Source organism: Salvelinus fontinalis, chromosome 8 (genome assembly GCF_029448725.1).
Source record: "Salvelinus fontinalis isolate EN_2023a chromosome 8, ASM2944872v1, whole genome shotgun sequence".
NCBI classification, from domain to species: domain Eukaryota; kingdom Metazoa; phylum Chordata; class Actinopteri; order Salmoniformes; family Salmonidae; genus Salvelinus; species Salvelinus fontinalis.
This window is the reverse complement of record NC_074672.1, coordinates 45,443,181-45,507,842: the sequence shown is the minus strand read 5'-3', so window position 1 is coordinate 45,507,842 and position 64,662 is coordinate 45,443,181. Positions and strand designations below refer to the sequence as shown.

General features: G+C 44.9%; 5 protein-coding genes across 13 annotated transcripts; 2 read left to right on the top strand and 3 right to left on the bottom strand.

Moving 5' to 3' along the window:
- Positions 1–4,585: 4,585 nt before the first annotated feature.
- On the bottom strand, positions 4,586–10,711 carry LOC129861334 (serine-rich 25 kDa antigen protein-like). Of its 5 annotated transcripts, XM_055932671.1 has the most exons (10): positions 10,481–10,711; positions 9,850–9,954; positions 9,473–9,507; positions 9,071–9,153; positions 8,899–8,946; positions 8,721–8,774; positions 8,585–8,632; positions 8,397–8,450; positions 8,233–8,289; positions 4,586–6,200 (listed from the first exon to the last, which is right to left on the bottom strand). In XM_055932671.1, exons 1-10 carry the CDS (start codon positions 10,560–10,562, stop codon positions 5,978–5,980), a joined length of 789 nt encoding a protein of 262 aa, XP_055788646.1. In that variant the 5' UTR covers positions 10,563–10,711; the 3' UTR covers positions 4,586–5,977. The 5 variants fall into 5 exon arrangements, with proteins under 5 accessions (XP_055788646.1, XP_055788647.1, XP_055788648.1 ...); XM_055932672.1 differs by lacking the exon at positions 8,585–8,632; XM_055932673.1 differs by lacking the exon at positions 8,899–8,946.
- Positions 10,712–10,865: 154 nt separating this feature from the next.
- LOC129861331 (midasin-like) lies at positions 10,866–15,336 on the bottom strand. 4 transcript variants are annotated; one of them, XM_055932665.1, is made up of 5 exons: positions 14,081–15,335; positions 11,955–13,935; positions 11,723–11,792; positions 11,271–11,381; positions 10,866–11,187 (listed from the first exon to the last, which is right to left on the bottom strand). In XM_055932665.1, the coding sequence occupies exons 2-5, from the start codon at positions 13,859–13,861 to the stop codon at positions 11,086–11,088; spliced, it is 2,190 nt and encodes a 729-aa protein (XP_055788640.1). In that variant the 5' UTR covers positions 13,862–13,935; positions 14,081–15,335; the 3' UTR covers positions 10,866–11,085. The 4 variants fall into 4 exon arrangements, with proteins under 4 accessions (XP_055788640.1, XP_055788638.1, XP_055788639.1 ...); XM_055932663.1 differs by having other exon boundaries at positions 11,723–11,795; positions 14,081–15,334; XM_055932664.1 differs by having other exon boundaries at positions 11,723–11,795; positions 14,532–15,334.
- A 12,013-nt stretch (positions 15,337–27,349) lies between these two features.
- Positions 27,350–31,964, top strand: LOC129861506 (uncharacterized). Its single transcript, XM_055932884.1, has 2 exons — positions 27,350–27,360; positions 29,336–31,964. The coding sequence occupies exons 1-2, from the start codon at positions 27,350–27,352 to the stop codon at positions 31,962–31,964; spliced, it is 2,640 nt and encodes an 879-aa protein (XP_055788859.1).
- A 343-nt stretch (positions 31,965–32,307) lies between these two features.
- On the bottom strand, positions 32,308–50,831 carry LOC129861330 (uncharacterized). Of its 2 annotated transcripts, none has more exons than XM_055932661.1 (15): positions 50,654–50,831; positions 49,849–49,931; positions 49,206–49,688; positions 45,609–46,521; positions 45,463–45,520; positions 45,257–45,320; positions 43,268–43,297; positions 43,043–43,138; positions 41,522–41,593; positions 36,323–36,490; positions 35,176–35,313; positions 34,736–34,871; positions 34,150–34,583; positions 33,501–33,617; positions 32,308–33,398 (listed from the first exon to the last, which is right to left on the bottom strand). In XM_055932661.1, exons 2-15 carry the CDS (start codon positions 49,885–49,887, stop codon positions 33,198–33,200), a joined length of 2,949 nt encoding a protein of 982 aa, XP_055788636.1. In that variant the 5' UTR covers positions 49,888–49,931; positions 50,654–50,831; the 3' UTR covers positions 32,308–33,197. The 2 variants fall into 2 exon arrangements, with proteins under 2 accessions (XP_055788636.1, XP_055788637.1); XM_055932662.1 differs by having other exon boundaries at positions 36,350–36,490.
- A 560-nt stretch (positions 50,832–51,391) lies between these two features.
- On the top strand, positions 51,392–61,466 carry LOC129861329 (ATP synthase F(0) complex subunit B1, mitochondrial-like). Its single transcript, XM_055932659.1, has 7 exons — positions 51,392–51,518; positions 52,383–52,419; positions 53,738–53,880; positions 55,923–56,086; positions 57,585–57,710; positions 58,098–58,277; positions 61,222–61,466. Exons 1-7 carry the CDS (start codon positions 51,491–51,493, stop codon positions 61,297–61,299), a joined length of 756 nt encoding a protein of 251 aa, XP_055788634.1. The 5' UTR covers positions 51,392–51,490; the 3' UTR covers positions 61,300–61,466.
- Positions 61,467–64,662: the final 3,196 nt, after the last annotated feature.

Genomic DNA, 64,662 nt, shown 5'->3' with positions numbered 1-64,662 from the left:
TGTCTCTCACCATCTACTAGTAGTACCTGTCTCTCACCATCTACTAGTAGTACCTGTCTCTCACCATCTACTAGTAGTACCTGTCTCTCACCATCTACTAGTAGTACCTGTCTCTCACCATCTACTAGTAGTACCTGTCTCTCACCATCTACTAGTAGTACCTGTCTCTCACCATCTACTAGTAGTACCTGTCTCTCACCATCTACTAGTAGTACCTGTCTCTCACCATCTACTAGTACCTGTCTCTCACCATCTACTAGTAGTACCTGTCTCTCAGCATCTACTAGTAGTACCAGTCTCTCACCATCTACTAGTAGTACCAGTCTCTCACCATCTACTAGTAGTACCTGTCTCTCACCATCTACTAGTAGTGCCTGTCTCTCACCATCTACTAGTAGTGCCTGTCTCTCACCATCTACTAGTAGTGCCTGTCTCTCACCATCTACTAGTAGTACCAGTCTCTCACCATCTACTAGTAGTACCTGTCTCTCACCATCTACTAGTAGTACCAGTCTCTCACCATCTACTAGTAGTACCAGTCTCTCACCATCTACTAGTAGTACCAGTCTCTCACCATCTACTAGTAGTACCTGTCCCTCACCATCTACTAGTAGTACCTGTCCCTCACCCTCTACTAGTAGTACCTGTCCCTCACCCTCTACTAGTAGTACCTGTCTCTCACCATCTACTAGTAGTACCTGTCTCTCACCATCTACTAGTAGTACCTGTCTCTCACCATCTACTAGTAGTACCTGTCTCTCACCATCTACTAGTAGTACCTGTCTCTCACCATCTACTAGTAGTACCTGTCTCTCACCATCTACTAGTAGTACCTGTCTCTCACCATCTACTAGTAGTACCTGTCTCTCACCATCTACTAGTAGTACCTGTCTCTCACCATCTACTAGTAGTACCTGTCTCTCACCATCTACTAGTAGTACCTGTCTCTCACCATCTACTAGTAGTGCCTGTCTCTCACCATCTACTAGTAGTGCCTGTCTCTCACCATCTACTAGTAGTGCCTGTCTCTCACCATCTACTAGTAGTGCCTGTCTCTCACCATCTACTAGTAGTGCCTGTCTCTCACCATCTACTAGTAGTACCTGTCTCTCACCATCTACTAGTAGTGCCTGTCTCTCACCATCTACTAGTAGTACCTGTCTCTCACCATCTACTAGTAGTACCTGTCTCTCACCATCTACTAGTAGTGCCTGTCTCTCACCATCTACTAGTAGTGCCTGTCTCTCACCATCTACTAGTAGTACCTGTCTCTCACCATCTACTAGTAGTACCTGTCTCTCACCATCTACTAGTAGTACCTGTCTCTCACCATCTACTAGTAGTACCTGTCCCTCACCATCTACTAGTAGTACCTGTCTCTCACCATCTACTAGTAGTACCTGTCTCTCACCATCTACTAGTAGTGCCTGTGTCTCACCATCTACTAGTAGTGCCTGTCTCTCACCATCTACTAGTAGTGCCTGTCTCTCACCATCTACTAGTAGTACCTGTCTCTCACCATCTACTAGTAGTACCTGTCTCTCACCATCTACTAGTAGTACCTGTCTCTCACCATCTACTAGTAGTACCTGTCTCTCACCATCTACTAGTAGTACCTGTCTCTCACCATCTACTAGTAGTACCTGTCCCTCACCATCTACTAGTAGTACCTGTCTCTCACCATCTACTAGTAGTACCTGTCTCTCACCATCTACTAGTAGTACCTGTCTCTCACCATCTACTAGTAGTACCTGTCTCTCACCATCTACTAGTAGTACCTGTCTCTCACCATCTACTAGTAGTACCTGTCTCTCACCATCTACTAGTAGTACCTGTCTCTCACCATCTACTAGTAGTACCTGTCTCTCACCATCTACTAGTAGTACCTGTCTCTCACCATCTACTAGTAGTACCAGTCTCTCACCATCTACTAGTAGTACCTGTCTCTCACCATCTACTAGTAGTACCTGTCTCTCACCATCTACTAGTACCTGTCTCTCACCATCTACTAGTAGTACCTGTCTCTCACCATCTACTAGTAGTGCCTGTCTCTCACCATCTACTAGTAGTACCTGTCTCTCACCATCTACTAGTAGTACCTGTCTCTCACCATCTACTAGTAGTACCTGTCTCTCACCATCTACTAGTAGTGCCTGTCTCTCACCATCTACTAGTAGTGCCTGTCTCTCACCATCTACTAGTAGTGCCTGTCTCTCACCATCTACTAGTAGTACCTGTCTCTCACCATCTACTAGTAGTACCTGTCTCTCACCATCTACTAGTAGTACCTGTCTCTCACCATCTACTAGTAGTACCTGTCTCTCACCATCTACTAGTAGTACCTGTCTCTCACCATCTACTAGTAGTACCTGTCTCTCACCATCTACTAGTAGTACCTGTCTCTCACCATCTACTAGTAGTACCTGTCTCTCACCATCTACTAGTAGTACCTGTCTCTCACCATCTACTAGTAGTACCTGTCTCTCACCATCTACTAGTAGTACCTGTCTCTCACCATCTACTAGTAGTACCTGTCTCTCACCATCTACTAGTAGTGCCTGTCTCTCACCATCTACTAGTAGTACCTGTCTCTCACCATCTACTAGTAGTACCTGGTAGAATCCTACATTAGAACATGACAGCAGCACTTGTAGGTAGAATAATTGTTAGGTCATCATCTATATACACTGTAATAAACACTACAATCAACAATGGAAAAGGGCAATGACTATAATGACCCTTTCTGGACACATTGGCCTTTCGGGAGCAGTTGTCATGCCAGCTACAACTGATAATTATGGACGTGAAATGGAGTACTGTGTTCCAATGATTTAAAATATCCAATGTAACTGTGTCTCTCGATATCAAATCGTTTCTGGGTAACAATTAAGTACTTTACTGTGATTTTTTTCTCTCAATTAAAACGATCAAAAATAAACATATCTTCTTTTGCTAAGAATTTCTCAAGCAATCATTTTTCTAGGACCTGTCTGGGAGTGGTCTGAGTGCAGAAAACTGACTAATAACTAGTTCAGTTAACTAATATACTGCCTAGTGATGTCACCAGGCAGGTCAAATCTCCAACCCACCTGCCTAGTGAGGTCACCAGGCAGGTCAAATCTCCATCCCACCTGCCTAGTGAGGTCACCAGGCAGGTCAAATCTCCATCCCACCTGCCTAGTGAGGTCACCAGGCAGGTCAAATCTGCATCCCACCTGCCTAGTGATGTCACCAGGCAGGTCAAATCTCCATCCTGCCTAGTGAGGTCACCAGGCAGGTCAAATCTCCATCCTACCTGCCTAGTGATGTCACCAGGCAGGTCAAATCTCCATCCCACCAAAACCAAGTTGAAATCTCAGGTGTTCTTTTCAAACAGCTCTTACACTAAAAGGGCATTATCATAGTATTATTCCAGCATCAATGTGGAAATATATATAAAACACAGGAAAATCACATTTTAAATGATGGTCAACAAGAGAACAGTGGAAACTTGTTGGGCTGAAGAAAGATTCACTTAAGTTTGTCAGCTCCGCTCCTGAATGGAGTAGCTTGATAGCCTGGTCTCAGATCTGTTTGTGCTGACATGCCTCTGTTGGTGAGACAATAACAGAAGTGGGTAAGATGGCACAAACAGATCTGGGACCAGGCTAGAAGTTTGATATTGGTACTAAGACTGAAAGTTTGACTGTGAAACATCAATTATGTTGTTTACACTATTATTCTAATTCATTTTATTTTATTAAAAGACAGCACAGTACATTAAACAGGGGGCAACATCAAGGATAATGAATTCTTGCTTTTACAGATAGCGATCCAAAGGTTAAGAGAAATGTCTAACGTTGCAGCTATAGGAGTTGGGAAGGTAGCGCTAACAGATCTGGGACCATCTTACTGAAAGTTGTGACGTTGCCTCGAATGCCCAGGCTTCGCTCCATTTGGAAAGATGGCTTTCGGGACGTCCATCTCCGAGAGAGACACGTCCATCTCCGAGAGAGACCCGTCGGGACGTCCATCTCCGAGAGAGACCCGTCGGGACGCCCATCTCCGAGAGAGACCCGTCGGGACGCCCATCTCCGAGAGAGACCCGTCGGGACGCCCATCTCCGAGAGAGACCCGTCGGGACGCCCATCTCCGAGAGAGACCCGTCGGGACGTCCATCTCCGAGAGAGACCCGTCGGGACGTCCATCTCCGAGAGAGACCCGTCGGGACGTCCATCTCCGAGAGAGACCCGTCGGGACGTCCATCTCCGAGAGAGACCCGTCGGGACGCCCATCTCCGAGAGAGACCCGTCGGGACGTCCATCTCCGAGAGAGACCCGTCGGGACGTCCATCTCCGAGAGAGACCCGTCGGGACGTCCATCTCCGAGAGAGACTAGTATGCCCTCTGTAGTATCTACAATCTATGGGGTTTTATATATCACTCGTTATGAATTACCACATTCACCGGTAACACTAAGTTCTATTCACTGTGGAGCTGGGAACAAATTACAAAGAAAAAATGATTTCTTACATTCTGTTATCACAGGTTGTATCTTCTACTAGTTAATACTACTAAGCTCTAATTCAAATGAAATAGCAGACAAATTGATATAAAAACATTTATTTTAAAGTTGGAGAATCCTATGAATGACTCAATGGCTGGATACAAAATATATCTGAACAGTCAGAAAAATCTATGTTAACAGTTACTGTCCTGCTGAAAGTATTTTCATTTGTAAACTGAGTCTGTCCTAAAATGGCATCCTATTGCCAATATAGGACACAGCCTGTGCTTACATTCTTGTGTGACCAAAGTGATCTCCTCTGATAAAACAGACCAAGTGTCTGAAAACTTTAAAAAGTTACTATTACAAATGATACTGCAGGTGTAGAAAAATAAAAAGCTGTGGCATGTCATGTGGTGACGCCAGGCGTTAACACGAGTACATCTAACAAAACCACAACTCACATTACAAATGACGATACACCGACCACAGCAATTACATTTCTATATATGTATGGATAGAAATCATTAACAGTTCAAAATGCTACGGCGCTTCATTTAGAACTGTATTGTCCCCCACAATTAAATCGGGGGGAGGGGCTATGGAATTTTGCAAAGTCATTTAGAATTTTTAAACGTCATTTAGAACTTTAAAACGGTATTTAGAATTTTGTGACGTCATTTAGAATTGTAATGTCCTTTAGAACTTTAATGCCAGGTGGGGTTCTCCTGAGGGGTATACTACAATGCAGGATCCATGAGTTAGCCAGCTAACTTCCAGAAATAACTAGACATTTTCCAGTTAAAACTTAGATGTGTTTTTGGTTGTTGAGTCAATTAGACTCCCCATGCCCATTTCAAGCTACAGTACTGCTTTGTATTACTGTATACCCCCAAGAATGCAGAGAGAATATGAGGATACTGCATCTGGCTGACTAAACAAGACTATACAACTAGATGGCTCATTGTGTCAGGACCTTTCCACAAATAGCCATTACCAAATAAACCGTATCATATACATTTACTGTGGGCCGTGGGCTCTCTACATTTGTGAAGATGAAGATAGTACTGTGAGTAAAAGTGGCTTCACTATTACCCACAGTAGAAGCACCCTAAGATAGTTCTATGATAAACAGAACACTATATACACACATCACCATCTAGTAACTACAATAGGAGTTGGGACAGGAGGAAATGTTACTGCTTTCCTTTCACCAATAGTAAAGTTCCCAGAACCCAATGTCAGTGACTGACTTATATAAAGAACACGCAAAAAGAGTTAAAAACAGGCATGGGAAATGCCATAATATATTTGTAAAATATGAAAACTGGGTCGTATTCATTAGGACACACGTTAATCGAACATTTTAAAAACATTGTTCAACAGAAAAACAAGCGATTCTTATAGCGCAAGTTCAAATAGTACTTCCCCATTTTGGACCGTTTCTTGCCTAATGAACACATCCCAGATTGACATGTATTTGTAAATTTGATCATTGGATTTTGTTAAAGGGGCTACTCTCTGCAGACTCCATGTTAGTGAATATGAAGTAGAGGAACCCGGCTACGATCAGGAAGAGCAGGAACTGGATCCAGAGAGGGATCAGTCTCCCAGAGCTCGTCGTGTTTTCCTTCTTCACGACACCTCCAGACTTCACCACGGGCGTTGGTTTGGAGTAGGATGATGAAGACGACGGTGTGTTGTAGACATGGGGCCTGAAAACAGTCTCAGACATGACTACATTCAGCTATGTGATCAGATTAGTATTCTGTACATGTTCCCCTAATTTTCACTCTGTCATTTAGGTTAGATGCCCTTCTTTACGAGGCACTGGAAAACCTCCCTGGTCTTTGTGGTTGAATCTGTGTTTGAAATGTACTACTCGATTGAGAGGCCTTACAGATAATTGTATGTGTGAGGTACAGAGATGAGGTAGTCATTCAAAAACAGAATGTTGAACACTATTATTGCCCACAGAGTCCATGCAACGCATGTGACTTGTTAAGCACCATTATCATTCCTGAACGCATTTAGGCGTTGCCATAACAACAGGGTTGAATACTTATTGACTCAAAACATTTCAGCTTTATTTTGTATTAATTTGAAAAACATTTCTACAAACATAATTCCACTTTTACATTATGGAGTATTGTGTGTAGGCCAGAGACAACATCTCCATTCAATCTATTTTAAAATGAAGGCTGTAAAAAGTCACGGGGTGGGAATAATTCCTGAAGACACTCGGAAAGTATTCAGACCCCTTTAGTTTCCCCACATTTTGTTAAGTTACAGCCTTGTTCTAAAATGTATGAAATTGTTTTCCCCCTCATCAATCTACACACAATACTCCATAATGACAAAGCAAAAACAGGTTTAGAAATGTTTGCAAATATATTTTTTTTTAAAAACGGAAATATCACATTTACATAAGTATTCAGACCCTTTCCTCAGTACTTTGTTGAAGCACCTTTGGCAGCGATTACAGCTACAAGCTTGGCACACCTGTATTTTGGGAGTTTCTCACATTCCTCTCTGCAGATCCTTTCAAGCTCTGTCAGGTTGGATAGGGAGCGTCACTGCACAGCTATTTTCAGGTCTCCAGAGGTTTTGGCTCTGGCTAGCCACTCATTTTCAGGTTTCCTCCAGACGTGACGCTTGGCATTCAGGCCAAAGAGTTCAATCTTGGGTTCATCAGACCAGAGAATCTTGTTTCTCAAGGTCAGAGTCCTTTAGGTGCCTTTTGGCAAACTCCAAGCGGGCTGTCATGTCTTTTACTGAGGAGTGGCTTCCGTCTGGCCACTCTACCATAAAGGCCTGATTGGTGAGTACTGCAGAGATGGTTGTCCTATCAAGGTGACCAACAGGTTTTTGGTCACCTCCCTGACCAAGGCCCTTCTCCCCCGATTGCTCAGTTTGGCCGGGCGGCCAGCTATAGGAAGAGTCTTGGTGGTTTCAAACTTCCATTTAAGAATGATGGAGGCCACTGTGTTCTTGGGGACGTTCAATGCTGCAGAAATGTTTTGGTACCCTTCCCCAGATCTGTGCCTCGACACAATCCTGTCTCTGAGCTCTACAGACAATTCCTTCAACCTCATGGCTTGGTTTTTGCTCTGACATGAACTGTCAACTGTGGGACCTTTTCTATAGACATGTGTGTGCCTTTCCATATCATGTCCAATCAATTTAATTTAAAACAGGTTGACTCCAATCAAGTTGTAGAAACATTTAAAGGATGATCAATGGAAACAGGATGCACCTGAGCTCAATTTCCAGTCATATAGCACAGGGTCTGAATACTTATGTAAATAAGGTATTTTTTTATTTTTTATTAATTTGCAAAAGATTCTAAAAACCTGTTTACTTTGTCATTATGGGTTATTGTGTGTAGATGTGAGGAACATTGTTTATTTAATCCATTTTAGAATAAGGTTGTAACTTAATAAAAATGTGGGGAAAGTAAAAGGGGTCTGAATACTTTGAATGCCCTGTACTATAGGTCCATTCCAATGGAACAGTGGACTACCTAGTGTATATGAAGGAAGGATACATGTCAGAGAAGCAGAAATCACATCTCTGAACAATTAGTCTGGTTTCAGATTGGTTTATGCTGTATTGCCAGCTCGTATTGGTTGTTTTCGGGAACAATAATGACCATAGGACTTGGCAAGACCGCAACAGATCTGGGACCAGGCTATGAAAACATATGTTATACATAAACAATGTGAAATATGTTTAAACAAGACTTACTCATCAATGTACTGTCTTCCGCTGCTGTACTCTGGTCTTGATCTCGAATAGAGTTTACTGCAAAGGAGAGAGAAAAGCTTTGATCAGTTGATTTAATCAACTGATCACAAAAACACTGAATAACATCACAGTATTTACTAATGCAAAGCTATCTGTAAACATACTCCTCCACCCGGTCCCTCTCTCTGTACTCTGGTTTTGATCTTGAATAGGGTTTACTGCAAAGGAGAGAGAGAGAGAGAGAGAGAGAAAAGCTTTGATTAGTTGTATTGGTCCACTTTAAATCAACTGACCACAAAAACACTGAATAACATCACAACATTTACTAATGCAAAGCTATTTGTAAACATACTCATCCACCCGGTTCCTCTCACTGTACTCTGGTCTTGAATAGGGTTTACTGCAAAGGAAAGAGAGAGAGAAAAGCTTTGATTAGTTGTATTGGTCCACTTTAAATCAACTGACCACAAAGTTATCTGTAAACATACTCATCCACCCGGTCCCTCTCGCTGTACTCTGGTTTTGATCTTGAATAGGGTTTGCTGCAAAGGAGAGAGAGAGAGAAAAGCTTTGATTAGTTGTATTGGTCCACTTTAAATCAACTGACCACAAAAACACTGAATAACCTCACAACATTTACTAATGCAAAGCTATTTGTAAACATACTCATCCACCCGGTTCCTCTCACTGTACTCTGGTCTTGAATAGGGTTTACTGCAAAGGAAAGAGAGAGAGAAAAGCTTTGATTAGTTGTATTGGTCCACTTTAAATCAACGGACCACAAAAACACTGAATAACATCACAACATTTACTAATGCAAAGCTATCTGTAAACATACGCATCCACCCGGTCCCTCTCGCTGTACTCTGGTCTTGACCTCATGTAGGGTTTCCCATCTCCAGAAGGCCCCTCATTTCTAACCTGCAAATATGAGAAACAGAAGAAACAGAAGAATATATTATAAACTGGGTGGTTCAAGCCCTGAATGCTGATTGCCTGAAAAATCATTTATTTTAATTATTATGTTGTTAACCAGCTTATAATAGCAGTAAGGCAATCCAGAGGTTTGTGGTATTAGGTCAATATACCACGGCTAAGGGTTGTATCCTAAGAACATCCCTTATCCGTGGTATATAGGCCATATACCACACCCCCCTCGTGCCTTATTGCATAATAAGACATTCTGTCTACAAAAAGACATGTTGTAGAAATAAATGCAAATAAAATAATCATTACTTACTGGTGTCTGACAGGTAACGTAGGTGACTTCTTCCTCTGAAAGTAAGAAAAAAAGTAAACCAACATTCCTGAGTTCCACTTTCTTATTAAAATTTTTATTAAACTTTTATTTAACTAGGCAAGTCAGTTAGGAACAAATTCTTATTTACAATGGCGGCCTAAAACCGGGCAAACCCTATCCAGGGTGACGCTGGGCCAATTGTGCGCGGCCTTATGGGACTCGCGATCACGGCCGGTTGTGATACAGCCCGGGATCGAACCAGGGTCTGTAGTGACACCACCTGCCTTAGACCGCTGCGCCACTAGGGAGCTTAGTTCAGTCTAATGGTAGATGTATGGCCTAAAGTAGCCTTGTGTTATTATGCATGTCTAACTTACGGTCTTCTCTGTAGAAGGTTCTGTCTGGGGATGGTTTTGTCACAGTGACCTTGGCTTTGGCCATGGCTTCTTTCAGCTTCTTCTCATACAGTGGTCTTGTAGTGTCTTCAATGCAGAAATGTTAGATGTGGCTCAGTAATGCAATTAAACCATAGTTACATGATTATTAGAATATCATCAGTACATTTGAGGCTGTCTGGTCATAGACATGTAAGTTAGTCTATTAGGCAAGCCTACTCAGACTAGGAATTTGTAGCTAAAGTAACTAGCTAACGTTAACTAAACTAAGCATACCCAGCCCATGTATTGTAACTTTAAAACATAGGCTGGCCTAGCCAACTACACTTCATGATTAACGATGGCTTTCGCGGCAATATTTTTATTTTTATTTTTTAACTAGTGTGGGAGGACTGGAGCTCTGATGTCACATAAAATTACGCGTTTATTTAAAAAAACGACCGATTTCAACTGTGTAAATGCGTGTTATTCTTTCATTTCCTGTGTAGTCGGAGCTGCAGTCCGCCCACACTAGTCAACTCCATAGTAAATCGTTGAGTGCAGTCGGCTAGGGCTGGGTAACTTTAGCTTAGCTTAACGTGAGATAACTCAAACTAATCAAAGCTTGACTTACCAACGACAGGCCCATGCTTAATTCCATACTCATCCAGCAGGTCCTTGATTTCTTGGTCAGATTTATTGCTCAGTGCGGCCATACTGTCGGCGATATATTCGTTATATCAGCTACTCTGATTGAAACAGACAATTACTCGTGTTGACTAACAGTTACAGTTTCATTTACCAAAAAAGCAACCTTCTGTCCCCACCCACTTCCACACAACATTCCTGTGTTATTTCCGGGTCCTCTTTGAACATTCTATTGAAACTGTGACAGCGCCCTCCTCTGAATTTCTTGCGCGTTGGCAACAGTCACGTAGTAACGTTACCAGAGAATTTATAAAATAAGATGTACATTTGTGTGCAACAACAAAAACAGCAAAAATGACTGACGCTTAAAGTTTAATGGAATTAGAAATATACCCTTTTATTATCCACAAAACAGATAAAGACATGATGTAGATGATGCCATGATGAAAATAAGTGACAGAATATAAGGAGATAGCATTTGCCTTACAATTAAGCATTTTTTTAACTTAACTACTGCTACTTTACGTTCTAATTATATTCAGACACATTGACAATACAGTACAGTTGTTAGGCAAGACAAGTTTAGCCACATCACCAGTCCAAGTCCAGTTGGTATCTTGTCCACCAAAATGTCAGAAGTCCAATCACTGTCAACAGGGTTATCTTCACCAGTAACTTTAGCACCTTCAGACACTACAGAAACACAAGTGTGTCAGAGGAATCAATCAATGAATGATGCCATTTTTTTTATAGCAAGTTGTGGGTTAAAGACTTACTCGGTCTCTCTTGGTGTGAGTCGGAGGCATTTTGCTGAGATCTTGTAGTTCTCCTTGTGGCTCCGGAGTCTCGGGTAAAGTCATTGTCTGTCTCTCAGGCTCACTCTGCTCCTGAAATAGCAACATCGTCATGTGCTGGTGGCTGAAGGAAAGAGACAAAGAGAGAGAGAGAGACAAAGAGAGAGAGAGAGACAAAGAAAGAGAGAGAGAGAGAGAGAGAGAGAGAGAGAGAGAGAGACAGAGAGAGAGAGAGAGAGAGAGAAAGAGAGAGAGAGAGACAAAGAGAGAGAGAGAGAGAGACAAAGAGAGAGAGAGAGATAGAGACAAAGAGAGAGAGAGAGACAAAGAGAGAGAGAGCGAGAGAGAGAGACAAAGAGAGAGAGAGAGAGACAAAGAGAGACAAAGAGAGAGAGAGAGTGTGTGTGTTTGGGCTTGTGTGTGTGTGCACGCACTTCAAGCCTTTCTGTAGAATCCAGGTCCTCGTCTCCATCAGATAAGTTGTCGACCAAATCTACATCACTGCTGCTAAGAACATAGTAGACAGGCAGTGACATAGTAAATCATTTCACTCATCTATACCACAGTGACAGTGACAGTACATATGACATGTCTTGTTTAAGTAGAAATAGGCATTTTATGGTTGGCGGTTGTCGTAAGTATTTTTATGGTTGTTATTTCACTTACCTGTCTGTGTATTCAATAACTTGAGGCAGGGGATCCATGCAGAACTGAACTCTCGGCTTCCTCACTGAAAAATCACATTCTGTTCCCTTGGCATTCTCCCCCTCTTCTTCATCATCATTATAAAACTTGTAGAATGCCTTGATTCTCTCTTTCTCTTGTTCCCAACTCCTATCATCCTCTTCATCGTCCTCTTCATCTGCAAGTTCTCCACTCTCTGTGATCCCAGACGCGTCATATTGGTAATCTTGAATTAAACCACCACGTTCCACATTATTTTCCCCTGTGTCCCAGCTTATATCAGTGTGAATGTGGCTCTTCAATCTTCCTGCTAGTTCCAGTTGAACTTTGCAAAGACGTTCCTCTTCTAAAGCGCCTGGCCCAGCCTCACCCCAAAGCCAAGTCTCCCGTTTATCCTCTCTTTGTTCAGCCTCCGATGTCCACAACGCTCCGGGGAAACTTTCCTCAGAATCAGATGATGACATGTTGCCGGTACCTCTGGAGATAGTTATAGCTGCTCTACAGCGTCTGGCCTCACTGTGAAAGGTAAAAGTGGGAACATCAGAGATGGTTTCTGAAAGATGCAGGTCGGCAGCAACACTCTGCTTGGAGCTGTCCTCCTCTCCACCTCCCCACTGAACTTGAAGAGGAGGATCCTCAGATCCCCGGTCTCTCCGAGGAAGACCCTGGTATCTTGGCTGCGCCGGGTGTTCTTCATTATACTTCTGTTGTTCCTCCTCATCCTCACTAGAACTGCCACTGGAACCATTGCTGTCACTCTGAGGTTCAAGATGGTATCCAATACTCTTCCTCGTGCTCGTGTCAATATTGGTATTGAACATCGCACAATCTTGCTCACCTTCTTCGCGTGGAGAGATAGCGGCTGTTACCTCTTCCGTGACGTCTACGTTCTCCTCTGTATTCCAGATTCCCTCCAAGGGACTAGACAGTTTCCCCCCATCCTTTTTGTATTTACATGGAGAGCAGACAGAGGGGTAATCTGCAAATCTTTCATCCGCCTCTTGGTGGTCGTCCCATTGGAACTCCTTCATTTTCTTCTGAAGCGGGTGTTCCACGAAGGTGTTGATCATAAGAGCGTGCACATTCTGCGTTGCTGCAGGATCTGGACAATCATAAACAACCTCTGGAGCTCCATCTTCATCTTGCTCTTCTTCCTCTTCATTCTCCTGAGGAACCGTCTGCTGGGAGAGTAAGTTCGCTACTTTATTTCCCTCTTTTCTCTGTTTTTTGGTGATAGAGCTAGTCAGGACCTCCGGGTCTGAATCAGATGATTCCTCTTGGTTTTCTTCAGCCGTCTGTCTTTCCTCTTCTTCACAATTACCTGCTGTGATCTCCATGGTGACATCTTCAGTGACACCCACAAAACACCTCGCACCACTGTTCTCGTAAGCACCTTGCTCTGCGTTTCTGACTTCACGCTTTTCACTCTCTTGTTCGGCAAAAGGTTGTCCTGTGGTTACAATCTTCTCTGTGTCCTGTAGAGCACCATCCCAGCTTTCTTCATCGTAGTGAACAACCACAGACCAACCCCCTGGCGAGCCAAGGTTCTTTGTTCCTGTGTCCTCTTCTTCTCCTGAGTCCATCATCTCTGCCTCTTCCTCATCAATAGGTTGAGTATCCTCTTCTCCTGAACCCATCTCTTCTTCATCAATATGCTGTGTATCCTCATGTCCTGAACCTATCTCTTCCTCATCAGTATGTTGAGTCTCCTCTTCTCCCGAATCCATCTTTTCTTCATCAATATGTTGAGTCTCCTCTTCGTCGTCATATATCTCCACTGAGATATGGTCAGATACAGTTTCATTTTCTCCACCAGGCTCTCCCTCTACCTCTTCCTGTCCTACATCTTCCTCTTCCTCTCTCAGCACCGGTAACGTTCCAGGAGACATGTCTGGCCTGGCTTCGTCAAAATGCACAGACTCAAAGTCTAACTCTCCTTCAAGGAAAGATGGGAGGGATGTGTCTGCAACGACAACATCACAGACAGAAAAATATCATATGAGATGGAAAATAATAACCAAGACAGAAAAACAAAAACTTTCAGGAAGTAATTGCAGTAAATGTCAGTGAAGGTGCAGTGCTCTAACTACCAGCTGCATAACACTTACCTGAAAATGCATCCGTTAACAAATGAGCAAAGTTCTGTTCCGTCTTCTAGGTAGAACAGGAGATCGGTAAATTCAAACTATATATGTCGTTGCATTTTTGTGCATTTAGTTTTTCAGTTTACCAAGAGACAAACAGGCAAGAGACATGTTATGATTTAACGTTTGACAGCATTTCATTTCCTGTTAAGTTTTTCTGATTTCTGACAGGAAGAGAGTGAGTTTAGTGTTACATCTGTTATTGCGTCAGGTAGCTTCCTGTCAAAATGGGGATACAGAAATAGAACAAAACACATTGACAAGTAGTGACAGACAGACAGTACATAAAGAGAACTACAAAATAGTTTAAACTAATATGTTAATTAAAATGGCAGAAAATCACAGTCTGTTATAAGCATTTGCTTTGTCGTAAATAAAGTCACACATGAGAAGATGTTTATGTGGATGTACTCACCGTAGATTCAACATGTCAGCCGTGCTGTGGTTTTTTACTTTCAGATGTAGAACACAAGCCCAGCCCTACCTCCATCCTTCAGAGACGTAGGCTACCACTTCCACCCTGTCTCTGTCTGTCTCTGGCAAATTAAGGTGCATCAACTGTCTAGGTCCTATACCATATACTAGGTCTAGGTCCTATACCATATACTAGGTCTAGGTCATATACCAAATACTAGGTCTAGGTCATATACCATATACCATATACTAGGTCTAGGTTAAATACCATATACCATATACTAGGTCTAGGTCATATACCATATACTAGGTCCTATACCATATACCATATATTAGGTCTAGGTCATATACCATATACCATATACTAGGTCTAGGTCATATACCATATACCATATACTAGGTCTAGGTCATATACCATATACCATATACTAGGTCTAGGCCATATACCATATACTAGGTCTAGGTCCTATACCATATACCATATACTAGGTCTAGGTCCTATACCATATACTAGGTCTAGGTAATATACCATATACTAGGTCTAGGTAATATACCATATACCATATACAAGGTCTAGGTCATATACCATATACTAGGTCTAGGTCATATACCATATACCATATACTAGGTCTAGGCAATATACCATATACTAGGTCTAGGTCATATACCATATACCATATACTAGGTCTAGGTAATATACCATATACCATATACTAGGTCTAGGCCATATACCATATACTAGGTCTAGGTCATATACCATATACCATATACTAGGTCTAGGTCATATACCATATACCATATACTAGGTCTAGGTCATATACCATATACTAGGTCTAGGTAATATACCATATACCATATACTAGGTCTAGGTCCTATACCATATACCATATACTAGGTCTAGGTCCTATACCATATACCATATACTAGGTCTAGGTAATATACCATATACTAGGTCTAGGTCCTATACCATATACTAGGTCTAGGTCCTATACCATATACCATATACTAGGTCTAGGTCCTATACCATATACTAGGTCTAGGTAATATACCATATACTAGGTCTAGGTCCTATACCATATACTAGGTCTAGGTCCTATACCATATACTAGGTCTAGGTAATATACCATATACTAGGTCTAGGTCCTATACCATATACTAGGTCTAGGTCCTATACCATATACTAGGTCTAGGTCATATACCATATACTAGGTCTAGGTCATATACCATATACTAGGTCTAGGTCATATACCATATACCATATACTAGGTCTAGGTCATATACCATATACTAGGTCTAGGTCCTATACCATATACTAGGTCTAGGTCCTATACCATATACTAGGTCTAGGTCCTATACCATATACTAGGTCTAGGTCCTATACCATATACTAGGTCTAGGTCATATACCATATACTAGGTCATATACCATATACTAGGTCTAGGTCATATACCATATACTAGGTCTAGGTCCTATACCATATACCATATACTAGGTCTAGGTCATATACCATATACTACGTCTAGGTCATATACCATATACCATATACTAGGTCTAGGTCCTATACCATATACTAGGTCTAGGTCCTATACCATATACTAGGTCTAGGTCATATACCATATACCATATACTAGGTCTAGGTCCTATACCATATACTAGGGATAGGTCCTATACCATATACTAGGTCTAGGTCCTATACCATATACCATATACTAGGTCTAGGTCCTATACCATATACTAGGTCTAGGTCCTATACCATATACCATATACTAGGTCTAGGTCCTATACCATATACTAGGTCTAGGTCCTATACCATATACCATAAACTAGGTCTAGGTCATATACCATATACCATATACTAGGTCTAGGTCATATACCATATACCATATACTAGGTCTAGGTCATATACCATATACCATATACTAGGTCTAGGTCATATACCATATACTAGGTCTAGGTCCTATACCATATACTAGGTCTAGGTCATATACCATATACTAGGTCTAGGTCATATACCATATACTAGGTCTAGGTCATATACCATATACCATATACTAGGTCTAGGTCATATACCATATACTAGGTCTAGGTCATATACCCTAAACTAGGTCTAGGTCATATACCATATACTAGGTCTAGGTCATATACCATATACTAAGTCTAGGTCATATACCATATACTAGGTCTAGGTCACATACCATAAACTAGGTCTAGGTCATATACCATATACCATATACTAGGTCTAGGTCATATACCATATACTAGGTCTAGGTTCTATACCATATACCATATACTAGGTCTAGGTCATATACCATATACTAGGTCTAGGTCATATACCATATACCATATACTAGGTCTAGGTCATATACCATATACTAAGTCTAAGTCATATACCATATACTAGGTCTAGGTCATATACCATAAACTAGGTCTAGGTCATATACCATATACCATATACTAGGTCAAGGTCATATACCATATACTAGGTCTAGGTCATATACCATATACTAGGTCTAGGTCATATACCATATACTAGGTCTAGGTCATATACCATATACTAGGTCTAGGTCCTATACCATATACCATATACTAGGTCTAGGTCATATACCATATACCATATACTAGGTCTAGGTCATATACCATATACCATATACTAGGTCTAGGTCCTATACCATATACTAGGTCTAGGTCCTATACCATATACCATATACTAGGTCTAGGTCATATACCATATACCATATACTAGGTCTAGGTCATATACCATATACCATATACCATATACTAGGTCTAGGTAATATACCATATACTAGGTCTAGGTCATATGCCGTATACCATATACTAGGTCTAGGTCCTATACCATATACTAGGTCTAGGTCCTATACCATATACCATATACTAGGTCTAGGTCATATACCATATACCATTTACTAGGTCTAGGTCATATACCATATACTAGGTCTAGGTCATATACCATATACTAGGTCTAGGTCAAATACCATATACTAGGTCTAGGTCATATACCATATACTAGGTCTAGGTCATATACCATATACCATATACTAGGTCTAGGTCATATACCATATACTAGGTCTAGGTCATATACCATATACTAGGTCTAGGTCATGTACCATATACCATATACTAGGTCTAGGTCATATACCATATACTAGGTCTAGGTCATATACCATATACTAGGTCTAGGTCATATACCATATACCATATACTAGGTCTAGGCCATATACCATATACTAGGTCTAGGTCATATACCATATACCATATACTAGGTCTAGGCCATATACCATATACTAGGTCTAGGTCCTATACCATATACCATATACTAGGTCTAGGTCCTATACCATATACTAGGTCTAGGTAATATACCATATACTAGGTCTAGGTAATATACCATATAACATATACATGGTCTAGGTCATATACCATATACTAGGTCTAGGTCATATACCATATACCATATACTAGGTCTAGGCAATATACCATATACTAGGTCTAGGTTATATACCATATACCATATACTAGGTCTAGGTAATATACCATATACCATATACTAGGTCTAGGCCATATACCATATACTAGGTCTAGGTCATATACCATATACCATATACTAGGTCTAGGTCATATACCATATACCATATACTAGGTCTAGGTCATATACCATATACTAGGTCTAGGTAATATACCATATACCATATACTAGGTCTAGGTCCTATACCATATACCATATACTAGGTCTAGGTAATATACCATATACTAGGTCTAGGTCCTATACCATATACTAGGTCTAGGTCCTATACCATATACCATATACTAGGTCTAGGTCCTATACCATATACTAGGTCTAGGTAATATACCATATACTAGGTCTAGGTCCTATACCATATACTAGGTCTAGGTCCTATACCATATACTAGGTCTAGGTAATATACCATATACTAGGTCTAGGTCCTATACCATATACTAGGTCTAGGTCCTATACCATATACTAGGTCTAGGTCATATACCATATACTTGGTCTAGGTCATATACCATATACTAGGTCTAGGTCATATACCATATACCATATACTAGGTCTAGGTCATATACCATATACTAGGTCTAGGTCCTATACCATATACTAGGTCTAGGTCCTATACCATATACTAGGTCTAGGTCCTATACCATATACTAGGTCTAGGTCCTATACCATATACTAGGTCTAGGTCATATACCATATACTAGGTCTAGGTCATATACCATATACTATGTCTAGGTCATATACCATATACTAGGTCTAGGTCCTATACCATATACCATATACTAGGTCTAGGTCATATACCATATACTACGTCTAGGTCATATACCATATACCATATACTAGGTCTAGGTCCTATACCATATACTAGGTCTAGGTCCTATACCATATACCATATACTAGGTCTAGGTCATATACCATATACCATATACTAGGTCTAGGTCATATACCATATACTAGGTCTAGGTCCTATACCATATCCCATATACTAGGTCTAGGTCCTATACCATATACAATCTACTAGGTCTAGGTCATATACCATATACCATATACTAGGTCTAGGTCATATACCATCTACCATATACTAGGTCTAGGTCCTATACCATATACCATATACTAGGTCTAGGTCATATACCATATACCATATACTAGGTCTAGGTCCTATACCATATACCATATACTAGGTCTAGGTCATATACCATATACCATAAACTAGGTCTAGGTCATATACCATATACCATATACTAGGTCTAGGTCATATACCATATACCATATACTAGGTCTAGGTCCTATACCATATACTAGGTCTAGGTCCTATACCATATACCATATACTAGGTCTAGGTCATATACCATATACCATATACTAGGTCTAGGTCATATACCATATACCATATACCATATACTAGGTCTAGGTAATATACCATATACTAGGTCTAGGTCATATACCGTATACCATATACTAGGTCTAGGTCCTATACCATATACCATATACTAGGTCTAGGTCCTATACCATATACTAGGTCTAGGTCCTATACCATATACCATATACTAGGTCTAGGTCATATACCATATACCATATACTAGGTCTAGGTCATATACCATATACCATATACCATATACTAGGTCTAGGTCATATACCATATACTAGGTCTAGGTCATATACCATATACTAGGTCTAGGTCATATACCATATACCATATACTAGGTCTAGGTAATATACCATATAACATATACATGGTCTAGGTCATATACCATATACTAGGTCTAGGTCATATACCATATACCATATACTAGGTCTAGGTAATATACCATATACTAGGTCTAGGTCATATACCGTATACCATATACTAGGTCTAGGTCCTATACCATATACCATATACTAGGTCTAGGTCCTATACCATATACTAGGTCTAGGTCCTATACCATATACCATATACTAGGTCTAGGTCATATACCATATACCATATACTAGGTCTAGGTCATATACCATATACTAGGTCTAGGTAATATACCATATACCATATACTAGGTCTAGGTCCTATACCATATACCATATACTAGGTCTAGGTAATATACCATATACTAGGTCTAGGTCCTATACCATATACTAGGTCTAGGTCCTATACCATATACCATATACTAGGTCTAGGTCCTATACCATATACTAGGTCTAGGTAATATACCATATACTAGGTCTAGGTCCTATACCATATACTAGGTCTAGGTCCTATACCATATACTAGGTCTAGGTAATATACCATATACTAGGTCTAGGTCCTATACCATATACTAGGTCTAGGTCCTATACCATATACTAGGTCTAGGTCATATACCATATACTAGGTCTAGGTCATATACCATATACTAGGTCTAGGTCATATACCATATACCATATACTAGGTCTAGGTCATATACCATATACTAGGTCTAGGTCCTATACCATATACTAGGTCTAGGTCCTATACCATATACTAGGTCTAGGTCCTATACCATATACTAGGTCTAGGTCCTATACCATATACTAGGTCTAGGTCATATACCATATACTAGGTCTAGGTCATATACCATATACTATGTCTAGGTCATATACCATATACTAGGTCTAGGTCCTATACCATATACCATATACTAGGTCTAGGTCATATACCATATACTACGTCTAGGTCATATACCATATACCATATACTAGGTCTAGGTCCTATACCATATACTAGGTCTAGGTCCTATACCATATACCATATACTAGGTCTAGGTCATATACCATATACCATATACTAGGTCTAGGTCATATACCATATACTAGGTCTAGGTCCTATACCATATCCCATATACTAGGTCTAGGTCCTATACCATATACAATCTACTAGGTCTAGGTCATATACCATATACCATATACTAGGTCTAGGTCATATACCATCTACCATATACTAGGTCTAGGTCCTATACCATATACCATATACTAGGTCTAGGTCATATACCATATACCATATACTAGGTCTAGGTCCTATACCATATACCATATACTAGGTCTAGGTCATATACCATATACCATAAACTAGGTCTAGGTCATATACCATATACCATATACTAGGTCTAGGTCATATACCATATACCATATACTAGGTCTAGGTCCTATACCATATACTAGGTCTAGGTCCTATACCATATACCATATACTAGGTCTAGGTCATATACCATATACCATATACTAGGTCTAGGTCATATACCATATACCATATACCATATACTAGGTCTAGGTAATATACCATATACTAGGTCTAGGTCATATACCGTATACCATATACTAGGTCTAGGTCCTATACCATATACCATATACTAGGTCTAGGTCCTATACCATATACTAGGTCTAGGTCCTATACCATATACCATATACTAGGTCTAGGTCATATACCATATACCATATACTAGGTCTAGGTCATATACCATATACCATATACCATATACTAGGTCTAGGTCATATACCATATACTAGGTCTAGGTCATATACCATATACTAGGTCTAGGTCATATACCATATACCATATACTAGGTCTAGGTCATATACCATATACTAGGTCTAGGTCCTATACCATATACTAGGTCTAGGTCCTATACCATATACTAGGTCTAGGTCCTATACCATATACTAGGTCTAGGTCCTATACCATATACTAGGTCTAGGTCATATACCATATACTAGGTCTAGGTCATATACCATATACTAGGTCTAGGTCATATACCATATACTAGGTCTAGGTCCTATACCATATACCATATACTAGGTCTAGGTCATATACCATATACTACGTCTAGGTCATATACCATATACCATATACTAGGTCTAGGTCCTATACCATATACTAGGTCTAGGTCCTATACCATATACCATATACTAGGTCTAGGTCATATACCATATACCATATACTAGGTCTAGGTCATATACCATATACTAGGTCTAGGTCCTATACCATATCCCATATACTAGGTCTAGGTCCTATACCATATACAATATACTAGGTCTAGGTCATATACCATATACCATATACTAGGTCTAGGTCATATACCATATACCATATACTAGGTCTAGGTCCTATACCATATACCATATACTAGGTCTAGGTCATATACCATATACCATATACTAGGTCTAGGTCCTATACCATATACCATATACTAGGTTTAGGTCATATACCATATACCATAAACTAGGTCTAGGTCATATACCATATACCATATACTAGGTCTAGGTCATATACCATATACCATATACTAGGTCTAGGTCCTATACCATATACTAGGTCTAGGTCCTATACCATATACCATATACTAGGTCTAGGTCATATACCATATACCATATACTAGGTCTAGGTCATATACCATATACCATATACCATATACTAGGTCTAGGTAATATACCATATACTAGGTCTAGGTCATATACCGTATACCATATACTAGGTCTAGGTCCTATACCACATACCATATACTAGGTCTAGGTCATATACCATATACCATTTACTAGGTCTAGGTCATATACCATATACTAGGTCTAGGTCATATACCATATACTAGGTCTAGGTCAAATACCATATACTAGGTCTAGGTCCTATACCATATACCATATACTAGGTCTAGGTCCTATACCATATACCATATACTAGGTCTAGGTCATATACCATATACCATATACTAGGTCTAGGTCATATACCATATACTAGGTCTAGGTCATATACCATATACTAGGTCTAGGTCATATACCATATACCATATACTAGGTCTAGGTCATATACCATATACTAGGTCTAGGTCATATACCATATACTAGGTCTAGGTCATATACCATATACCATATACTAGGTCTAGGTCATATACCATATACTAGGTCTAGGTCATATACCATATACTAGGTCTAGGTCATATACCATATACTAGGTCTAGGTCCTATACCATATACTATTTCTAGGTCATATACCATATACTAGGTCTAGGTCATATACCACATACCATATACTAGGTCTAGGTCCTATACCATATACTAGGTCTAGGTCATATTCCATATACTAGGTCTAGGTCATATACCATATACTAGGTCTAGGTCATATACCATATACTAGGTCTAGGTCATATACCATATACCATATACTAGGTCTAGGTCATATACCATATACTAGGTCTAGGTCATATACCATATACCATATACTAGGTCTAGGTCATATACCATATACTAGGTCTAGGTCATATACCATATACTAGGTCTAGGTCCTATACCATATACTTGGTCTAGGTCCTATACCATATACTAGGTCTAGGTCATATACCATATACCATATACTAGGTCTAGGTCCTATACCATATACTAGGGATAGGTCCTATACCATATACTAGGTCTAGGTCCTATACCATATACCATATACTAGGTCTAGGTCATATACCATATACTAGGTCTAGGTCCTATACCATATACTAGGTCTAGGTCCTATACCATATACCATAAACTAGGTCTAGGTCATATACCATATACCATATACTAGGTCTAGGTCATATACCATATACCATATACTAGGTCTAGGTCATATACCATATACTAGGTCTAGGTCCTATACCATATACTAGGTCTAGGTCATATACCATATACTAGGTCTAGGTCATATACCATATACTAGGTCTAGGTCATATACCATATACCATATACTAGGTCTAGGTCATATACCATATACTAGGTCTAGGTCATATACCCTAAACTAGGTCTAGGTCATATACCATATACTAGGTCTAGGTCATATACCATATACTAAGTCTAGGTCATATACCATATACTAGGTCTAGGTCATATACCATAAACTAGGTCTAGGTCATATACCATATACTAGGTCTAGGTCATATACCATATACTAGGTCTAGGTCCTATACCATATACTAGGTCTAGGTCATATACCATATACTAGGTCTAGGTCATATACCATATACTAGGTCTAGGTCATATACCATATACCATATACTAGGTCTAGGTCATATACCATATACTAGGTCTAGGTCATATACCCTAAACTAGGTCTAGGTCATATACCATATACTAGGTCTAGGTCATATACCATATACTAAGTCTAGGTCATATACCATATACTAGGTCTAGGTCATATACCATAAACTAGGTCTAGGTCATATACCATATACCATATCCTAGGTCTAGGTCATAAACCATATACTAGGTCTAGGTTCTATACCATATACCATATACTAGGTCTAGGTCATATACCATATACTAGGTCTAGGTCATATACCATATACTAGGTCTAGGTCATATACCATATACCATATACTAGGTCTAGGTCATATACCATATACTAAGTCTAGGTCATATACCATATACTAGGTCTAGGTCATATACCATAAACTAGGTCTAGGTCATATACCATATACCATATACTAGGTCTAGGTCATATACCATATACTAGGTCTAGGTCATATACCATATACTAGGTCTAGGTCATATACCATATACTAGGTCTAGGTCATATACCATATACTAGGTCTAGGTCCTATACCATATACTAGGTCTAGGTCATATACCATATACTAGGTCTAGGTCATATACCATATACTAGGTCTAGGTCATATACCATATACTAGGTCTAGGTCATATACCATATACCATATACTAGGTCTAGGTCATATACCATATACTAGGTCTAGGTCATATACCATATACTAGGTCTAGGTCATGTACCATATACCATATACTAGGTCTAGGTCATATACCATATACTAGGTCTAGGTCATATACCATATACTAGGTCTAGGTCATATACCATATACTAGGTCTAGGTCATATACCATATACCATATACTAGGTCTAGGTCATATACCATATACTAGGTCTAGGTCATATACCATATACTAGGTCTAGGTCATATACCATATACTAGGTCTAGGTCATATACCATATACTAGGTCTAGGTCATATACCATATACTAGGTCTAGGTCATATACCATATACCATATACTAGGTCTAGGTCATATACCATATACCATATACTAGGTCTAGGTCATATACCATATACTAGGTCTAGGTCATATACCATATACTAGGTCTAGGTCATATACCATATACTAGGTCTAGGTCATATACCATATACTAGGTCTAGGTCCAACCGCATATAACTTACTGGTGAACATATTAACATGGTTCTTATCTCCATTCTTTCATAATATGTTATAAAGGATCAATCCAAAATAGTCTTCAAGTCTGCAGATATCACAAAAAATATATAATGTCCTGAACCCATCTCTTCTTCATCAATATTTGTCTCCTCTTCTCCTGAACCTATCTCTTCCTCATCAATATGTTGAGTCTCCTCTTCTCTAGAGCGGGAAAATAATAAATACAAATACAAATAAATGATGATGTATTATACAGTACATTTATTAACTTAAAATGTACTTTTCTTTATTATGTATCGGCATTTTTTTGTCAGGAGATTTCCAGTTTGTGACGGGCAAACGGCTCGTCTTGATTGTGCTAAGTTGTGTTGAAGCCTATCTGAGTACATCTAAAAATTTAAATAAACTCAGGAAAAAAAGAAACGTCCCTTTTTTTCAGGACCCTGTCTTTCAAAGATAATTCGTAAAAAAATACAAATAACTTCACAGATCTTCATTGTAAAGGGTTTAAACACTGTTTCCCATGCTTGTTCAATGAACCATAAACAATTAATGAACATGCACCTGTGAAATGGTCGTTAAGACACTAACAGCTTACAGACGGTAGGCAATTAAGGTCACAGTTATGAAAACTTAGGACACTAAAGAGGCCTTTCTGCTGACTCTGAAAAACACCAAAAGAAAGATGCCCAGGGTCCCTGCTCATCTGCGTGAACGTGCCTTAGGCATGCTGCAAGGAGGTATGAGGACTGCAGATGTGGCCAGGGCAATAAATTGCAATGTCCGTACTGTGAGACGCCTAAGACACCACTACAGGGAGACAGGATGGACAGCTGATCGTCCTCGCAGTGGCAGACCACGTGTAACAACACCTGGACAGGATCGGTACATCCGAACATCAAACCTGCGGGACAGGTACAGGATGGCAACAACAACTGCCCAAGTTACACCAGGAACGCACAATCCCTCCATCAGTGCTCAGACTGGCCGACAAATGGGATGAGAGAGGCTGGACTGAGGGCTTGTAGGCCTGTTGGAGGGATTGTCCTCACCAGACATCACCGGCAACAACGTTGCCTATGGGCACAAACCCACCGTCGCTGGACCAGACAGGACTGGCAAAAAGTGCTCTTCACTGATGAGTCGCGGTTTTGTTTCACCAGGGGTGATGGTCAGATTCGCGTTTATTGTCAAAGGAATGAGTTACACCGAGGCCTGTACTTTGGAGTGGGATCGATTTGGAGGTGGAGGGTCCGTCATGGTCTGAAGCGGTGTGTCACAGCATTATCAGACTGAGTTTGTTGTCAGTGCAGGCAATCTCAACGCTGTGCGTTACAGGGAAGACATCCTCCTCCCTCATGTGGTACCCTTCCTGCAGGCTCATCCTGATATGAACCTCCAGCATGACAATGCCACCAGCCATACTGCTCATTCTGTGCGTGATTTCCTGCAAGACAGGAATGTCAGTGTTCTGCTATGGCCAGCAAAGAGCCCGGATATCAATCCCTTTGAGCACATCTGGGACCTGTCGGATCGGAGGGTGAGGGCTAGGGCCATTCCCCCCAGAAATGTCCGGGAACTTGCAGGTGCCTTGGTGGAAGAGTGGGGTAACATCTCACAGCAAGAACTGGCAAATCTGGTGCAGTCCATGGGGAGGAGATGCACTGCAGTACTTAATGCAGCTGGTGGCCACACCAGATACTGACTTACTTTTGATTTTGACCCCCCCTTTGTTCAGGGACACATTATTCAATTTCTGTTAGTCACATGTCTGTGGAACTTGTTCAGTTTATGTCTCAGTTGTTGAATCTTGTTATATTCATTACAAATATTTACACATAAGTTAAGTTTGCTGAAATAACACAGTTGACAGTGAGAGGACATTTCTTTTTTGCAGTAGATTCCTACTGGCTGAGTTTATTATACAGTAGGGTCAATATATCGCAATATACTGTATTATCAACTTGTTTTCATGAGATTTCTGTCATCTCTAAGTCTTTGGAGGAACCATAAGGAAGGGTAGCTGACTAATCAGGGGCCGATCGCTGGGTGAGCTAGGAATATGGCATTCGGGATTTTGTTTTTGCTGTTTTAATATCAACTGCTACTGTGGCAGTTCGTGAGATATTATGCATTCTAGGTGAGGCGTTTCTCTTTACAAGCTGTAAGGTTCTCTGTATACTTTAGAGATCAATTATATCATGTGTCCAGTTCTGCCAGCCCAAACTCATTTACTGTAGGGCCCCAGAAGGATAGGGCCCCAGAAGGCTAAGGCCCCAGAAGGATAGGACCCCAGAAGGATAGGGCACCTGAAGGCTAGGGCCCCTGAAGGCTAAGGCCCCAGAAGGATAGGACCCCAGAAGGATAGGGCCCCTGAAGGCTAGGGCCCCTGAAGGCTAAGGCCCCAGAAGGATAGGACCCCAGAAGGATAGGGCCCCTGAAGGCTAAGGCCCCAGAAAGACAGGGCCCCAGAAGGATAGGACCCCAGAAGGATAGGGCCCCAGAAGGCTAAGGCCCCAGAAGGATAGGACCCCAGAAGGATAGGGCCCCTGAAGGCTAAGGCCCCAGAAAGACAGGGCCCCAGAAGGATAGGACCCCAGAAGGATAGGGCCCCAGAAGGCTAGGGCCCCAGAAGGATAGGGCCCCAGAAGGATAGGGCCCCTGAAGACTAGGGCCCCAGAAGGATAGGGCCCCAGAAGGATAGGGCCCCAGAAGGATAGGGCCAGAGAAGGCTAGGGCCCCAGAAGGATAGGGCCCCTGAAGGATAGGGCCCCAGAAGGATAGGGCCAGAGAAGGCTAGGGCCCCAGAAGGATAGGGCACCTGAAGGCTAGGGCCCCTGAAGGCTAAGGCCCCAGAAGGATAGGACCCCAGAAGGATAGGGCCCCTGAAGGCTAGGGCCCCTGAAGGCTAAGGCCCCAGAAGGATAGGACCCCAGAAGGATAGGGCCCCTGAAGGCTAAGGCCCCAGAAAGACAGGGCCCCAGAAGGATAGGACCCAAGAAGGATAGGGCCCCAGAAGGCTAAGGCCCCAGAAGGATAGGACCCCAGAAGGATAGGGCCCCTGAAGGCTAAGGCCCCAGAAAGACAGGGCCCCAGAAGGATAGGACCCCAGAAGGATAGGGCCCCAGAAGGATAGGGCCCCAGAAGGATAGGGCCCCAGAAGGATAGGGCCCCTGAAGACTAGGGCCCCAGAAGGATAGGGCCCCAGAATGATAGGGCCCCAGAAGGATAGGGCCAGAGAAGGCTAGGGCCCCAGAAGGATAGGGCCCCTGAAGGATAGGGCCCCAGAAGGATAGGGCCAGAGAAGGCTAGGGCCCCAGAAGGATAGGGCCCCTGAAGGATAGGGCCCCAGAAGGCTAGGGCCCCAGAAGGATAGGGCCCCTGAAGACTAGGGCCCCAGAAGGATAGGGCCCCAGAAGGCTAGGGCCCCAGAAGGATAGGGCCCCGGAAGGCTAGGGCCCCAGAAGGATAGGCCCCCAGAAGGATAGGGCCCCAGAAGGATAGGGCCAGAGAAGGCTAGGGCCCCAGAAGGATAGGGCCCCTGAAGACTAGGGCCCCTGAAGGCTAGGGCCCCAGAAGGATAGGGCCCCAGAAGGATAGGGCACCTGAAGGCTAGGGCCCCTGAAGGCTAAGGCCCCAGAAGGATAGGGCCCCGGAAGGATAGGGCCCCAGAAGGATAGGGCCCCGGAAGGCTAGGGCCCCAGAAGGATAGGCCCCCAGAAGGATAGGGCCCCTGAAGGATAGGCCCCCAGAAGGATAGGGCCCCAGAAGGCTAGGGCCCCAGAAGGATAGGGCCAGCCCTGCATACTGAATGCAGTTGTACATAGCCTCTCCTTCTTTAACCATAGGTGTATTGGAAGAAGAAACTGTGAAGTCCCTGCTTCAAACTCTGTTTTCAGGGACCCATTTTCCGGAAGTATAATTGCTACCTTCCGTGTTTGCTCATTTAGCAGTTGGTGATATTCAAACCATTTCAGCGAGTGTCATTGTTTCATAAATCCTTTATCTTTAAACATTGCCTGCTTCAGGTCATCAAATGGGATCAGGCATGCTGACACAGCTTTGGCAATGTACAGGCCCACATATTCAATGATAATCTGACAAATATACAGCAGAATCGGGAATCTGAACAAGCAGTCACCCCTCCAGGACAGTCACCCCTCCAGGACAGTCACCCCCTCCAGGACAGTCACTCCTCCAGGACAGTCACCCCTCCAGGACAGTCACCCCTCCAGGACAGTCACCCCTCCAGGACAGTCACTCCTCCAGGACAATCACTCCTCCAAGACAGTCACCCGTCCAGGACAGTCACTCCTCCAGGACAGTCACTCCTCCAGGACAGTCACCCCTCCAGGACAGTCACCCCTCCAGGACAGTCACCCCTCCAGGACAGTCACTCCTCCAGGACAGTCACTCCTCCAGGACAGTCACCGCTCCAGGACAGTCAACCCTCCAGGACAGTCACCCCTCCAGGACAGTCACTCCTCCAGGACAGTCACTCATCCAGGACAATCAACCCTCCAGGACAGTCACCCCTCCAGGACAGTCACTCCTCCAGGACAATCAACCCTCCAGGACAGTCACCCCTCCAGGACAGTCACTCGTCCAGGACAGTCACTCCTCCAGGACAGTCACTCATTCAGGACAGTCACCCCTCCAGGACAATCAAACCTCCAGGACAGTCACCCCCTCCAGGACAGTCACTCCTCCAGGACAGTCACTCCTCCAGGACAGTCACCCTTCCAGGACAGTCACCCCTCCAGGACAGTCACTCGTCCAGGACAGTCACTCATCCAGGACAGTCACCCCTCCAGGACAGTCACTCATCCAGGACAGTCACCCCTCCAGGACAGTCACCCCTCCAGGACAGTCACCCCTCCAGGACAGTCACCCCTCCAGGACAGTCACTCGTCCAGGACAGTCACCCCTCCAGGACAGTCACCCCTCCAGGACAATCACCCCTCCAGGACAGTCACCCCTCAAGGACAATCACCCCTCCAGGACAGTCACTCCTCCAGGACAGTCACTCCTCCAGGACAGTCACCCCCTTCAGGACAGTCACCCCTCCAGGACAATCACCCCTCCAGGACAGTCACCCCTCCAGGACAGTCATCCCTCCAGGACAGTCACCCCTCCAGGACAGTCATCCCTCCAGGACAGTCACCCCTCCAGGACAGTCACCCCTCCAGGACAGTCACTCCTCCAGGACAGTCGCCCCTCCAGGACAGTCACCCCCTTCAGGACAGTCACCCCTCCAGGACAGTCACCCCTCCAGGACAATCACCCCTCCAGGACAGTCACTCCTCCAGGACAGTCACCCCTCCAGGACAGTCACCCCTCCAGGACAGTCACCCCTCCAGGACAGTCACCCCTCCAGGACAGTCACCCATCCAGGACAGTCACCCCTCCAGGACAGTCACCCCTCCAGGACAGTCACCCATCCAGGACAGTCACTCCTCCAGGACAGTCACCCCTCCAGGACAATCACCCCTCCAGGACAGTTGCCCCTCCAGGACAGTCACCCCTCCTCCCGGACAGTCACCCCTCCAGAACAATCACCCCTCCAGGACAGTCACCCCTCCAGAACAATCACCCCTCCAGGACAGTCACCCCTCCAGGACAATCACCCCTCCAGGACAGTTGCCCCTCCAGGACAATCACCCCTCCAGGACAGTCACCCCTCCAGGACAGTCACCCCTCCAGGACAGTCACCCCTCCTCCAGGACAGTCACCCCTCCTCCAGGACAGTCACCCCTCCAGGACAGTCACCCCTCCAGGACAGTCACCCATCCAGGACAGTCACTCCTCCAGGACAGTCACCCCTCCAGGACAGTCACCCCTCCAGGACAGTCACCCCTCCTCCAGGACAGTCACCCCTCCTCCAGGACAGTCACCCATCCAGGACAATCACCCCTCCAGGACAGTCACCCCTCCAGGACAATCACCCCTCCAGGACAGTCACCCCTCCAGAACAATCACCCCTCCAGGACAGTCACCCCTCCAGGACAATCACCCCTCCAGGACAGTTGCCCCTCCAGAACAATCACTCCTCCAGGACAGTCACCCCTCCAGGACAATCACCCCTCCAGGACAGTCACCCATCCAGGACAATCACCCCTCCAGGACAGTCACTCCTCCAGGACAATCACCCCTCCAGGACAATCACCCCTCCAGGACAATCACTCCTCCAGGACAGTCACCCCTCCAGGACAATCACCCCTCCAGGACAATCACCCCTCCAGGACAGTCACCCCTCCAGAACAGTCACCCCTCCAGGACAGTCACTCATCCAGGACAGTCACTCATCCAGGACAGTCACTCCTCCAGGACAGTCACTCCTCCAGAACAATCACTCCTCCAGGACAGTCACCCCTCCAGGAGAATCACTCCTCCAGGACAATCACTCCTCCAGGACAGTCACCCCTCCAGGACAATCACCCCTCCAGGACAATCACTCCTCCAGGACAGTCACTCATCCAGGACAGTCACTCCTCCAGGACAGTCACTCCTCCAGGACAGTCACTCCTCCAGAACAATCACTCCTCCAGGACAGTCACTCCTCCAGGACAGTCACTCCTCCAGAACAATCACTCCTCCAGGACAGTCACTCCTCCAGAACAATCACTCCTCCAGGACAGTCACTCCTCCAGGACAGTCACTCCTCCAGAACAATCACTCCTCCAGGACAGTCACCCCTCCAGAACAATCACCCCTCCAGGACAGTCACCCCTTCATCTGCTGTAAGTTTTATTTCATATACTTTATCTTTTTGTTTTGTCTTCGATATTATATTTTTTTTTTTACTATATTGGACCTTCTACAGTCATTTTATTACAGTCGATTTCCACAAACTTCACAAAAATGGACAGCACTTGTGACAATAATGTAAACACAATCATTAACATTAAGGCCGAGATCCGATCCGATCGTGCCTTGCACCTTTTAAAGGCAATGTTTCCACACTCGCGGAGACTGCATGTCGCCTCGGAAGTTACCTTTAAATGTCAAGCGCGCTACAACGCTGATCTACAGCTGATCGGATTGAATCGCGGTCTCTGTTTCTCAAACAAAATGACACAAAACAGAATACTTATTATGATACTTTTCTAATGATTTACATGATCTGCACGATTTTTTTGTTCAACTAAAATATGAGGTGCATTAGTCCAATATAATCATTTCAAACAAAGATATTGAACAATTATTACATAACGATGCATATGCAGCAGAGGAGGCTGCTGGGAGGACGTGGTTTCCATGACGTGGTTTCCATGACGTGGTGTCCATGTGGTTTGATTCCATTTCATTGACTCCATTCCAGCCGTTACTATGAGCAGTCCTCCTCTCAGCCGCTTCCACTGATAGGCAGTAAATTGTTATTTTTATCCCAAAGTTTGTGTAATGTGTAACATTGTAAACATTCATGTTTAAGTCAATCAAACTCTATCTGCAGAGACTACTTTAAAGTTGGAATCAAAAGCAACTAATGCTTAGTTGTCCTTCTCAATTCATCTATAAAGGCACACAAAGGTTCTGAGTTATAAATATAAATTAAATTAATAGATTGTTTTGTCTTTTATCATTTGGATTGTTTTTGTTAGATTTTTTTGTTAAAAAAGTAATTAATAATACCTTAACAAAAATTCCTAATATACACAAAACAAACTCAATCAAACTATAAATCTTAAACCTGAGCTGTGCTGTGGTGTGGTAGCCTGAGTCCCAGATCTCTTTGTACTGTCTTGTCAAGTCCAATGTCTTAGAGTTGGCAAGAGAGCCCAAACCGATGTGGGACTCAGGCTAGTGCTGTGGTCAGACAGGCCTGAAGCAGCCAACGTGCTGTGGTCAGACAGGCCTGAAGCAGCCAACGTGCTGTGGTCAGACAGGCCTGAAGCAGCCAACGTGCTGTGGTCAGACAGGCCTGAAGCAGCCAACGTGCTGTGGTCAGACAGGCCTGAAGCAGCCAACGTGCTGTGGTCAGACAGGCCTGAAGCAGCCAACGTGTTGTGGAGAGACGGCCTGCAGTAGATAGTCCTCTATGTGTTCCTCTACAGCTGAGTACAGGTCCTGGACTTGGTCCTTGAAGGGAGGATGCCACGCCCACAAGATGGCCGCCGCCACCATGGCCAGGAGCAGTAGTAGTGGAACACAGAGACATATCCACGAGACACAGGGCTTCTACAAACACAAGCAAAAGTACATACAATTCTTGTCTTTAAAAAGTTAACCTGTGGGGGGGGGGCAACAAAGGGAGGGTGCTGCACACACACACTCACTCACCCTGCTGCTGCGTCGGTGGCTGAGCTGTCGGAGTTCGTCCCTGCACTGTGTCAGACGGACCTGGCATGACTGGCACTCTGCCTCTACGGCCTCCAGATCGTTCTGCAGCTCCTCACACTGCACACACACACACACACACACACACACACACACACACACACACACACACACACACACACACACACACACACACACACACACACACACACACACACACACACACACACACACACACACACACACACACACACACACACACACACACACCACACACACACAGACACACACAGACACACAGACACACAGACACTATGAAATACCAATTTTTTCACCATTGTGTATGAAATAGAATTTGGGAACTAAATTGAAACATCTTTACATTTGGCTGAGAATTAAATATTCCTGTTTCACTTATTGGTCCAATTCAGGAGGGCGGAGCTCCTGTCATTCCATTCCTACTTATTGGCCCAATTCAGGAGGGCGGAGTTCCTGTCATTCCATTCCTACTTATTGGCCCAATTCAGGAGGGCGGAGCTCCTGTCATTCCATTCCTACTTATTGGCAACGTTTCAATGAACGTTGTAATAACTGTCATTATTCTCCTGTAATCACTACGAGGCCTGGGTTTATGAACCCCTTCCTCCCTCACCTCCCTCTCCTTCAGCTGTAGTCGGTCCAGAGCGTGACGGAGCTGCTCCAGAACCTGATCTCCATCTCCCCATGATAACTGCTTCTGCTGCGACGATACAATCAGCTCCTCCTCCTCCTCCTCCTCCTCCTCCTCCTCCTCCTCTGACTGCTCCAGAGACACGTCCAACTGGGCCAGGGTCCGTTCCAACTCTTCTGACTGCTCCAGGGACACATCCAACTGGGCCAGGGTCCGCTCCTCCTCCTCCTCCTCCTCTTCTGACTGCTCCAGAGACACATCCAGCTGGGCCAGGGTCCGCTCCAACTCTTCTGACTGCTCCAGAGACACGTCCAACTGGGCCAGGGTCCGCTCCAACTCCTCTGACTGCTCCAGAGACACATCCAACTGGGCCAAGGATTCATCCAGGGACACCTCCTGAGTCTCAGTTCTGGCATCTAGGAGTCAGGCAAGGCAAGATGAGAAAGCCATTCATTAATTAATTCCTTTAGTTTCTACTTTACTACTAAAATATATTTAGATGCAGAACCCCATGAAAATTGGTGTGTGTGTGTATCAAACTACATGTGTTATTTGTATGACCTCTAACCTCTCAACTCCTGGATTTGTTCCCTCAGGTTCTCGTTCTGTTCTTCCAGTAGAACAATGTTGGACTGTAACTCCTCCTCCACTCGCTGTACTGCCCCCAGCTCCTCCCTCAGCCCCGCCTCCTGACCCCTGGCCAGCTGCACACAACAGACACCAACCAGCCTCTTACTTGAGCATTAATATACACATCACACAGCTATGTCTAGATAAACGTTTTTGTTTTTTCTCCAGAATTTAAATCTGTTTCAGATCCACATTTTATCCAACTCCAGTGAGTTAAATGACAGTAACCCAATGGATCGTACAATATGCAGCGGTCTCTCTGATCATGATGTAGTCTCACTTCGCCAGAGGCTGACTGACTATGATGGCATCCTTCAGTGCCTCACAGAACACTCCAGTCTGCGATAGCTGCTGTCTGCACAGCAGCGGCTACTGTACCTCCAGTTGGTTCTGCAGTTGAAGGACCTGTTCAGAGCTGATCTCCTGTTTCTTCTTCAGCTGTTCTGAGCTCTCCTTCATTTCCTCACACAGACCCTGCCACTGCGCCGCTTCCACTCTGGCTGCCTGCAGCAGCACCTAGTGGACAGAGAAATACACCTACATTATACAGAGAGACAGCACCTAGTGGACAGAGAAATACATCTACATTATACAGAGAGACAGCACCTAGTGGACAGAGAAATACATCTACATTATACAGAGAGACAGCACCTAGTGGACAGAGAAATACACCTACATTATACAGAGAGACAGCACCTAGTGGACAGAGAAATACATCTACATTATACAGAGAGACAGCACCTAGTGGACAGAGAAATACATCTACATTATACAGAGAGACAGCACCTAGTGGACAGAGAAATACACCTACATTATACAGAGAGACAGCACCTAGTGGACAGAGAAATACATCTACATTATACAGAGAAACAGCACCTAGTGGACAGAGAAGTACATCTACATTATACAGAGAGACAGCACCTAGTGGACAGAGAAGTACATCTACATTATACAAGACAAGCCACTACAAGTGTTATCAATGTAGGGCTTCATAGTTTTCAATACACTATCTCGACAGTAGAAACCTGGTGAAATGCATCTCATTATAGCCAAAACTTAACATCAGTTGAGTATAGATGCAAAGTGCCGGCCTGTACATGAACAGGGTGTCTGTATGTGCCAGATAGAGAGACAGAGACAAAGAAAGACCCCAACCTCGAGTGTCTCGGCTTGACTGAGAGTGTGTTATGTGAGGCAGGTATGAACAGGGTATCTGTATGTGCCAGAGAGAGAGAGAGAGAGTGAGAGAGAGAGAGAGAGAGAGAGAGAGAGAGAGAGAGAGAGAGAGAGAGAGAGAGAGAGAGAGAGAGAGAGAGAGAGAGAGAGAGAGAGAGAGAGAGCGAGAAAGAGAGAGAGAGAGAGAGAGAGAGAGAGAGAGAGAGAGAGAGAGAGAGAGAGAGAGAGAGAGAGAGAGAGACAAAGAGAGAGAGAGAGAGAGAGAGAGAGAGAGACAAAGAGAGAGAGAGAGAGAGAGAGAGACAAAGAGAGAGAGAGAGAGAGAGAGAGAGTGTGTGTGTGCGCGCACTTCAAGCCTTTCTGTAGAGACCCCAACCTCGAGTGTCTCAGCTTGACTGAGAGCTTCCTTTTTCTCCTCTGTTGCCCTCTGGATGACCTCCAAGGCTTTCTCCTCATACGCTCCCTTCTGTTTCTCCATCTGTATCACTAGCTTCTTCACTCCATCCAAGGGGAGTTTCTGTGAGAACAGCAAGTTATAAACTGGTCATACATAGACATACGTACACCCATGCATACCCCACAAGACATGCCACCAGAGGTCTCTTCACAGTCCCCAAGTCCAGAACAGACTATGGGAGGCGCACAGTACTACATAGAGCCATGGCTACATGGAACTCTATTTCACATCAGGTAACTGACGCAAACAATAGAATCAGATATAAAAAACAGACAAAAATACACCTTATGGAACAGCGGAGACTGTGAAGAGACACACACACACAGGCAGAGACACATGCATACACACACATGATAACATACGCTTTATACATACACATACACATGGATTTTGTGTTGTAGATATGTGGTAGTAGAGTAGGGGTCTGTTGTGAAATCTGTTGTGAAATGTTTTGTAATGCCTTAATTTTGCTGGACTCCAGGACGAGTAGCTGCTGCATTGGCAGGAACTAATGGGGATCCATAATAAACCCCAGGAAAAGTAGTGGTTGCCTTGGCAGGAACTAATGAGGATCCATAATAAACCCCAGGAAGAGTAGCTGCTGCCATGGCAGGAACTAATGTGGATTCATAATAAACCCCAGGAAGAGTAGCTGCTGCCTTGGCAGGAACTAATGGGGATCCATAATAAACCCCAGGAAGAGTAGCTGCTGCCTTGGCAGGAACTAATGGGGATCCATAATAAACCTGAGGAAGAGTAGCTGCTGCCTTGGCAGGAACTAATGGGGATCCATAATAAACCCCAGGAAGAGTAGCCGCTGTCTTGGCAGGAACTAATGGGGATCCATAATAAGCCCCAGGAAGAGTAGCTGCTGCCTTGAAAGGAACTAATGGGGATCCATAATAAACCAGAGGAAGAGTAGCTGCTGCCTTGGCAGGAACTAATGGGGATCCATAATAAACCCCAGGAAGAGTAGCTGCTGTCTTGGCAGGAACTAATGGGGATCCATAATAAACCCGAGGAAGAGTAGTTGCTGCCTTGGCAGGAACTAATGGGGATCCATAATAAACCCCAGGAAGAGTAGCTGCTGTCTTGGCAGGAACTAATGGGGATCCATAATAAACCCCAGGAAAAGTAGCTGCTGCCTTGGCAGGAACTAATGGGGATCCATAATAAACCCCAGGAAGAGTAGCTGCTGTCTTGGCAGGAACTAATGGGGATCCATAATAAACCCGAGGGAGAGTAGTTGCTGCCTTGGCAGGAACTAATGGGGATCCATAATAAACCCCAGGAAGAGTAGCTGCTGTCTTGGCAGGAACTAATGGGGATCCATAATAAACCCGAGGAAGAGTAGCTGCTGTCTTGGTAGGAACTAATGGGGATCCATAATAAACCCCAGGAAAAGTAGCTGCTGCCTTGGCAGGAACTAATGGGGATCCATAATAAACCCCAGGAAGAGTAACTGCTGCCTTGGCAGGAACTAATGGGGATCCATAATAAACCCCAGGAAGAGTAGCTGCTGCATTGGCAGGAACTAATGGGGATCCATAATAAACCCCAGGAAAAGTAGCTGTTGCCTTGGCAGGAACTAATGAGGATCCATATTAAACCCCAGGAAGAGTAGCTGCTGCCATGGCAGGAACTAATGTGGATTCATAATAAACCCCAGGAAGAGTAGCTGCTGCCTTGGCAGGAACTAATGGGGATCCATAATAAACCCCAGGAAGAGTAGCTGCTGTCTTGGCAGGAACTAATGGGGATCCATAATAAACCCCAGGAAGAGTAGCTGCTGCCTTGGCAGGAACTAATGGGGATCCATAATAAACCCCAGGAAGAGTAGCTGCTGTCTTGGCAGGAACTAATGGGGATCCATAATAAACCCGAGGAAGAGTAGTTGCTGCCTTGGCAGGAACTAATGGGGATCCATAATAAACCCCAGGAGGAGTAGCTGCTGTCTTGGCAGGAACTAATGGGGATCCATAATAAACCTGAGGAAGAGTAGCTGCTGTCTTGGTAGGAACTAATGGGGATCCATAATAAACCCCAGGAAAAGTAGCTGCTGCCTTGGCAGGAACTAATGGGGATCCATAATAAACCCCAGGAAGAGTAACTGCTGCCTTGGCAGGAACTAATGGGGATCCATAATAAACCCGAGGAAGAGTAGCTGCTGTCTTGGCAGGAACTAATGGGGATCCATAATAAACCCCAGGAAGAGTAGCTGCTGCCTTGGAAGGAACTAATGGGGATGCATAATAAACCCCAGGAAGAGTAGCTGCTGCCTTGGCGGGAACTAATGGGGATCCATAATAAACCCCAGGAAGAGTAGCTGCTGCCTTGGCAGGAACTAATGGGGATCCATAATAAACCCCAGGAAGAGTAGCTGCTGTCTTGGCAGGAACTAATGGGGATCCATAATAAACCCGAGGGAGAGTAGTTGCTGCCTTGGCAGGAACTAATGGGGATCCATAATAAACCCCAGGAAGAGTAGCTGCTGTCTTGGCAGGAACTAATGGGGATCCATAATAAACCCGAGGAAGAGTAGCTGCTTTCTTGGTAGGAACTAATGGGGATCCATAATAAACCCCAGGAAAAGTAGCTGCTGCCTTGGCAGGAACTAATGGGGATCCATAATAAACCCGAGGAAGAGTAGCTGCTGTCTTGACAGGAACTAATGGGGATCCATAATAAACCCCAGGAAGAGTAGGTGCTGCCTTGGCAGGAACTAATGGAGATGCATAATAAACCCCAGGAAGAGTAGCTGCTGCCTTGGCAGGAACTAATGGAGATCCATAATAAACCCCCGGAAGAGTAGCTGCTGCCTTGGCGGGAACTAATGGGGATCCATAATAAACCCCAGGAAGAGTAGCCGCTGTCTTGGCAGGAACTAATGGGGATCCATAATAAACCCCAGGAAGAGTAGCTGCTGCCTTGGCAGGAACTAATGGGGATCCATAATAAACCTGAGGAAGAGTAGCTGCTGCCTTGGCAGGAACTAATGGGGATCCATAATAAACCTGAGGAAGAGTAGCTGCTGCCTTGGCAGGAACTAATGGGGATCCATAATAAACCCCAGGAAGAGTAGCTGCTGTCTTGGTAGGAACTAATGGGGATCCATAATAAACCCCAGGAAGAGTAACTGCTGCCTTGGCAGGAACTAATGGGGATCCATAATAAACCCGAGGAAGAGTAGCTGCTGTCTTGGCAGGAACTAATGGGGATCCATAATAAACCCCAGGAAGAGTAGCTGCTGCCTTGGCAGGAACTAATGGGGATGCATAATAAACCCCAGGAAGAGTAGCTGCTGCCTTGGCAGGAACTAATGGGGATCCATAATAAACCCCAGGAAGAGTAGCTGCTGCCTTGGCAGGAACTAATGGGGATCCATAATAAACCCCAGGAAGAGTAGCTGCTGTCTTGGCAGGAACTAATGGGGATCCATAATAAACCCGAGGAAGAGTAGCTGCTGTCTTGGTAGGAACTAATGGGGATCCATAATAAACCCCAGGAAAAGTAGCTGCTGCCTTGGCAGGAACTAATGGGGATCCATAATAAACCCCAGGAAGAGTAACTGCTGCCTTGGCAGGAACTAATGGGGATCCATAATAAACCCCAGGAAAAGTAGCTGCTGCCTTGGCAGGAACTAATGGGGATCCATAATAAACCCCAGGAAGAGTAACTGCTGCCTTGGCAGGAACTAATGGGGATCCATAATAAACCCGAGGAAGAGTAGCTGCTGTCTTGACAGGAACTAATGGGGATCCATAATAAACCCCAGGAAGAGTAGGTGCTGCCTTGGCAGGAACTAATGGGGATGCATAATAAACCCCAGGAAGAGTAGCTGCTGCCTTGGCAGGAACTAATGGAGATCCATAATAAACCCCCGGAAGAGTAGCTGCTGCCTTGGCGGGAACTAATGGGGATCCATAATAAACCCCAGGAAGAGTAGCTGCTGTCTTGGCAGGAACTAATGGGGATCCATAATAAACCCCAGGAAGAGTAGCTGCTGCCTTGGCAGGAACTAATGGGGATCCATAATAAACCTGAGGAAGAGTAGCTGCTGCCTTGGCAGGAACTAATGGGGATCCATAATAAACCTGAGGAAGAGTAGCTGCTGCCTTGGCAGGAACTAATGGGGATCCATAATAAACCCCAGGAAGAGTAGCTGCTGTCTTGGTAGGAACTAATGGGGATCCATAATAAACCCCAGGAAGAGTAACTGCTGCCTTGGCAGGAACTAATGTGGATCCATAATAAACCCGAGGAAGAGTAGCTGCTGTCTTGGCAGGAACTAATGGGGATCCATAATAAACCCCAGGAAGAGTAGCTGCTGCCTTGGCAGGAACTAATGGGGATGCATAATAAACCCCAGGAAGAGTAGCTGCTGCCTTGGCAGGAACTAATGGGGATCCATAATAAACCCCAGGAAGAGTAGCTGCTGCCTTGGCAGGAACTAATGGGGATCCATAATAAACCCCAGGAAGAGTAGCTGCTGCCTTGGCAGGAACTAATGGGGATCCATAATAAACCTGAGGAAGAGTAGCTGCTGCCTTGGCAGGAACTAATGGGGATACATAATAAACCCCAGGAAGAGTAGCTGCTGTCTTGGTAGGAACTAATGGGGATCCATAATAAACCCCAGGAAGAGTAGCTGCTGTCTTGGCAGGAACTAATGGGGTTCCATAATAAACCCCAGGAAGAGTAGCTGCTGTCTTGGCAGGAACTAATGGGGTTCCATATTAATAAATATAAATACATGAGCTTAAGGAGGTATAACCCACAAACCACATGGCAACACCACTCTCTGTGTACACTATCATCGGATCAGTATGAGATGGTTGTGTGTTCTGAACCCGAGATATTGCCTGAATGGTTGTTTTAACCAAAGGTCACCATACAACTGTTATAAATCCTACTAATGACATTTTACCCGGGATGCCAAACACATACTTTTCAAACTCATGTTGCAAACATTAGAAGCATCTGACAACAAAATAGGACAAACTAGAACTGACAAGAGTGATATTTTATCTTTGCTGAGAAGGAGCACATCCTCAGTCCACAGCTGCGGATGCAGCAGCGTGCTATTCTTACCTGCAGACAGACTTGCAGCTGTGTTTCCAATGCTCTGATCTTGTTCTTTAGTAGGTCTTCATTGCAGCTTGTCTGTGGGAGTGGAGAGGAAACGTGTTGCACCACTGAAATCTGCTGAGGAAAGACCAACGGCTGGTTGACACCACCAACGAGTCTCCTTACTCGTCGCCACGGGTCTGTCCCGTATATGCACCAATTAAAGGCAGACACAGTCTGTTGTGAACAGAAACAATAAGAACACACCCTTCCTGTATGAGAGCTACAGCAATCTCTCTTCCTAGATACTGATGTTCTCTGATGTTACTCTGTGAGCAAGGTACAGACGAGAGCAGAAGGAAGCTAGCCGTTAACCACAGACCCATCCTGCCTGCTGTACCGTAGTCAGAAACAGAGAACACTACAGTCTCATCCTGTCTGCTGTACCGTAGTCAGAAACAGAGAACACTACAGTCTCATCCTGTCGGCTGTACTGTAGTCAGAAACAGAGAACACTACAGTCTCATCCTGTCTGTTGTACCGTAGTCAGAAACAGAGAACACTACAGTCTCATCCTGTCTGCTGTATCGTAGTCAGAAACAGAGAAACACTACAGTCTCATCCTGTCTGCTGTACCGTAGTCAGAAACAGAGAAACACTACAGTCTCATCCTGTCTGCTGTACCGTAGTCAGAAACAGAGAACACTACAGTCTCATCCTGTCTGCTGTACCGTAGTCAGAAACAGAGAAACACTACAGTCTCATCCTGTCTGCTGTACCGTAGTCAGAAACAGAGAACACTACAGTCTCATCCTGTCTGCTGTACCGTAGTCAGAAACAGAGAACACTACAGTCTCATCCTGTCTGCTGTACCGTAGTCAGAAACAGAGAAACACCACAGTCTCATCCTGTCTGCTGTACCGTAGTCAGAAACAGAGAAACACTACAGTCTCATCCTGTCTGCTGTACCGTAGTCAGAAACAGAGAACACTACAGTCTCATCCTGTCTGCTGTACCGTAGTCAGAAACAGAGAACACTACAGTCTCATCCTGCCTGATGCACCGTAGTCAGAAACAGAGAAACACTACAGTCTCATCCTGTCTGCTGTACCGTAGTCAGAAACAGAGAACACTACAGTCTCATCCTGTCTGCTGTACCGTAGTCAGAAACAGAGAACACTACAGATAATGTACATGATCATGGCAATGAGTTTCTGTTTGTATGAGGCAGACAGGTATGAGATGAGAGAGTGTGGTATGTGAGGCAGGTATGAGGAAAGTGGGTGTGGTATGTCAGGCAGGTATGAGGAAAGTGGGTGTGGTATGTGAGGCAGGTAGGGGGAAAGTGGGTGTGGTATGTAAGGCAGGTAGGAGGAAAGTGGGTGTGGTATGTAAGGCAGGTATGAGGAAAGTGGGTGTGGTATGTCAGGCAGGTATGAGGAAAGTGGGTGTGGTGTGTGAGGCAGGTAGGAGGAAAGTGGGTGTGGTATGTGAGGCAGGTATGAAGAAAGTGGGTGTGGTATGTGAGGCAGGTAAGTGTCTTACGGTCCATAGGGTGTCAGAGTGATGCAGCAGGGTGGAGCCACGCTTCTGGAGAACAGCCAACTTCTTCTTCAGGCCCTCCTCTCTCCATAGAGCCTCCTGCCGCGAGGAGGAACAGAACAGGATGTCATATGAAGGCCAAACACTTCCTTAAAGGACAACTAGCCGTACACATGTTTAACTGGCCACATTACAGGTTGGGTAAAAACAAACAAAAAAACGTTTTACCTGCAAGTAAACATCCAGCTGAATAACTTCCTGTCAAGGAGGAACAGGGGAAAGTTAAAATAACATTTTTTTACTGTAGTGACTGATCTATATGGGGGGGGGGGGGGTATTTAACCTCAGACTGTAGTGACTGATCTATATGGGGGGGGGGGGGGGTGTATTTAACCTCAGACTGTAGTGACTGATCTGTATGGGGGGGGGGGTATTTAACCTCAGACTGTAGTGACTGATCTATATGGGGGGGGGGGGGTATGTAACCTCAGACTGTAGTGACTGATCTATATGGGGGGGGGGGGTGTATTTAATCTCAGACTGTAGTGACTGATCTATATTGGGGGGGGGGGGGTATTTAACCTCAGACTGTAGTGACTGATCTATATGGGGGGGGGGGGTATGTAACCTCAGACTGTAGTGACTGATCTATAGGGGGGGGGGGGGGGGTGTATTTAATCTCAGACTGTAGTGACTGATCTATATTGGGGGGGGGGGGGTATTTAACCTCAGACTGTAGTGACTGATCTGTATGGGGGGGGGGTATGTAACCTAAGACTGGAGTGACTGATCTATATCGGGGGGGGGGGGGTGTATTTAACCCAGACTGTAGTGACTGATCTATATGGGGTGGGGGGGTGGGGTGTATTTAACCTCAGACTGTAGTGACTGATCTGTATGGGGGGGGGGGTATTTAACCACAGACTGTAGTGACTGATCTATATGGGGGGGGGGGGGGTATGTAACCTCAGACTGTAGTGACTGATCTATATGGGGGGGGGGGGTGTATTTAATCTCAGACTGTAGTGACTGATCTATATTGGGGGGGGGGGGGTATTTAACCTCAGACTGTAGTGACTGATCTATATGGGGGGGGGGGGTATGTAACCTCAGACTGTAGTGACTGATCTATATGGGGGGGGGGGGGTGTATTTAATCTCAGACTGTAGTGACTGATCTATATTGGGGGGGGGGGGGTATTTAACCTCAGACTGTAGTGACTGATCTGTATGGGGGGGGGGTATGTAACCTCAGACTGGAGTGACTGATCTATATCGGGGGGGGGGGGGTGTATTTAACCCAGACTGTAGTGACTGATCTATATGGGGTGGGGGGGTGGGGTGTATTTAACCTCAGACTGTAGTGACTGATCTATATGGGGGGGGGGGGGGTATTTAACCTCAGACTGTAGTGACTGATCTATATGGGGAGGGGGGGGGGGGGTATTTAACCTCAGACTGTAGTGACTGATCTGTATGGGGGGGGGGGGGGTATTTAACCTCAGACTGTAGTGACTAATCTATATGGGGGGGGGGGGGGGGGGGTATGTAACCTCAGACTGTAGTGACTGATCTATATGGGGGGAGGGGGGTGTATTTAATCTCAGACTATAGTGACTGATCTATACTGGGTGGGGGGGGGGGTGTATTTAACCTCAGACTGTAGTGACTGATCTATATGGGGGGGGGGGGGGTATTTAACCTCAGACTGTAGTGACTGATCTATATGGGGAGGGGGGGGGGGGTATTTAACCTCAGACTGTAGTGACTGATCTGTATGGGGGGGGGGGGGGGGTATTTAACCTCAGACTGTAGTGACTGATCTATATGGGGGGGGGGTATGTAACCTCAGACTGTAGTGACTGATCTATATGGGGGGGGGGGGTGTATTTAACTTCAGACTGTAGTGACTGATCTATATGGGGGGGGGGGGGTATTTAACCTCAGACTGTAGTGACTGATCTGTATGGGGGGGGGGGGGGGGTATTTAACCCCAGACTGTAGTGACTGATCTGTAAAAGGGGGTGGGGGGGTGTATTTAACTTCAGACTGTAGTGACTGATCTATATGGGGGGGGGGGGGGGGGGGTGTATTTAACTTCAGACTGTAGTGACTGATCTATATGGGGGGGTGGGGGGTGTATTTAACCTCAGATTGTAGTGACTGATCTATATGGTACTGCACACAATTGTGAGCAAGGTGGATTGTGGAAACTCACAGATTCCTTGACGGTAACATAGCCAGGCCTGTATATAGAGCCAGATGTGTACATAGAGCCAGGCCTGTAGATAGAAAACATTTATTTTGTTACAGAGACTGACATCAAGAAAACAACAGAATCAGAGATTTGATGTGTTTTCTGCTACTACAGTTTGTGGGTTTTATACACCATCATTTCAAGACAAATACATGATTGAGACTCACTCTGTCTGTGAGCTGACTTCTTGCTGTGTCTTCTTACCTCCTGTACCCTTCAGGATGCCTGGTAGAGTGAAATGGCAATGTTTTACATTAAATATGACTTGGTCATAATTGTATTGTATGGAAGTGTTATAAAGAAATAGAAGTACCCTTTCCTTTCTTTGTCGAGGCTTTTAACCTGGGCTGGACTAGATCTCTGCTCGGGGTGGATGTAGGGTTGGATGTAGGGGTGGAGGTAGGGGTGGAGGTAGGGGTGGAGGTAGGGGTGGAGGTAGGGGTGGAGGTAGGGGTGGAGGTAGGGGTGGAGATAGGGGTGGAGGTGGGTGGTTGTTTTGTAGAGGCTTTTAACCTGGGCTGGACTAGATCTCTGCTCGGGGTGGACGTAGGGTTGGAGGTAGGGGTGGAGGTAGAGGTGGAGGTAGGGGTGGAGGTAGGGGTGGAGGTAGGGGTGGAGGTAGAGGTGGAGGTAGGGGTGGAGGTAGGGGTGGAGGTAGGGGTGGAGGTAGAGGTGGAGGTAGGGGTGGAGGTAGAGGTGGAGGTAGGGGTGGAGGTAGGGGTGGAGGTAGGGGTGGAGGTAGGGGTGGAGGTAGGGGTGGAGGTAGGGGTGGAGGTAGGGGTGGAGGTAGGGGTGGAGGTAGAGGTGGAGGTAGGGGTGGAGGTAGGTGTGGAGGTAGGAGTGGAGGTAGGTGTGGAGGTGGGTGGTTGTTTTGTCGAGGCTTTTAACCTGGGCTGGACTAGATCTCTGCTCGGGGTGGACGTAGGGTTGGAGGTAGGGGTGGAGGTAGAGGTGGAGGTAGAGGTGGAGGTAGGCGTGGAGGTAGGGGTGGAGGTAGGGGTGGAGGTGGGTGGTTGTTTTGTCGAGGCTTTTAACCTGGGCTGGACTAGATCTCTGCTCGGGGTGGACGTCTTCAGGGTGGAGGTAGGGGTGGAGGTGGGTGGTTCTCTGGTCGAGGTGGTGAAGGTTGGGGTGGAGGTGGTGAAGGTTGGGGTGGAGGTGGTGAAGGTGTAGGAAACTGCCTCTAGTGTTCTAGTACTGCTCTTCTCATTTTTCCATATTGAGGCCTGGTAAATACAACAGTAATAATGAAGGAACTGAATAATTATGCTGTAATGTTACCTTAATGAATAAATGAGCCCTGGATAGTCAGAATCAGTAAACCAATAGGCATGTAGTAAATAGATGGTAAACCAATAGGCATAGAGTAAAGTAGATGGTAAACCAATAGGCATGCAGTAAAGTAGATGGTAAACCAATAGGCATAGAGTAAATAGATGGTAAACCAATAGGCATGCAGTAAAGTAGATGGTAAACCAATAGGCATGCAGTAAAGTAGATGGTAAACCAATAGGCATGTAGTAAAGTAGATGGTAAACCAATAGGCATGCAGTAAAGTAGATGGTAAACCAATAGGCATGCAGTAAATAGATGGTAAACCAATAGGCATGCAGTAAAGTAGATGGTAAACCAATAGGCATGTAGTAAAGTAGATGGTAAACCAATAGGCATGCAGTAAAGTAGATGGTAAACCAATAGGCATGCAGTAAAGTAGATGGTAAACCAATAGGCATAGAGTAAATAGATGGTAAACCAATAGGCATGCAGTAAAGTAGATGGTAAACCAATAGGCATGCGGTAAAGTAGATTGTAAACCAATAGGCATGTAGTAAAGTAGATGGTAAACCAATAGGCATGCAGTAAATAGATGGTAAACCAATAGGCATGCAGTAAAGTAGATGGTAAACCAATAGGCATGCAGTAAATAGATGGTAAACCAATAGGCATGCAGTAAAGTAGATGGTAAACCAATAGGCATGTAGTAAATAGATGGTAAACCAATAGGCATGTAGTAAAGTAGATGGTAAACCAATAGGCATGTAGTAAAGTAGATGGTAAACCAATAGGCATGTAGTAAATAGATGGTAAACCAATAGGCATAGAGTAAAGTAGATGGTAAACCAATAGGCATGCAGTAAAGTAGATGGTAAACCAATAGGCATAGAGTAAATAGATGGTAAACCAATAGGCATGCAGTAAAGTAGATGGTAAACCAATAGGCATGCAGTAAAGTAGATGGTAAACCAATAGGCATGTAGTAAAGTAGATGGTAAACCAATAGGCATGCAGTAAAGTAGATGGTAAACCAATAGGCATGCAGTAAATAGATGGTAAACCAATAGGCATGCAGTAAAGTAGATGGTAAACCAATAGGCATGTAGTAAAGTAGATGGTAAACCAATAGGCATGTAGTAAAGTAGATGGTAAACCAATAGGCATGCAGTAAAGTAGATGGTAAACCAATAGGCATGCAGTAAAGTAGATGGTAAACCAATAGGCATAGAGTAAATAGATGGTAAACCAATAGGCATGCAGTAAAGTAGATGGTAAACCAATAGGCATGCGGTAAAGTAGATTGTAAACCAATAGGCATGCAGTAAATAGATGGTAAACCAATAGGCATGCAGTAAAGTAGATTGTAAACCAATAGGCATGCAGTAAATAGATGGTAAACCAATAGGCATGCAGTAAATAGATGGTAAACCAATAGGCATGCAGTAAAGTAGATTGTAAACCAATAGGCATGCAGTAAATAGATGGTAAACCAATAGGCATGCAGTAAAGTAGATGGTAAACCAATAGGCATGTAGTAAATAGATGGTAAACCAATAGGCATGTAGTAAAGTAGATGGTAAACCAATAGGCATGTAGTAAAGTAGATTGTAAACCAATAGGCATGTAGTAAATAGATGGTAAACCAATAGGCATGTAGTAAAGTAGATGGTAAACCAATAGGCATGCAGTAAAGTAGATGGTAAACCAATAGGTGTAACAGTATAACTTTAAACCGTCCCCTCGCCCCGACCCGGGCGCGAACCAGGGACCTTCTGCACACCTCAGCAACCGACACCCACGAAGCGTCGTTACCCATCGCTCCACAAAAGCCGCAGCCCTTGCAGAGCAAGGGGCAACACTACTTAAGTCTCAGAGCAAGTGACGTAACTGATTGAAATGCTACTAGCGCGTACCTGCTAACTAGCTAGCCATTTCACATCCGTTACACTCACCCCCCTTTCAACCTCCTCCTTTTCCGCAGCAACCAGTGATCCGGGTCAACAGCATCAATGTAACAGTATAACTTTACGTCGTCCCCTCGCCCCGACACGGGCGCGAACCAGGGAACCTCTGCACACATCAACAACGGTCGCCCACGAAGCACGGTCGTTACCCATCGCTCCACAAAGGCCGCGGCCACAACACTACAACACTACTAAGTCTCAGAGCAAGTGACGTAACTGATTGAAATGCTACTAGCGCGTACCTGCTAACTAGCTAGCCATTTCACATCCGTTACATAGGCATGTAGTAAAGTAGATGGTAAACCAATAGGCATGTAGTAAAGTAGATGGTAAACCAATAGGCATGCAGTAAAGTAGATGGTAAACCAATAGGCATGTAGTAAAGTAGATGGTAAACCAATAGGCATGTAGTAAAGTAGATGGTAAACCAATAGGCATGTAGTAAAGTAGATGGTAAACCAATAGGCATGTAGTAAAGTAGATTGTAAACCAATAGGCATGCAGTAAAGTAGATGGTAAACCAATAGGCATGTAGTAAAGTAGATGGTAAACCAATAGGCATGCAGTAAAGTAGATGGTAAACCAATAGGCATGTAGTAAAGTAGATGGTAAACCAATAGGCATGTAGTAAAGTAGGTGGTAAACCATGAATTACATGTGTTTTCTTTTACCCATTCACTGTTGTCCAGGTCATCTTTGGATGTCTTTATTCTTCGAGCCATTATCAATGGCCGTCCATTGGACATAAGCCTAGGGGGCATAGGCCAATTGATGTTACACTGCAAAGACTCTGACTTCGCTTCGTCACAGATGACACAACTGTCATCCTTGATCTTTGCAGAGTCTTTCGCCCTTTGTGACCCACGCAGATTTGACTTAGGGGTCACACTGACCTTAGCCCCCACCGTCTCTGACTTGGCTGTGTCACAGATGACACAACTGTCGTCCTTGACCTTTCCAGAATCTTTGGCCCTTTCTGGGCTGACCGATCGTCTTATATCGAATTCCTGCTGTCTCTTCCGCCTCAGCTCCTTCTTGATCCACCGCGTGTCCAGTTCTCTGGTTGGGCTCCGACAGGAAGTGATGTTGTTACGTCCCCGGAGTCCCTCGTGTTTCTCTGCCCGCTGCTCACTCTTCTGGTCGTATTCTTTCACCTGGCGCAATAGAGGGTTTTATGGTCAAACAACTGGAATAGCGGTGCTACCTTAAATAAACGAATGACGCATCAGAAGTTGAAGCACGACTCCAAGGTTAAAAACATAGCGTGACCTTTCAGCCAGAGACCTTCCTCAAGCAGAGTTGTTATTCTCTCACCTTAAACCACTTGGTCAGGGTGATATCCAGGGTCTCCATGGTAGTCTGGTTGTTATGATGAGGGTGTAGGCCTAGTCTTAAAACTGCAAGTGAATATGTTAAAAAATAAAGTATATTGTTATTGCAATTGACATGTAGAGACACATGACAAATATAGCAGTTAAAATGGTTATGTCAGATTGGGTAAATGAATGCAGGAGTGGAGGTGGTGGATACCGTGATGAATAACATAGGGAATAACATGGTGAATAACCTGGTGAATAACATGGTGAATAACCTGGTGAATAACCTGGTGAATAACTTGGTGAATAACGTGATGAATAACATGGGGAATAACGTGGTGAATAACGTGATGAATAACATGGGGAATAACCTGGTGAATAACCTGGTGAATAACCTGGTGAATAACGCGGCGGATACTCAATCAGTAAATGACACACACCTCGAGAAGCAGATGACGTGAATGTATAATTAGCCTACAACTACTTGTTATTTCTCAGAACGGCAGTTTAACTTCTCTCATAACATTTTACAGTTGACAGGGAGCTCTTCATTGCTCCTCAAACTTGACAAATGTGTACATGTAACACAGAAAGTTTGTCAAACTAAAGCGCAATAAACATCTGTCAGTTTGCTAAAGGCTTTATGTAAAAAAATTAAAAAAGCAAGTTGAAGAAGATAGTTAAACACAAAATAAGACATTTATCTGGCTGCTGTGACAACAGAGTTTCAGTAGGGAAGGGAAGCATGACTACAGGGAGGTTTAACATAACTACATAGAGTTATTGCAATATGTACATGTTACCTGCTCAGTCATCAATATTGTTTGAAGCAATGGATCCTGAAGAGGCGGCGTGAAGTTAAAAAAAAAAACACACAAAAAACAGCCAAGCTTTCTCTGTCTTCTAATCCGTGTCCACTTTGTAGATTCTCTGTGTTTCTCAAATCGCTCTGTCTGTCTTGCATGTTTTTTTTCAGGAAGTAAAGGGGATGGGGAACCACGTCATGCATGTTCCTCTATCTCACCAACAAGCTGTAGCACCAATGATGCCACACACTGGTGGGACCCATTGATTAGAGACTGCCATGCCCAGTTGACACTGTAGTTGGGTGTAGAAGTTAGCTATTTGGTCGTTTTCTCTCTCCCTATCTCAGCGAGACTGGTCAGCTGGGTGTTATGTACTAGGTATGTACTTCTGTACATACTGTAAGTTGGTATAATATGTAACTACTGGACATGATGCATACACACTGTAAAATTCCCATCAATGTATTATTTTGTGTGTGTGTGTGTTTGAAAATAACATGGGGCTGATTGCCTCTGGACTTGAAACACTGTGCTTTCAAACTAGGCCTATTCATAACGCTAAAAACAAATTCAACTGCAACTATATTTAGGAGCTTAACTAAATATCCCGTGCGGCAAAGGCCATATGTATTTCACTAGTGTGCCACCTAGTGGGTTAAACATTGAACAACAGGACAATTTGTATGACAGGGACATACAAATCCCGTTTATAATCTTGCGACGTTTGACAATGATTTCCTATTTCTCCGCCATCCTTGTGTGGCTCTTTGCAGTAGAAGGGCACGAAGAGAAGGTGGTCAGGAAATCTAAGACTTGCCACTTATTCGTTTAACCATGCTGTCTAGGATCGTTTTCGTTTCAGGTATGCAATGTCAGCGTTTCATCCATACTATTGAGTTGAAATAGCGGTAGTAATGCCACGAAGTGTGGCTGACTTGAATGTAAAGCTGAAGGGTAAAGTCTGGAGGAGAAGGCCGCAATCACAATTGAATGAGCAACATGCTAACGTAGCAAGAACAGGGTAAATATAGCTAGCAAACCGTAAATGTTACGTGCAAATTATTCTTTATTGTCCAATCTGGGTAGTTATTGCACTCATGTTTTGGAATAACTAACGTTATTTAGTTACTGTAAATGTCAAGGTAGTAGTCATTGTTTTTACGTTAGCAGACTAGTCTCTGATCTCTGCCCTTGCTTGTTTGGAAAGGTGGCAAGCCTTCCACAGTTAACTGTTAGCATAGCTAACTTTACTGTAGCTGACAGTTGGCAACTCATCGTGCAAGTTCATCATGCGTGATATTGGTGTCTTGAAGTAGGTATTTGTTGTTAGCAAAACATTTAGGTAACTAACGTTAGTTGGTTATCTATTTAGCTAGCTAGCTAGCTAGGGACAATGTCGAAACCTGGACGGCAGCTAACTTGTTACCAAACGTTAGCTAGTATACTAACACTTGTAGATGGCTATTGCACTTGACAGCTGACTTAACGTTGTCTAGCGAAACCTTGTAAGTAAGTGGGTACAGTTCCCTAGCACAGACTCTGTTTGACTGCATAAGTAAAAGTCCGTATTATTCTCTACCATTTATGTGATTATTATTTATTTTTTTGCAACAGAGCAGACTCTTTCAAACAATCACATGTTTAATTGACACTTAAATTCATGACATTCAAAATATGTTTCTTGTCTTTTTAATTATATTGACTGTTCTTTTCTCTTCTCCTCCAGCTAATGCTGTAAAAAGCAGTGGTCCCCTCGGCGCTGGGTATGCTCTTATTATAACTGAATCTAGATTACGTTTTTAACATTACACAATTAAATGTCAGTACACTCCATTTCAAACCGAGTCAGTTGTACAACTGAATGCCTTCAACTGAAATGTTTTCCGTATGTAGGGCTGGCTTAATCGACATCCACGTTTTCGGCGCCCGGGGAATAGTGGGTTAACTGCCTTGCTCAGGTGGCAGTAGGACAGATTTTTTTTTACCTTGTCAGCTCGGGGATTCGATCCAGCAATCTTTTGGTGACTGGCCCAACGCTCTAACCACTAGGCTTCCTGCTGCCCCATTGGCCAAGCGTCGTTAGGGTTTGGACGGGGTAGGCCATCATTGTAGTTAAGTAAAGGTTAAATAAAATTTTGATTTTAAAGTCTAGCCAACTTGGATCTATTTGTTTGCTAACAAGGTAGAACAGTCTAACTGTTATGAATACACCCTCCTGTCTGTCTCCAACTGTTTGAACAACACGGCCTGTTCATTTTGTTTAGATGTTGAAACCAAGTGGCCTACCTGGATAAGATGCTTATTTCTCAGAATGAGAACAAGTTGCAAATTCCTTGTATAAATATATATTTTTATGCTCAATGCGCATTTTATTAAACAGACTAGACAGCTAGCAAGTAACAGTATGTGGCTAAAATGCTGAACATTAATTTTCCACAATCATGTTGAATGATGCTCTCGTTTTAGTCGGGTCTACTTAATTCTACATTTTGGGAGTTGAGACATGAAAAGGTATCTTTGTAAAAAGGTTACGTTCTCCTCTATTACAGTAAAACAATGTCATTGTGTTTGTGTCCATATGACCGGTTCTGTTTGACCAAACCTCAAAGACAAGTTGAAACCGCTTGTCAGAGAGGAAGAAGTGATCTCTCATCTTTGTTGGCGTGAGGGGCTTGGTGTGAGGGGCTTGGTGTGGGAAAGTGCACAGAAGGAGACCACTAAAAACCCTGAGCTGGCAAGGCAGTTAACCCCCAACATTAACAGGTCCCTGGTCACTGATGACGTGGATGTCGATTTAAGGCTGTGCCTGATTGAGGGGTTGGGTTAAATGCGGAAGATGCATTTCGGTTCAATGCATTGTTGTGCAACTGACCAGGTATTCTCCTTTCCCTAAATGCCAATTCACAACACTAGATATGTCATTTTAATGGTCCAGTAGTTTTGATATGATTTGGCAAACTAGATAAATGAAATGAGGGTGACAAACTGATAATGGTGACCTTGAACTCTACATTGAAGATCTACATGCCCGTCCTTTCCGTAGTTCCTACAATAAAGTCTGCCTGTCCCCTGTCCTCCCAGGCTGGTCCAGCTGTCCCACCTCCACACGTCCCCCAACAGCCAAGCTCCAGTCCCCGCTCTGCCAGAGAAGGGAGGCAAGACACGCCATGGCATCATCCCTGAGGAGCTCTTCCAGCTCCTGTACGCCAAGACTGGAGTCACAGGTCAGCAGAACTTCCACAAACCTGGAACGGTGTTCAGATAGAAATATGATATGTAGAACAAACATGCCTCACTGAAATGTTGAATAACTAATAATTTAATCTGTATTCATGACATTTCTATCTACATAATCAACAACATTTGCCTAATGAATGTGGCCATGAACTTTCACTCTCCACCTCCCCCTCCTATCCGCTCTCCTCCCTATCCGCTCTCCTCCCTATCCGCTCTCCTCCCTATCCGCTCTCCTCCCTATCCGCTCTCCTCCCTATCCGCTCTCCTCCCTATCCGCTCTCCTCCCTATCCGCTCTCCTCCCTATCCGCTCTCCTCCCTATCCGCTCTCCTCCCTATCCGCTCTCCTCCCTATCCGCTCACCTCCCACTCCCATCCATTTTTTTTATTTTTTATTTCACCTTTATTTAACCAGGTAGGCCAGTTGAGAACACGTTCTCATTTACAACTGTGACCTGGCCAAGATAAAACAAAGCAGTGCGACACAAAACAACAACACAGAGTTACACATGGAATAAACAAACATACAGTCAATAATACAGTAGAAAAGGTCTATATACCGTGTGTGCAAATGAGGTAAGGCAATAAATAGGCCATGGTGGAGAAGTAATTACAATTTAGCAATTAAACACTGGAGTGATAGATGTGCAGAAGATGAGTGTGCAAGTAGAGATACTGGGGTGCAAAGGAGCAAAAGAAAATAAATAACAGTAATGGGGATGAGGTAGTTGAATGGGCTATTTACAGATGGGCTATGTACAGGTGCAGTGATCTGTGAGCTGCTCTGACAGCTGGTGCTTAAAGTTAGAGAGGGAGATATGAGTCTGTGATTTCTGCAATTCATTCCAGTCATTGGCAGCAGAGAACTGGAAGGAAAGGCAGCCAGAGGAGAAATTGGCTTTGGGGGTGACCAGTAAAATATACCTGCTGGAGCGCGTGCTACGGGTGGGTGCTGCTATGGTGACCAGTGAGCTGAGATAAGGTGGGGCTTTACCTAGCAAAGACTTATAGATGACCTGGAGCCAGTGGGTTTGGCGACGAGTATGAAGCGAGGGCCAGCCAACGAGAGCGTACAGGACGCAGTGGTGGGTGGTATAAGGGGCTTTGGTGACAAAACGAAAGGCACTGTGATAGACTGCATCCAATTCTGCATCCAATTTGCTGAGTAGAGTTTGAGGCTATTTTGTAAAGTCAAGGATCGGTAGGATAGTCAGTTTTACGAGGGTATGTTGGCAGCATGAGTGAAGGATGCTTTGTTGTAAAATAGAAAGCCGATTCTAGATTTAATTTTGGATTGGAGATGCTTAATGTGAGTCTGTAAGGAGAGTTTACAGTCGAGCCAGACACCTAGATATTTGTAGTTGTCCACATATTCTAAGTCAGAACCGTCCAGAGTAGTGATGCTGGACGGGCGGGCAGGTGCAGGCAGCGATCGGTTGAAGAGCATGCATTTAGTTTTACTAGCATTTAAGAGCAGTTGGAGGCCACGGAAGGAGAGTTGTTTGGCATTGAAGCTCGTTCTGAGGTTAATTAACACAGTGTCCAAAGAAGGGCCAGATGTATACAGAATGGTGTCTTCTGCGTAGAGGTGGATAAGAGAATCACCAGCATCAAGAGCGACATCATTGATGTATACAGAGAAAAGAGTCGGCCTGAGAATTGAACACTGTGGCACCCCCATAGAGACTGCCAGAGGTCCGGACAACAGGCCATCCGATTTGACACACTGAACTCTGAGAAGTAGTTGGTAAACCAGGCGAGGCAGTCATTTCAGAAACCAAGACTGTTGAGTCTGCCGTAAAGAATGTGGTGATTGACAGAGTCGAAAGCCTTGGCCAGGTCGATGAATACGACTGCACAGTATTGTCTCTTATCGGTCGATGGCGGTTATGATATGGTTTAGGACCTTGAGCGTGGCTGAGGTGCACCAATGACCAGCTCTTTAACCAGATCCTGTTCTGCTTCTCTCACTTTTCTCCTCTGTAAATTACACTAAATAAACGTTGGCTTCTCCTCTCCTGTTGTCTTCAGGCCCCTACATGCTGGGTGCTGGGCTGCTCACGTACATTCTCTCCAAGGAGATCTACATCATCAACCACGAGACCTTCGCTGCTGCCTGCATGGGTACGGTCATCATCTACGGTGTCAGGAAGTTCGGCCCCGACGTTGCAGCTTTCGCTGACAAACTGAACGAGGTGCGGAATTTGTCCATTGTTTCGTTTGGCCTATTTGATCATTAATTGCAGGTCTTCTTGTCATAAATTGTTTGGACTTTTGTAGTAGTTCTGGAGCAGTGTTTCTCATCTCCTCCAGTACCCCGCCCCCCCCGAGAAGCCCCAACTCCTCCAGTACCCCCCCCCCCCCAGCAGCCCCAACTCCTCCAGTACCCCCCCCAGCAGCCCCAACTCCTCCAGTACCCCCCCCCCAGCAGCCCCAACTCCTCCAGTACCCCCCTCCCAGCAGCCCCAACTCCTCCAGTACCCCCCCAGCAGCCCCAAATCCTCCAGTACCCCCCCCCCAGCAGCCCCAACTCCTCCAGTACCCCCCCCCCAGCAGCCCCAACTCCTCTAGTACTCCCCCAGCAGTGTTTCTCATCTCCTCCAGTACCCCCCCCAGCAGCCCCAACTCCTCCAGTACCCCCCCCCCCCCCCCGCAGCCCCAACTCCTCCAGTACCCCCCCCCCCCCCCCGCAGCCCCAACTCCTCCAGTACCCCCCCCCCCCCCAGCAGCCCCAACTCCTCCAGTACCCCCCCCCCCCCAGCAGCCCCAACTCCTCCAGTACCCCCCCCCAGCAGCCCCAACTCCTCCAGTACCCCCCCCCCCCCCAGCAGCCCCAACTCCTCCAGTACCCCCCCCCCAGCAGCCCCAACTCCTCCAGTACCCCCCCCCCCCAGCAGCCCCAACTCCTCCAGTACCCCCCCCCCCCCCCCAGCAGCCCCAACTCCTCCAGTACCCCCCCCCCCAGCAGCCCCAACTCCTCCAGTACCCCCCCCCAGCAGCCCCAACTCCTCCAGTACCCCCCCAGCAGCCCCAACTCCTCCAGTACCCCCCCCCCCAGCAGCCCCAACTCCTCCAGTACCCCCCCCCCCCAGCAGCCCCAACTCCTCCAGTACCCCCCCCCCCCCCAGCAGCCCCAACTCCTCCAGTACCCCCCCCCCCCCCCCAGCAGCCCCAACTCCTCCAGTACCCCCCCCCCCCCCCCCAGCAGCCCCAACTCCTCCAGTACCCCCCCCCCCCCCCAGCAGCCCCAACTCCTCCAGTACCCCCCCCCCCCCCAGCAGCCCCAACTCCTCCAGTACCCCCCCCCCCCCCCAGCAGCCCCAACTCCTCCAGTACCCCCCCCCCCCCCCCCAGCAGCCCCAACTCCTCCAGTACCCCCCCCCCCCCCCCAGCAGCCCCAACTCCTCTAGTACCCCCCCAGCAGTGTTTCTGCTCTGGAGTACTGAGAAGATACACCATGTTAACACACAGCCTTGTTTCTACTGAATTTTCTATTGAGGCTTTTAGCCCCCCCCCCCCCCCCCTTATTTAAAGTCACCAGTCCTGAGACATTTCATATGTTATGCAAACTGTCCATCATATGCGATGTCCCTCTGAGGTTCGTAGTCTCATATCTGACCTATGACCCTCTGTTACCTGTGTTCTGGTATTGACCCTCTGACGTTGGCTGTGTGTTCTGTTCTGGTTTTGCAGGAGAAAGTGCAGAAGGCTCAGGAAGTGAAGGACCTGGCCATGACTAGCTTGGCTCAGGCCGTCCAGGATGAGAAGAAGGAGCAGTGGAGGGCAGAGGGACGACAGATGCTCTTCGACGCTAAGCGGGTGAGTGTGACATGAGGTTGAGAACGTGGGTCTCGTCTCTATGGTAAAGATGAGCTAAAACACCTAGGCTCAAAACCACACACTCTGACGAGGTCAAATCGATCCCTTTTGAATGACCTGTTTAACATGATCTTCAGTTCATCTGGGTCTGTGTAACCACTCCTAGGGCTGGGTTTTTCCGGACACAGACTTCATTAAAGCGTAAACTTGGATTAAAAAGCATTGTGAATGGAGAATATCTGTTGAAAGAGTGTTTTTTTTAATCCAAGGACTAAACCGTGTCTGGTCTGGGAAACCAGACCCTAATGTCTTGGTCTGATTTTAGCATGAGATGGTGTGCTAATGTCTTTTCTTCTCCGTTCCTCCCCCACCCCCCCCCCACCTCAGAACAACGTGGCCATGCTACTGGAGACCAACCGCAGGGAGAGGGTCCACATGGTGACCAACGAGGTGAAGAAGAGGCTGGACTACCAGATCGCCCTGCAGACCCTTCACCGCCGCATGGAGCAGGAACACATGGTTAACTGGGTGGAGAAGAACGTTGTCACCAGCATCACCCCCCAGCAGGTGAGTTAGGGATGGGAGACAGATGGGAACATTATGTATTTGACTGGAGTGTATATAAATCATATAACATTTTATTTGTCACATATACACGGTTAGCAGACGTTAATGCGAGTGTAGCGAAATGCTTGTGCTTCTAGTTCTGACAATGCAGTAAAAACCAACGAGTAATCTAACCTAACAATTCCACAACTACTACCTTATACACACAAGTGTAAAGGGATAAAGAATATGTACATAAAGATATATGAATGAGTGATGGTACAGAACGGCATAGGCAAGATGCAGTAGATGGTATAGAGTACAGTATATACCTATAAGATGAGTAATGTAGGGTATGAAAACATTAAATAAAGTTGCTAGTGATAAATTGATTACATCAATTTTTCCATTATTAAAGTGGCTAGAGATTTGAGTCAGTATGTTGGCAGCAGCCACTCAATGTTATTGACACAGAATGGACAGCCTCTCTGTGCTAGTGGTGGCTGTTTAACAGTCTGATGGCCTTGAGATAGAAGCTGTTTTTCAGTCTCTCGATCGCTGCTTTGATGCACCTGTACTGACCTCGCCTTCTGGATGATAGCGGGGTGAACAGGCAGTGGCTCGGGTGGTTGTTGTCCTTGATGATCTTTATGGCCTTCCTGTGACATCGGGTGGTGTAGGTGTCCTGGAGGGCAGGTAGTTTGCCCCCGGTGATGCGTTGGGCAGACCTCACTACCCTCTGGAGAGCCTTACGGTTGTGTGCGGAGCAGTTGCCGTACCAGGCGGTGATACAGCCCGACAGGATGCTCTCGATTGTGCATCTGTAAAAGTTTGAGTGTTTTTGGTGACAAGCCGAATTTCTTCAGCCTCCTGAAGGCTGCTGCGCCTTCTTCACAACGCTGTCTGTGTGGGTGGATCAATTCAGTTTGTCTGTGATGTGTACACCGAGGAACTTAAAACTTTCCACCTTCTCCACTGCTGACCCTTCGATGTGGATAGGGGTGTGCTCCCTCTGCTGTTTCCTGAAGTCCACAATCCTCTCCTTTGTTTTGTTGACATTGATTGTGAGGTTATTTTCCTGACACCACACTCCGAGGGCCCTCACCTCCTCCCTGTAGGCCGTCTCGTCGTTGTTGGTAATCAAGCCTACCACTGTAGTGTCGTCTGCAAACTTGATGATTGAGTTGGAGGCGTGCATGGCCACGCAGTCGTGGGTGAACAGGGAGTACAGGAGAGGGCTGAGAACGCAACTTGTGGGGCCCCAGTGTTGAGGATCAGCGGGGTGGAGATGTTGTTACCTACCCTCACCACCTGGGGGTGGCCCGTCAGGAAGTCCAGGACCTATTTGCACAGGGCGGGGTCGAGACCCTGGGTCTCGAGCTTAATGACGAGTTTTGAGGGTACTATGGTGTTAAATGCTGAGCTGTAATCAATGAACAGCATTCTTACATAGGTATTCCTCTTGTCCAGATGGGATAGGGCAGTATGCAGTGTGATGGCGATTGCATCATCTGTGGACCTATTGGGTCAGTAAGCAAATTGTAGTGGGTCTAGGGCAGGGGTGTCAAACTCATTTCGCATCGTGGGCCACATACGGCCTAGGGAGATGTCAAGTGGGCCGGACCATTAAAATTATACCATACTCTGCTATAAATAACCAAAATATCATGTCTTTCCTTTGTTTTGGTGTAAAGAAGCACAAGAACATTAGGAAAATATTGAAATTTAATGAACTATCCTTTTACAAAACATTTCATGAAACACCTCATAGGGCTGTTAATTTGGGGTACCCTGGTAGTAGATACTGATAAAATCTGTCCAGACCTACAGAGGCAAATTTGCCCTTCAAATCTGCATCACACTGCAAATCAATTATCTCTAGCTGAATTTCGACCGGCAGATCAGAAGCTTTAACTGTGAAAGGTGAGCGAAAAACTGAAAATTCTGTCTCAAGTTCACCAAATACCTGAAAATGTTTCTCAAACTCCCGCAGTAGTCCTGTAGTCCCGTCATATTTTTCGCTGTGATGAGTCTCGTAGTGGCGTCGAATATTATATTCCTTCAATACCGAAACTTGTTGCAAACACACCAAGCACGAAGGTTTTCCGTGCACCTCTGTAAATAAATAGGACGTGGTCCATTTTTCTTTGAAAATTCTACACTCCTTATCTACTTTTCTCCGTTTGGATAACGACATTTTGGCTAATGAGGGTGTAGCGGAGAGGTAGAGACCAAGGTATTAACAACGTCGTAACAAGCAGCAGATGGCGCATTGATACCGTCTGCTGTTTTCAGTCTGTCTCAGTGATGCGGCTTGTCTTCTACTCTGATGGAAAGAGTGCGCCCCTTAGCGGATAATCCATGAATTGCAGCGAATTAAAAATATTAATTCCATGTCTTTTATGCGTTTTTTCCACTTTCAAATTATCCTGCGGGCCTGATCGAACCTCCTTGGGGGCCGGTTCCGGCCCGCGGGCCGTATGTTTGACACCCCTGGTCTAGGGTGTCAGGTAGGGTGGAGGTGATATGATCCTTGACTAGTCTCTCAAAGCACTTCATGATGACTGAAGTGAGTGCTACGGGGCGATAGTCATTTAGCTCAGTTACCTTAGCTTTCTTGGTAACAGGAACAATGGTGGCCCTCTTGAAAAGAATATAGTCAGTATAGAGATGGGGACATGATGTACTTGACTGCTGTATTTAAGAGGGGTGTGTGCGTATTTAAGGGGTGTGTATGTATTAGTGTATTTAAGGTGTGTGTGTGTATAGGGGGGTAGGTCATGTGTATGTGTGTATAGAGAGGGTAGGTCTATATACAGTACCAGTCAAAAGTTTGGACACCTACTCATTCAAGGGTTTTTCTTTATTTCTACAGTGTAGAATAATAGTGAAAACATCAAAAACTATGAAATAACACATATGGAATCATGTAGTAACCAAATAATGTGTTACTTTTGTGTTTCAGGAGAAGACGAGTATTGCAAAGTGCATCACAGACCTGAAGGTGTTGGCTAAAGTCCAGCAGGCTAAGGCCACTGCTTAAATCCCAGCTCTACTGTCTAGACCTTCTCTCCTAAACCCCAACTGTTTGATGCTCACTTCATTACAAATAAACAATTTCCATTATATATTTAACCATATATGGTCTGTCCATATGTGTGTGTGTATACTGTACATGTCAACTGATCATAAAATAAAAGTTTCATTTTATTCAGTTCTAGTTTGGTGTTCTTAACCACGGATAGAGAATGTTTTCAATATGTACTACGTCATTATTGTGAAATCAATATATTTGATCAGATTTTTTTTGGCCTCACTGAATACACCCTACTCAATTTGACTTTGACTGTGATGTTTAAAACAGGAAGTTAAGGTTGGATATGTGTGTTTTTTACCTGCCGACGGGTTTGGGGAGGCTTTGTCTTAAACATGTATGCCAACAGTGAAATATGAGCAGGTTGATCATGAATCAGTGAACAGGACACAGGCTGTTTTCACAGGTAATATTAGACTTCATGTTTTAAGGCATAAGATACTGTAATGTCTGAAGGATTGACCATAAAATAACAGTATGAGCGTTGTAATGTTTGTTGGCAGTATTAAGTGAAACGTTATGCATTTGTATTTATTATGGATCACCATTTAGTTCCTGCCGAGGCAGCAGCTACTCCTCCTGTGGTTAATAATGGATCCCCATTTAGTTCCTGCCAAGGCAGCAGCTACTCTTCCTGGGGTTTATTATGGATCCCCATTTAGTTCCTGCCGAGGCAGCAGCTACTCTTCCTGGGGTTTATTATGGATCCCCATTTAGTTCCTGCCAAGGCAGCAGCTACTCTTCCTGGAGTTTATTATGGATCCCCATTTAGTTCCTGCCAAGGCAGCAGCTACTTTTCCTGGGGTTTATTATGGATCTCCATTTAGTTCCTACCAAGGCAGCAGCTACTCTTCCTGGGGTTTATTATGGATCCCCTTTAGTTCCTGCCAAGGCAGCAGCTACTCTTCCTGGGGTTTATTATGGATCCCCATTTAGTTCCTACCAAGGCAGCAGCTACTCTTCCTGGGGTGTATTATGGATCCCCATTTAGTTCCTACCAAGGCAGCAGCTACTCTTCCTGGGGTTTATTATGGATCCCCATTTAGTTCCTGCCAAGGCAGCAGCTACTCTTCCTGGGGTTTATTATGGGTCCCCATTTAGTTCCTGCCAAGGCAGCAGCTACTCTTCCTGGGGTTTATTATGGGTGCCCATTTAGTTCCTACCAAGGCAGCAGCTACTCTTCCTGGGGTTTATTATGGATCCCCATTTAGTTCCTACCAAGGCAGCAGCTACTCTTCCTGGTGTGTATTATGGATCCCCATTTAGTTCCTACCAAGGCAGCAGCTACTCTTCCTGGGGTTTATTATGGATCCCCATTTAGTTCCTACCAAGGCAGCAGCTACTCTTCCTGGGGTTTATTATGGGTCCCCATTTAGTTCCTGCCAAGGCAGCAGCTACTCTTCCTGGGGTTTATTATGGATCCCCGTTAGTTCCTGCCAAGGCAGCAGCTACTCTTCCTGGGGTTTATTATGGGTGCCCATTTAGTTCCTACCAAGGCAGCAGCTACTCTTCCTGGGGTTTATTATGGATCCCCATTAGTTCCTGCCGAGGCAGCAGCTACTCCTCCTGTGGTTAATAATGGATCCCCATTTAGTTCCTGCCGAGGCAGCAGCTACTCCTCCTGTGGTTAATAATGGATCCCCATTTAGTTCCTGCCAAGGCAGCAGCTACTCTTCCTGGGGTTTATTATGGATCCCCATTTAGTTCCTGCCGAGGCAGCAGCTACTCTTCCTGGGGTTTATTATGGATCCCCATTTAGTTCCTGCCAAGGCAGCAGCTACTCTTCCTGGGGTTTATAATGGATCCCCATTAGTTCCTGCCAAGGCAGCAGCTACTCTTCCTGGAGTTTATTATGGATCCCCATTTAGTTCCTGCCAAGGCAGCAGCTACTTTTCCTGGGGTTTATTATGGATCCCCATTTAGTTCCTACCAAGGCAGCAGCTACTCTTCCTGGGGTTTATTATGGATCCCCTTTAGTTCCTGCCAAGGCAGCAGCTACTCTTCCTGGGGTTTATTATGGATCCCCATTTAGTTCCTACCAAGGCAGCAGCTACTCTTCCTGGGGTGTATTATGGATCCCCATTTAGTTCCTACCAAGGCAGCAGCTACTCTTCCTGGGGTTTATTATGGATCCCCATTTAGTTCCTGCCAAGGCAGCAGCTACTCTTCCTGGGGTTTATTATGGGTCCCCATTTAGTTCCTGCCAAGGCAGCAGCTACTCTTCCTGGGGTTTATTATGGGTGCCCATTTAGTTCCTACCAAGGCAGCAGCTACTCTACCTGGGGTTTATTATGGATCCCCATTTAGTTCCTACCAAGGCAGCAGCTACTCTTCCTGGTGTGTATTATGGATCCCCATTTAGTTCCTACCAAGGCAGCAGCTACTCTTCCTGGGGTTTATTATGGATCCCCATTTAGTTCCTACCAAGGCAGCAGCTACTCTTCCTGGGGTTTATTATGGGTCCCCATTTAGTTCCTGCCAAGGCAGCAGCTACTCTTCCTGGGGTTTATTATGGATCCCCGTTAGTTCCTGCCAAGGCAGCAGCTACTCTTCCTGGGGTTTATTATGGGTGCCCATTTAGTTCCTACCAAGGCAGCAGCTACTCTTCCTGGGGTTTATTATGGATCCCCATTAGTTCCTGCCAAGGCAGCAGCTACTCTTCCTGGGGTTTATAATGGATCCCCATTAGTTCCTGCCAAGGCAGCAGCTACTCTTCCTGGAGTTTATTATGGATCCCCATTTAGTTCCTGCCAAGGCAGCAGCTACTTTTCCTGGGGTTTATTATGGATCCCCATTTAGTTCCTACCAAGGCAGCAGCTACTCTTCCTGGGGTTTATTATGGATCCCCTTTAGTTCCTGCCAAGGCAGCAGCTACTCTTCCTGGGGTTTATTATGGATCCCCATTTAGTTCCTACCAAGGCAGCAGCTACTCTTCCTGGGGTGTATTATGGATCCCCATTTAGTTCCTACCAAGGCAGCAGCTACTCTTCCTGGGGTTTATTATGGATCCCCATTTAGTTCCTGCCAAGGCAGCAGCTACTCTTCCTGGGGTTTATTATGGGTCCCCATTTAGTTCCTGCCAAGGCAGCAGCTACTCTTCCTGGGGTTTATTATGGGTGCCCATTTAGTTCCTACCAAGGCAGCAGCTACTCTACCTGGGGTTTATTATGGATCCCCATTTAGTTCCTACCAAGGCAGCAGCTACTCTTCCTGGTGTGTATTATGGATCCCCATTTAGTTCCTACCAAGGCAGCAGCTACTCTTCCTGGGGTTTATTATGGATCCCCATTTAGTTCCTACCAAGGCAGCAGC

Coding starts and splice junctions, on each gene's coding strand:
- LOC129861334 (XM_055932671.1), bottom strand. CDS start 10,562: ATGGCCGCACTGAGCAATAAATCTGACCAAGAAATCAAGGACCTGCTG. Junction 9,955..10,480: donor TAAGCATGGGCCTGTCGTTG/GTAAGTCAAGCT, acceptor TCTGCATTGAAG/ACACTACAAGACCACTGTAT. Junction 9,508..9,849: donor AACCTTCTACAGAGAAGACC/GTAAGTTAGACA, acceptor TCTTACTTTCAG/AGGAAGAAGTCACCTACGTT.
- LOC129861331 (XM_055932663.1), bottom strand. CDS start 13,861: ATGTCTCCTGGAACGTTACCGGTGCTGAGAGAGGAAGAGGAAGATGTA. Junction 11,796..11,954: donor GTTATTGAATACACAGACAG/GTAAGTGAAATA, acceptor CTATGTTCTTAG/CAGCAGTGATGTAGATTTGG. Junction 11,188..11,270: donor CTCACACCAAGAGAGACCGA/GTAAGTCTTTAA, acceptor GTGTTTCTGTAG/TGTCTGAAGGTGCTAAAGTT.
- LOC129861330 (XM_055932661.1), bottom strand. CDS start 49,887: ATGGAGACCCTGGATATCACCCTGACCAAGTGGTTTAAG. Junction 46,522..49,205: donor ACCTGGACAACAGTGAATGG/GTAAAAGAAAAC, acceptor TGTATTTACCAG/GCCTCAATATGGAAAAATGA. Junction 34,872..35,175: donor AACTGCAGAACCAACTGGAG/GTACAGTAGCCG, acceptor TGTTGTGTGCAG/CTGGCCAGGGGTCAGGAGGC.
- LOC129861329 (XM_055932659.1), top strand. CDS start 51,491: ATGCTGTCTAGGATCGTTTTCGTTTCAG. Junction 53,881..55,922: donor CGCCAAGACTGGAGTCACAG/GTCAGCAGAACT, acceptor TGTTGTCTTCAG/GCCCCTACATGCTGGGTGCT. Junction 56,087..57,584: donor TCGCTGACAAACTGAACGAG/GTGCGGAATTTG, acceptor CTGGTTTTGCAG/GAGAAAGTGCAGAAGGCTCA.